General features: G+C 42.4%; 1 protein-coding gene and 3 long non-coding RNA genes across 4 annotated transcripts; 2 read left to right on the top strand and 2 right to left on the bottom strand.

The window, feature by feature from the left end:
• The first annotated feature begins 9,838 nt into the window (after nucleotides 1-9,838).
• On the top strand, nucleotides 9,839-33,250 carry LOC309530179 (uncharacterized protein). Its single transcript, XM_082218896.1, has 13 exons — nucleotides 9,839-10,761; nucleotides 12,335-12,567; nucleotides 12,980-13,044; nucleotides 14,099-14,242; nucleotides 21,773-21,833; nucleotides 23,121-23,204; nucleotides 23,812-23,992; nucleotides 26,181-26,363; nucleotides 28,096-28,197; nucleotides 28,497-28,600; nucleotides 29,956-30,023; nucleotides 30,517-30,609; nucleotides 31,306-33,250. The coding sequence occupies exons 8-13, from the start codon at nucleotides 26,256-26,258 to the stop codon at nucleotides 31,395-31,397; spliced, it is 567 nt and encodes a 188-aa protein (XP_082075022.1). The 5' UTR covers nucleotides 9,839-10,761; nucleotides 12,335-12,567; nucleotides 12,980-13,044; nucleotides 14,099-14,242; nucleotides 21,773-21,833; nucleotides 23,121-23,204; nucleotides 23,812-23,992; nucleotides 26,181-26,255; the 3' UTR covers nucleotides 31,398-33,250.
• On the bottom strand, nucleotides 26,832-31,297 carry LOC309530245. Its single transcript, XR_014218722.1, has 3 exons — nucleotides 31,173-31,297; nucleotides 28,062-28,265; nucleotides 26,832-27,125 (listed from the first exon to the last, which is right to left on the bottom strand). It is a non-coding gene; the product is annotated as an uncharacterized lncRNA (long non-coding RNA).
• A 6,607-nt stretch (nucleotides 33,251-39,857) lies between the features above and the next one.
• On the bottom strand, nucleotides 39,858-43,438 carry LOC309530205. Its single transcript, XR_014218677.1, has 3 exons — nucleotides 43,307-43,438; nucleotides 40,969-43,101; nucleotides 39,858-40,406 (listed from the first exon to the last, which is right to left on the bottom strand). It is a non-coding gene; the product is annotated as an uncharacterized lncRNA (long non-coding RNA).
• A 132-nt stretch (nucleotides 43,439-43,570) lies between these two features.
• LOC309530207 lies at nucleotides 43,571-50,473 on the top strand. The gene is made up of 3 exons (XR_014218678.1): nucleotides 43,571-43,715; nucleotides 43,941-46,737; nucleotides 49,110-50,473. It is a non-coding gene; the product is annotated as an uncharacterized lncRNA (long non-coding RNA).
• The last annotated feature ends 21,280 nt before the right edge of the window (nucleotides 50,474-71,753 follow it).

The following is a 71,753-nucleotide window of genomic DNA, read 5'->3' on the forward strand; positions in this document are numbered from 1 at the left end:
CCTTATATTTGGGAGCATTGCTCTTTAAAATGTGCATATTGAGCAAAATTGCAATCCCCGATCCCCCTCATGAATGGGGTTCAATAAACACACACTGAGGCAGTCAGTGTAACATGCATGCAGCCCCAGACATCTAAGGGCATCACAGACCTGTTATTGCTAAAACTTGTGTGGCTGAATGTCACTTGCTCCTCTAAAAACCTGGTTGTGTTGCGTGATTTCAGCCTTTTTCTTATCCACTGCTATGGATTGTAAAGGCCTTTGGCTATATACAATAAACTGATTGATTGATTGATTGATTGAGCAAAATTGTCTACAGAACTGTGTACATTAGCATAGTAAAATGTTGAAGAATTTTCATGCAGACTTTTTTTTCATTTCTTGTTCTTTAATGTAATGTCCAATAAATAGAAACATAATTTAGATAAGAGATATACATATATATTCATACATTAAAAAAAAGTTCTTAGACTATAGTTGGGCATTCAATATATTCTTTCAATTTCACTGAGAGTTTTTTTTAAAAACTGACAGTAGTTTAAAGTCATAAGTATATTCTGGAATTTCTTTTGGAGTTTTCTTTAACTGAAAAAGGCATTTTTTCCAGTTATAATAGAGAAGCAGCAAAAGTTTTTTTAGAAAACCAGCAGAGGAAAAGATAAACACTGCTGCTCACATCACCTTCTTGTCTCTCTCATCACAATACTTAAGCATAAAGGTGTAATGAAGCTTAACCCAACATGGAAGCTTAACTTTTTAAATTTGTCCTAGTCCCACACCAAATTCAGAACAAATCCATAACAACTTCAGAGTGCATTTTACCAAGTCCTTCTTGGGAGTCTTTCAATCTGTAGTGATGTACATAAACACAAAAACAGGATGGCTTATTTCTGAATGAATAAATCAACCAAGGTAGCTTTAAAATAACTCCATTTGCATTACTGATTTTACTATAGATAATGGATGGGAGCAAAGGAGTATCAGTGATCAACGTCTGCTTTGTTCCTTCAGTATGCAAAAAGTTAATCAGCCCAATCCATTAAATGCAGTCCATGCAGACTTTTAAAAATAAACACAGTGGAACCTCGGTTTTCGAACATAATCCTTTCCAGAAGACAGTTTTACTTTTGAATCGTTCGAAAACTGAAAGCGGAAACCTCAATGCAATAAGGAAACTCAGTACGGAAGCCGCATGGCACGTTCGGCTTCTGAAAATCATTCGGAAACTGAAGCAGTTACTTCTGGGTTTTCAACGTTCAAAGGCCAAAATGTGTGTCAATGGACATATCCAACAACCGAGGGTCCGCTGTAACTGATGTGGAAAAGTGGAGAACCAAACGGAAGACTAGAAAAATGAGAAACTGAGAGAAACCAACATTCACAGAGCTGAATCCCTAGCCCATGACTGCTTTCCGTGGGATTTAAGTGCGTAATTCAACACTTGAAAGGAATTTACTAGGATTTGGGTGTGTGGGTGTTTTTTTAAGTACAGATCGCTTTCCTTGTGAATGCTGTGAATGGGGGATAGAAAGGAGAAGAAGCTGTTTGTTTGTTAGTTTGTTTGCTTGTTTGTAAATTGAGCACCACTGATTTATAAGCAATGCAGATAGATTTCATTCAAACTGCAGATGCGGGAAATGCAAAAACAGCGGCGTTCAAAATTGCTTTGCATTAGACAGTTTTAGTTTCCTTAGTTGCACCGTTACATGTAGATCCTATGAGCTGCTAGGCTAGCAAAAATAGCTACACTGGCTCCCATTGACTAGCAGCCAGTAGCATGACTGTACCATTGCTTTATCCATGCACGGAATATATTCTACTAAGGATAAAATGCAGCTCATGGCTGTTGGGATATAGGATTTTCTGGGGATATAGGATTTTGTAGCCCAGCTACAGCAGCTACACCCAGCTACCAGATGCAGTTTAATAAGGCAGTGTGGTGTAATGGTTAGAGTGTCAGACTAGGATCCCCACTCAGCCATGAATCTTGCTGGGTGACCTTGGGCTAGTCACTGCCTCTCAGCCTAACCAACCTCACAGGGTCGTTGTGAGGATGAAATGGGGGGGGGGGGAGAAAACTTGTTATGCCACCTTGAGTGCGTCGGAGAAAAAGGTGGGAGATGAATGCGATAAAAAAATCAAAATAGATGTGCCTCCACACACGGCAGAAGTCTAGCAGAGCATTCAGTACGAATGGGGGAGAAGGATGCTTGCACCAAATACTGTATCATTCCATCTGTGGCCTTGCCCACTTCAATAACACAACTTCATTCAGCGCTAACGGAATGAATCTCCCACATGGCAAATGTGGCAGAGGAGAGATTCAGTGCAAAAAAGTAAAATAATGACAAAAGTTACATCCTTCACTCTGAAATAGTAGAATATATCAGCATAAGAACTACATCCATACACACACACACACACACACACACACACACACAGTCTGTATCCATGGGGCCTATTTTAAAGGACTCACCCTGTATACAGTGGTGCCTCGCAAGACGAATGCCTCGCAAGATGAAAGAGTTTTTGTTTTTTGAGTTGCTTCGCAAGAGGAATTTCCCTATGGGCTTGCTTCGCAAGACGAAAATGTCTTGCAAGTTTGTTTCCTTTTTTCTTAAAACCGTTAATACCCAGGGTTCCTATGGGAAACCGTGCTTCGCAAGATGAAAAATTCACAAGATGAAAAAACTCGCAGAACGAATTAATTTCGTCTTGCGAGGCACCACTGTATATTTATACTATTCAGGTTTATAGGTTACATTAATTTTATAATCATTTTAACGTTTCAAAACTTGACTTCCTTCCACCTCTTTCTGCAGTTCCTTAAAGTTATTTTTTAATATCTTCTGCATATCCAAATTCACTTAATTTACTCATTTATTCATCTTCTTTAAATCTACACTCTTATGAAACTGCAGGTCGCTACAATAATCCTGCCAATGTTTTTATCTGTTTGAAATTTATCTGTAAATATTCAATAAACCATTTTCATTCTTTTTTTAAAAAAATTGTTATCTTGGTTTCTAATTCTTCCAGTAAGTTTTGCCATTTCTGCATATTCCATACGTTTTTGTATCCATTCTTCCTTTGCTGGGACTTCTGCTTCTTTCCATTTTGGGGCGAGTAGCCTTCTTGCTGCTGTAGTAGCATACATAAATCAATTTTTACACAATTTAGGCAGTTCTGTCCCTATAATTCCCAAACTAAAAGCTTCTAGATGTTTGGGGTTTTTTACAAAGTTTATTTTAAACATCCTTTTCAATTCATTCTATATCATTTCCCAGTAAACTTTAACCTTACTACAAGTCCACCACATATGACCACATGCTTTACTGCTAACCAATTCACCAATTTACACCAATGTAGTTCTGACTACATTGCCCACTTAAAGAACAAACTTTTTGAATGCTTTGATCAGTAGTTTGGCTATGAGCTTTTTCTCTCCAGTGAATATATGCTTAGGATGCTTAGGATACAGTACAGTTTTTTCTCACCGTGATATTACATTGGTGTTTCCTGTATGACTTCACCAAGAGACACTCTGCTGCAGGTAATTTTAGATCTGATTGCAGCAATGGAGTTAAAAAAGTAGTATTTATAAGTGCAAACTATGACTTGATTTCCAATGTGAAAGAATAGTGTTAAACTAATCATTTTAGATATTTAAAATCTATACTGCCAACCTTTAATCATACAGAAGAAAATTGCTGTCAGGTCTCGTAATTTCTTGCCGTGATATCTTCCCGCAGGCTAGTTGCAAAAGGGGCAATTTAATTAAACTTACCTTTTCATTGAGTTCAAGTACTATTGTACTCAATGAAGTTAACTTCCGAGAAGACACGAATAGGATTTCACTATCAATATTCTCTTTACACAAATAAAAACCCTGGCATTCTTGAGAATTGTGCTACCGAAGTATTTGTATGAAAACTGATATTTAAATTAAGTATTCTGCCCAATTAGCAGCATCTTTTTTGTCAATAAAAAATGTTTTTGCTCAAGAAATCCAATTGAGCAAAGGTAGAATCCTCTTCATATCTACTCAGCAATAGTTCAATGGGTCTTATTCCCAGACAAGTGTGTTGAGGATTGCGGACTGTTTACATCATTTCAATGGGATTACTCCTGGATACATGTAGAATTCGCAGCATTGAGGCTATAAATTTATACATGGATTTCGAGCCCTTCTAAAAGGGGCAGGTTGTTTTGCAGAAACACAATACGCAGTGTGATTTTATCATCCCGCTCTAAAAACGAAAGTGCTATTCCTGACCTTTTCTGCAATACAGTATTTAGTCATTACAACTATGTCACTAGATACCCGGGATTAAAATGTGGCCACAGTAAGCCCCTTGATGTTTTATGCATTTTGCTGAATTGATGCAGCAAATGGCAAAACAATCTACAAGGTTAAATGTGTTAATTACATTCAAAAATATTGACACTTGACTGTGGCAACAAGACTGTGAACTCATTTACCTCTTGCATTTCTGGACAAGACTCCCTGAAGAACTGCAGTGGTCTTCAAGGTATTACTCTGTTCTGCAGGGACAATTCTTCTTTTTAAAGATTCTTCAGTCTTTTTATTATTATTATTATTATTATTATTATTGTTATTATTATTATTATTATTATTATTATTATTATTATTATTATTATTATTTCTGGTCATCTTAAACAAGCAAAATAAATAAAACAAAAAAAGAATCTGGCTGCATCCCTTCATTTCTCCTTTATTCCTAACATGTGAGAAGAGGCAAGGAAAAAGGTGGTTAGATTGCCAGAAGCTGTTGACTTCATTTGCCCATATTTGTCCGCCCTGTCAAAAGGCGGTGAAGATAAGAGAAGCAGGATTTTCTTCTGCAGCTGAAAGATAAAGAATGCTGTGTCATGCAACTAGCTGAAGAAGACGGTGATTTCTAAACTGCATCATGCCCTCGTTTGAAGGTAGAGTTGGAACAAGAAAATGGAGGGGAACTAGCAGAGGGTCAAAGGGGCAAGTGTGAGGAAGGAAGGCAGGAAGGAACTCCCTTCAATGACCGGATGAAGATGAGATGGAAAGAGGGTTTCTACAGCTTACAACTTTCCTCCTATTGCCCAAGTCATTCTTCAAGTTGCTTTATAGAAGCTCATGAGATTGTATTGGAGCAGAGAGACTATTTCCATCATGGTGGTGGTGGTCTCTGGCTTTGCAGCCTTCACTTAGCTTCCCTTTTCAGGCTGCCTCAGCCCTCCTGCGTTGTGGGTAGAAATTTCCCCTCCAAGAACTCTTGGAACTGATTGTTTTTCCAAGGAAATGGAGAATATCACATCTTTGTAAAATATGGGATAACCTCAGACCCTCTTGGTGTCCCAATTTTTCAGGGACAGCCCCAGATTTGCAGAAGCTTGTCCTGGTTTCTAATTTGAACCTTTTCCTTAGGACGTCCTTATTTTCATCGGAGAAATGTTGAGGGGTATGGAGTTATGTGACCCCTGATCCAAGGAGAGACAACGTTTAGAAGACACGTGAAGGCAGAGTAGGGTTTTTTTAAAAAAAAATGTTTAATGTTTTATTATGTTTTTATATATGCTGAAAGCCACCCTGAGTGACTGGGGCAACCCAGTCAGACGGTTGCGGTATAAATAATAAAATTATTACTATTATTATGGAATAGGACATCCCTATTTTCATTGGTGAAATGTATCCTGTGTACCACTGTTGGCCATGGCCGTTAATTTTTGAAATTGTATTAATTTTGTTTACTAATAAGAAGCACTGTGGTAAGTTTGACTAATTGTGAGTTTTCTTGCAGCAGGAGGCAACGTGTGTCCCTCCAGTGATCTTGGACTTCCATTGTCCTAGCCAACATGGCTTTGTGGTGAGGGATGTTGGGCGTTGTATTTAAACAGCTTCTAGAATAACATCTGGAGGGACACAGATTACCAAGCCCAGCTCAAGAGGTACACAAGAGTATGTTTATAGCTGAAAGAATTGTTGACATGCCCCCCAAATATATATATATATATATATATATATATATATGCAGGTTTTGGTGTCTTCGGGTGTCTTCCCGTGCATTACCTGCATTCCTGTACCCGTGAAAATCTACGAAAGCATATATATATATATATATATATATATATATATATATATATATATATCCAAAGTATACTTTTCAGTGGATACTTGAAAAAGAAATAAGCTTTCAACGTCCACACAACTCTTTGCAATGGTTCTTCTCTTTGCCTGCATGTGCTGCATAGTGGGCTTGTGTTCGATTTAAAATGAGAAATGTTTGGATCAAACACTCACTCAGCGGCAAAGGTGCATGGATGTACTAGGCAAATCGATCCCATACACCTCACTCCGACTTCCTTGGAGGTAAGCAAAATATACATATACAAAATAACTGTCACCCATATAGTCTTTATTGTATTCTAACATTCTTTTGGAAGGCATTGCCCATGGAAAATAGAAATAAGAATTTAAGGAGCATTTAAATATATTGATGACACATCATAATGGTTCCAGCAGAAGAACCTTACCATCATGTGTGCTTGGATTCACAAACTTAAATGTATTTAATTACAGTGTTTCTGGTACTTTGGGTAGCTTTCTTCCGGAATAAACAAGTAAATATAATTACTCTAGAGTTAGAACACCCCTCAGATTTCTACAAAAGCCCATGTAAAGAACACATTTTTGTACAAACAACAGCTGAGGTGGCAAAAATGGATTTACTGAACTACTTCAGACTGGTTCCGATCTCGATTCACATGGATTCTCCATATCATTTTTATTTATTTTTTTAATCCACTTGAAGAGAGTTGGGCTGTCTAGGCTAGGCTAGCTGCATGTACCAGGACTTGTATTTTTTAAAATGGAAAAGAATTCATGCAGTCAGATATGTACTGTTCAGACACTGGTTTGGGCCAGGAAATGGGGAAATAATACTGAACAGCAAGTGAAGAGAGAGGTTTGCCAAAGTCTTTTTAAAGGAAGGTATTAAAGAGCCCTTTGACTACGACCAAACACGTGTGGAAGAGCCAATTTTACTGATCTTATGTCACTTGTTGCTCCACTGAAAAGAGGTCCTCTCTTAAAATTCAGTTGCCAACCACAGGTCTACCTGTGTGTTTGCAATCACTACTTACTCAACTCTGCATCCACAAGTTTTACAATCCAATTATTCCTGTTTACTCTGAGGTGAGCCCCACTGAGTTCAGTGGCACTTATAGGAGAGTATCCTGAGATAACTCTCAGATAAATGTGTATTGAATTGTAGCCTTACTTGAGAGTAGGACCTGTTGAAATCAGTTGGATTTACTTATGAGTAAATATGGCTAGCTTCGGTCCATATATATCCTTAGGAGCAAAAACTAACAGTTGCATCATTTCAGGTTTCAATGGGACTTACTGCCTGGAAGATCTCAGCCTTCATGTGTTTTTGGACCAATGATTATTTTGAAAGTGAGCAAATATTCTGGTGGTCAACCTAATTTTTTTACTTTCATTTTAAAGTTAGAGTGACATGAGTTGTGGACACTTGGATTGGTTTCATCATCAGTTAAATATATGTGGGTGTTTTTTTTTTTTTTGTGTGTGTGTGTGTGTGTGTGTGTGTGTTTGTATAAACTTGATTTTCCCTTGCTAATGGATGCTATTTATTAAATTCTAAAGTTGCACACCATCCTGCCCTCTTCTAAAATCTGGTTCAAAGCTCACATGTAAAAAAAAATGTTATACTGGGACACCATGGAAAGCAGTTTAAAAGTATTCCTCAACTTTCTTTTCCAATTAGTTAGAAGAAAAAATTCCAGGCTAGTAATATTATGGTGCAGTGTAATTTGATGCATGATGACTTGGAAGTAAGTTTGTGTCTTCCCAGGAAAGTTTATCATGGTTGCATCTTAAACACACACTGCTTTACATATCTTTCCTACCAGACAAATTAAAAGTACCATTTAAAGTTATGGAAACTATTTTTAGAAACAATATTCCTCAGGAATTTCTTTGAACTGCATGAAGTCATGTTAAGATATTTAGGATATAGAAAGCAGAAATGCTCATCAAGATACAAGGCAACATTTACACTTCCTTTGCACATAAGCTTTTTGTTATGTATAAAATGGCACAAAATAAATTAAGTCATCTTATTTATTTATCAGGTTTAAGTGACTGAGATGACATCAGCACAAAAAAGAATGTTAAGCAAAAATACCTTAGCAATGTTTGGAATGCTAACATTTTCTCCATTTTTCTCAACAAAAATGGTCAGCTTTTGCTAGCTACCATTATTTCCTTTTGGTATTTTTTTAAAAGACGTTTTCTATACAGACTCAAAGGTAATCCTGGCACTTGAGCCCAGATCAACAGTTTGCTTTAGTGTGTATAATGTTGGTGGCCATCTTCCTCCCTGCTTTGGAGTCAGTGCTAAAAGTACAATGAAAAATGCGTGGCTAGTGATTATTTTGGTAACCATACAAAAGTCAAAAGCAACTACAACATCGTGTTAACTTTTAAGAATCCGCTTTAGTTTGGACACACGTTTCTAGCAGTTTATAGTATTAAAAGAGATGTAAATGCTCGGTTAAAAAAAACAAGCCATCAGATTTGTTGTTAAATGGTAAAACTTCGGTGGGCTTTGAAAGTTGTACACGAACAATCAAAACGGACCGTTTCGAGCCAGCGGGATGTTTTAAAACTCTTTTAATGGTACAAAACACGAGACTGGCGTAATTCTTTCCAGCTCTCCGGCATGACATTGGAAGTTGGAAATGCGCGTCCACAGAAGGAGGATTTCCCTGGATTAAGTGTTAATGTAAGGTTAACAGTTGACTCGAGTTTCCTGCAAGCTGCAAACTATGAAACCTTTCGTGTGTGTGTGCTTTAAAGTGAGAATGGGAAGCTGATGCGATAGGGAAAACAATCACTTTGTTTTGGAGAGGGGTGGGGGATGGGGGAGAGCGAGCGAGCCCCCCGCGCTCGCATCTGTTTGTGCGCTCCGGCTCCTCTTTGTAACGCTCGCGCAGAGTCACTTTCTGCGTGATCTAATGAAGGCACCGAATTGCTGCAGTCAGGGGAGGTAAGCAATGCCTTACAATGAAACGCTAACCGTGCGTGTAAGCAGCCGAGGAGAGAGAGAGAGAGGGTGTGAGTTCGTAGCGAGGTGGGGGGAGGGCCGAGCTCCCCCCCCCAAACCAGGCTCCTCCTCGCCCTGGCCAATCTAACAAAAACAACCGTGAAAGAGTGAATGGGCCACTAACGGGAGTGAGCAAACACAACAGGAAGGGGGTGGGAGCTCGATGCTAAAGAGCCAGCACCGCTCAGCATCCCCTCCCCCCGCTTCCCTGCCTTCCTCTTGCAGGAGCTTAGCAAGCCTCCCCTCCATTCACCAAATAAAGAACCACCACCCGCCTCTTCTCCCCCCCCACCCCAGAAGGGAGCTTACTCCGGAGTAACCTCGTTTCTCCTCCTGGCGCTGCGTTGTTACGCGCTGTAGCCACCCACGCTTTTGCAAAATGGGCCTTTGGTGACTTCGATGGGTGTGTGTTTTAAAAGAAACTTCTGACACAAAGCGTACTCTAAAAAGGAAGCCAGGCCGTCCAGGCCGATTCCCCAGCGCCATTGGGATAAATGGGCTTAGCCACCTCTACCCCTCTCTCTAACCTCATGCACTTTCCGGGGAGTTAAGGTAAGCGTTATAGTTAGGACCGTGCTTGCAAGGCCGTTGTGCGCCGAAGGACCTTTTTACTCAAGCAACAGCACAGCAGCTTCGCAAGTTTTGCGGGCCTTTCTGAAGCCTTCGAGAGGGCCTGATTCGGGGCAAGAGATGCAGCAGCTCAACCCGAGGCACTTAGTTCTTGCAAAAGATGCTGCAGCCAAGCCCGGAGTTCGCCCTTCCCCTCGCAAGCGTTTCCCACGCTTCCAAGCTCGAGCATCGCTGGCAGTTGGGAGCACGAGCATCTCTATTATTAAATAAAACCCACGAAATCTAAGGCGGAAACAAAACTGGAGGGGTTTGCGATTTCCAGATGCCAACTCTTGATCGGAATGTGCCTAGGCTTTATTTTATTTTTCGCATCTGCGTTCATTCATGGAACCGGCACGTTCCTTGGGGAATGTTGCACTGGAGCAAAAAGAAAATAAGAAAAAAAAGATGCTGCTGCTATTTGAGCGCAGTCAATAGCCTTCTTCTGCCACTGAATCGCCTCTCCCGCCTTAGCGTGGGAAGGGCGGGCGCAGCGGCGATAATAGTAGCAAGTAGTAACAGGAGGGAGGGGAGGGGCGTGGCCTCGCCGGGCGTGGGCGGGGCGGCCTCTCCCGATTGGCCGCCGCGGCGCTCGGAAGCACTTTGTTTTCTATGCTAATGAGGGCGGAGCGGAGGCTTGTGGATATTTACGTTGAGGCGGGAGCCGCCGCCCTTCATTTCTCCACCCCCCCCTCCGCTTTTATCCACATGGTTCTCTCCTCTCTCTCTCTCTTCCCCCCCCCTTCCCCAGCTCGCCTGATGCCGCCGCCCTCCTCCTCCTTCCCGCCACTTCTGTGAGGGGAGAGGGGGGTGGGGCGGGGAAAACGGGAGCGGCGGTTGGTTGGTCGGTTGGCCGTGAGGTGTTCCTCCCCCTCCCCACTCCACCCACCACCACCTTTTACGCGAGAGCCCCCTCACGCGCCACAGCCCGCGCGGCGGCTACTGCAGCGGCCGCTTCTTCGGCTTCGTGAGGGAAAGAGAGAAAGCGCGCTCTCTCGGCCTCCTTGGCCGTGACTGGAAAGAGGTGGGTTCGGCCCGGAGAAGCAGCCGTGAGGGAACGAACGAGCGCGAAAGGGGGGGGGCGGGGGCGGCGACGGAGATGGGAGAAGCAGCAGCGCATGGCGAGGCGGCGCGCGCGCGCCCCGCTCTCTCTCTCTCTGCGTGCGTAACGGCGGCGCCTCCCGCGCGACGGCTCCTCGCTCGCGCGCACGGGGGCGGGCGGGGCCGGAATGAGGGAGATTTGAAAAGGCCGCGCGGCGGCCGCTCGCAACTGCCGCCGCCGCCTCTCTTCCTCGCCGCTCGCTTAGGGCGTCCGGCGGTGGAGGAAGGTCCTCGAGCGGGGAAGGTGCGTATTGAGGTAGTGGCTGGGGGAGAAGGAGGAGGCGGCCCGGCCGGCTCGGGCCGAGCAACTCCTCGGAACAAAAGCGGGCACATGGGGGAGAGAGGAGGGGGAGCGGCCGAGCTCACCACGCGGCCGTTAGCCGCCTCAAGCGCGGTTCAAAAGTTTGGGGGTGGGGTGGGGGGCGCTTCCCCGCGTGGGCTTTTGTTCTGTGGGAGGGGCGGGGGCGGCGCCGTTGCCTCCGCGGGGCCCTGGCCGGGGCTGCGTGCGAGGCGGCTTAATCCCCCTCCTCGCCCGCTTTCCCTCTCGCGCTCTTTCTTTTTTCCCTTCGGTTCCCGCCGAAAAGGGGGGGGGCGGAGAAGGAGCGCGTGTTTGAGGTGAGGGTCGCTGCGGGGGATGTAGGGAGCGGACGGCTTCCCTCCCCCGCTGCGAAGTCGCCCTGCGGTGGTGGCGGTTGTTGCGGGGCCGCGGCGGCGGCGCCATGTTGCCGAGGGGGGCGGGGCCGGGACATGGCGGCGGCTGCGCGTGCTGAGGCCGATTGTTCCCAGTTAGGCCGCGGCCATGTGGGAGCCGCCGTTGCCGCCGCCGCCGCCACCCGCGAGGGGAAAGAGGGAGAGACCAAGAGGCGGGGAGGGGGGGAGAGAGAAGCGCGGTAAGGGGGGCCGTGCTGGTTTCCCCTTCGGGATCAGGGGGCGGGGGAGAGCAGCGCGAGGGCGGCCCAGGCCTGGGGCATAAAGGAAGTTAAAGGACGGCGGGCCTGGCCGGCTCGCGGGGGGGGGGAGGAGGAGGGGGCGCGCGAGAAAAGGGAAAATACGCCGCTCCAGTAGCCGAGCCCTGACCCGCCGCCACAGCGCCCCCTGGCGCCCCTGCTGGGCCCAGGCACCTCGCGGGCTCAGCACGTGCAAGCTCCGGAGAAGCCGCGGGCCCGGCTCGGGGGCGCCATTGTGCTCCCCATCTGCTTCCCGCCACCTTTACCCTCGCGGACCCCGCGCCGCTGCTGCCTCCGCCGCGCTCCTTCAGCGGCTCCCGCGCCCTTTTACCAACAGGTAGTTCTCCGAGAAAGGACCCGGGCTCTCTCGTGTGCGCATTGTGGCTCGGTGGCGCGGGGGAGGGGAAACACGCGACGGGGAAAGTGAGCCTTGGTTTTGTTTTCTTTGGGTGCTCAAGGCTGCTTTGTTTGCGCTCTCTTCGCGGTAGCGGGCCCGTGGAGGAGTTTGGGGCGTAGATTTTCCTTTTATTTTATTTCCCACCCCCCAAGAGGAAAGTTTCCCTTTGTCTAAGGGGGTAACTTTCGACTCACTGCATCTTTCTTGGTTACTTGGAGAAATGGAACATGCACATGTCCAAGAAAGAGGGAATTGGTTTCATTGTGCTATCGAAAGACAGAGATGTGCTGATCCTCAGAGATACACTTTATAAAAAGGCCAGAGTAGAAAACTATAGCTTACAGACTTCCAGCTGCTTTAAGAAAGCTTCAGCTTAATTCAAATGGTAAGGTGTAAATAATTTCATATCAATTGGAGCAGGAAGTCGATAGTGACTTTTGTAGCTATGAGATTTTGAAGTCTTTAAGCACTATGTTTCACAACAATTGCTATTTAATAATGCCTCGATACACATTGGTAAGAACATGCTTATGCATGGTTATTTAATCTCCTGTTTTCCAAAACTAATCAACAGCATCCCACTATAATAGAATTGCCTTTCACTTTACTTACGTATAATGCTGGCCATAGTTCTAATCTTGGCAACTGAGTTACTGTTCTTCATGATAATTTAGTAGTTTAGAGAGTGATAGATGAAAAACCAACAGAAGTAGGCCTCATCTGGTGCAGATTTGTTACCATTGAAAAACCTGCTAATACTGGATATTAATAGAACTTTTTTTTTCTTTTTTTGCCAGGTGAAGCTTTGGAAATGAGAACATCCTCTTCATGCCAGAGTAATGTCAAAGTGCTTACAGTGCAGGTAGTGATATATAGAACCTACTGCAGTGAAGGCACTTGTAGCATTATGGTGGCAACTGCAGCAAAGGTTTTTGAAAGTTACTCTGTAATGGCCGCCACATGGTGACTGCTTTTTGTTCTAAGGTGCATCTAGTGCAGATAGTGAAGTAGATTAGCATCTACTGCCCTAAGTGCTCCTTCTGGCATAAGAAGTTGTATTTTCACCTAGTCATTCACACTGAATAAAAAATCTAGTAATGTTTTGCAGTCCTCTGTTAGTTTTGCATAGTTGCACTACAAGAAGAATGTAGTTGTGCAAATCTATGCAAAACTGATTGTGGCCTGTTATTGTCTACATATCAACATTTTAATGATTTCACTTTTAAGTTAACATAGGTCTCCAGAAGAGCAGTCAAAACAGCTTATGTAGCGCTAAAGTGCTTATAGTGCAGGTAGTGATTCATAATCTACTGCATTAGGAGCACTTGAAGTTCTACTAGCTGTAGAACATCAGTTTCACCCAGATTTTTCCTGTGTTCTGCTTTTCTGTGTGTCTGTTGAACACTGTACTCTGGTTAGTTTTGCAGGTTTGCATCCAGCTGTATGATACTCTGCTGTGCAAATCCATGCAAAACTGACTGTGGCAGTGAAAAATCAATGAATAAGCGATAGGTTGTACCCCTTTCTACACAGGTTGGGATAAGTTGCAATGCTGTGTGTGTCAGTGGTATTGCACTTGTCCCGGCCTGTTGAGGTTGGTGGGGCTAGAGCCTGGAACAACTTTCCTTCTCAGCTGATGGTCCTGGAGCAACACAGAACAGTTAGCAATGGAATAGTTTCCCATTGCTTGCTGTGTTTGAGTGGGGTAACATGGTTGTACTGTTCCGTGTTTGTGGTATACCAATTACTGTTTTCAAAATTCTCCTTGTAAAATCATTAAAGTTTTGTCACACAAAGCAACTTGCATAACCTGTAAATGATAGTGTTAAATAAATCACCAACTTTGTACTTGAAAATCAAAACAGGTGTTTTTTTTATTTGTTACTGAAATTTAATTGATGTATTATCTACCATAGATATTGTGCCACAGCAGCTGAAACAATCGGACGTTTTCCAGTCCAGTTTTTCAAAGCACCTACCAAAACACATTACATGGGAGCAGTGGCACATGCTTGGCAGCCTTCCTATGTCAAGAGTGAGGAGAGAATGTCAGGATGGGGGTATGAAATATCCTCTCGTTCTTTGATATGGCTGTTAGAAGCCACTGCCTCAGCACATGGGTTCATAAGATTTAGTCAATAATTATATGCTGTGTGATATTTGCATGGATATAATTAAATTCCATAATATATGCAGAAAAAGTGCTGTTACAAGCTTGATGAAAAAATAGTAACTTGCAAATACTGGTCATCCTTTATATCTTTTGTTGTATCTGATACTGTATTGTCCTAAACTGTCAGAGGCGTTTACAGTGGTACCTCGGGTTAAGAAGTTTGCTTCAGGATGAGAACAGAAATTGTGCTCTCACGTCAGCGGGAGGCCCCATTAACTAAAGTGGTGCTTCAGGTTGAGAATGGACCTCCAGAACAAATTACGTACTTAACCCGAGGTACCACTGTACTTTTGTGGAACTTTGTAAATTTAACTCAAAACCATAGTTACCATCAGCCAAAATTTAAATTGTTGCAGTCACAATTTAGACTATGGAGAGTACCTCAAATAATAAAATTTACCATGTATGTAAGCTTGATTTTATAACTACACTAAAAGGTGGAGCCATGTCGAAAGTAGTTTTAAATGCTACAATGAATTTTTTAATTACTCTTAATTAAGACTTTCCTTAATTACTAAAAGTATATTTTCCTTTGCGATAAAAAACACTGAAATAAAGTATGCTTAGATACGTATTAGGCTACTGTGAGTGCAAACTAACACACAAGAAACTGGCATAAAGCGAGCTTGTGTAAAGCTACTTAAACTTGCACCAGATCAAAACCCTGCTTGGCAGTGGGGTTGCTTGCTGCAGCTCCACCTAAACCCTTACAGAAGGAAAACTAGATTTTAGCATAGTGTTTAATGCTGAGTTGCAGTGTCACGTTAACAGAGTTGAACAGACCTAGGATCCAGCCTGTCTCCCCTGGAATGTCCCCTTTTAGGGGCTTAAACTAGCCTCTGCTGTGCCAGATCAAGCAAGTTACACCCATGTATCTTCCACTAATCCAGGGTTGGAGACTTGATGCTAGTTGAGTGAGAAGCATTCCAGCTCTTGAAATCCACTTCATCCTAAAATCATCCCACCAAATCTTGAATCACGATTGCCCCCCTGATCTTGTAATACAACACAAGATTCTAACGTAATTATTTAGGATTGGATTGTTGCTCACAATTTTCTAGCCATGCGGAATGTGTGTATGTATTGACTGCAAGTTCTTTGATACGTTTGGGAGCATTACTAAAACAGTCCAACTATAATTTGACCTTGCTGCTAATACTCAAATTTATATTACACACCCTTAATTGCAACTTGACTTAAGGTCATTCGTGGTTCGGAGCTTTGCTTTTTCAAGAAAAAAATGCAGGGTGTGTGGCAAAGCTCAAAAGTGTTAAATGGGATGTTGGATAAGTAGTGATGTGAATAAATCGCTCTGTATGAAATCATAAATCATTTGAGTATACTAGGTTTAGGATTATTAAATGGCAGCATACTTTGAAAGTGTAGCTCACTAATTATTTAAGGTAGTTGGTAAAATTAAGGACGAAAAATTTATAGTACAGTGGTGCCTCGCAAGACGAAATTAATCCGTTCCGCGAGTCTCTTCGACTAGCGTTTTTCGTCTTGCGAAGCAACCCTATTAGCGGTTTAGCGGCTATTAAAGGCTTAGCTGCTAAAAGGCTATTAAAGGCTTAGCGGCTTAGAAAAAAGGGGGGGAAGCGAAAAAAAATCTCAAGACTCGCAAGACATTTTCGTCTTGCGAAGCAAGCCCATAGGGAAATTCGTCCTGCGAAGCGCATTGAAAAACAGAAAACCCTTTCGTCTAGCGGGTTTTCCGTCTTGCGAGGCATTCATCTTGCGGGGCACCACTGTACTTGGATAGGTGCTTTTCTTTGCTGTTCAATCTGGGAGCAAGTGACGCAGATGCAATGTATTACTAGCTTGGTGGTAGTTAACCTGACACTGGATTAAGGGTATTCTCTAATACAGAATACATAAAGTAATTCCTTCTCGGTATGAAAATATGAAATACTATCACTTGCTGTATGTAACATACTTCAGCAAAGTATCTTTGTTGAATTTAATTGAAACAACTGCATTTGTTAGCGTTACAACATTCTAATAGTCATTATATGGTATTTAAATTGAGGGGAAATAAACTTTAATAGAAAATCTGTTGTGATTGCATGCTTAAGTTATAGAAGATTCAAAACATTTTATGTTTTTACCTAATGGGTTTATGTATGAGCAATCCTAGATTTCTAGTTTAAGGCAGCACTGTATTCTGGTAACTCTGGTATTTACTTAAGGTTCTGGCAAAAACAGGAGTTGAAAGTGGCATTGCAACAGTATGACACTGTCCCTTATTGTCCGCATGTCTGTTAGGTTATCTTGGCAATGCTATGACAAGTGAAACAGTATACAGTGATACCTTGGTTTATGAACTTAATCCATTTCAGAATTCCATTCTTAAACCAGAACGTTCTTAAACCGAGGCATGCATCCCATAGCGGGCTACTCAGTTTACAAATGGAACACACTCAACAGGAAGCAGAACATGTTCTGCTTCCAAGGCAAAGTTTGCAAACCATAATACCTACTTCTGGGTTTGCAGTGTTCTTAATCCAAGTTCATAAAATAAGCTGTTCTTAAACCTAGGTACCACTGTACTTTTAACTGCTAGCATATCCCCCTCAAAAAAATCAAAGGGAAGTTGTTAATTAATAAGATGTTGATTCTAAATCATAAGGAAAAAAACTTGAACAAGTGGGCATTCTAACTGGTTGCTACAAGTAACCAACCAAGCACTCTAGTTGCAGATAAATAGCCTTCATGCTACTTTCAGTCAGGCAAAGGAACTTTGCAAGTTCAATTTATTGAACGTTAAATGTCCAAATAAAAATTCAGAGTTGAGGGCTATATTTGCTAACAAAATAATGCTTATTCAATAGAAACTTAAAATATATATGTCTTCGAGTTGCATTTCCTCCATCCCTATTTGTGTTGTGTAAAAAAAAAAAAAGCATAATGTCATGTATGATAGTAATGGGTACAGTTTAAGGGATTTGTAGGTAGGTATTTTTAAACTACAGTGGTACGTCGGGTTACAGACGCTTCAGGTTACAGACTCTGCTAACCCAGAAATAGTACTTCTGATTAAGAACTTTGCTTCAGATGAAAACAGAAATTGCGGCGGCAGCAGCTGGAGGCCCCATTAGCTAAAGTGGTACCTCAGGTTAAGAAGAGTTTCAGGTTAAGAACAGACCTCCAGAACGAATTAAGTTCTTAACCCAAAGTACCACTGTAAACAGTTGTGTTACATTAAGACAATTTGTTCACCTAACCGTACTTTTTACTCCACTGTAGCAGCGCTCTAGTCTCAAGCAGAGAAGTGTTCTCCAGCTCTAAGATGCTTCTTAAAAGGGAGATAACGGGAATTAAATCTGGAACCTCATGCACATAAAGCTTTTTCTCAGGCTATGCTCAGATTCAGCATCTGCTATGCCACTTGTATTTTGACAATCTCACTTCCATGCCATTTTGCTGCTGGAAAACGTGCTACTAAAGAAAAGACAAATTTGCAAATCGTTCTGTTGCCATCAAATTATTGCTACAATTTATGCAGTACACTGAAGTCAAAGGTTTTTACTGAAGAAAAAACATTTACTAAAATAGTTAAATTTATACCCAGCTATAAGTATTTTGACACCACATCAGTGTCCAGCATCCTAAGAAGATGTGTGCTGTGCTTTAGACCAAACACTATTATATTATAGTACACCAGTTAAGAGAGATACAGGTACAGTGGTGCCTCGCAAGACGTAAAGAATCCGTTCTGTGATTCTCTTTGTCTAGCGGTTTTTTCGTCTTGCGAAGCAAGCCCATTGATGGATTAGCACTATTTTAGCGGCTTATCTGCTGATTGGATCAGCTGATAAGCGGCTTAGAAAAAGGGGGGAAGGAAAAAAAAAACGCAGGAACTCTCAAGACATTGTCGTCTTGCGAAGCAAGCCCATAGGAGATTCGTTTTGCGAAGCACCTCCAAAACGGAAAACCCTTTCGTCTAGCGGGTTTTCCGTCTTGCAAGGCATTCGTCTTGCGTGGCACCACTGTATAGGGTTGGGGAAAAGCCATTTTCTGATCGTCAGTGGGAACCTGCTGAATGGGGAAAGCAGGAATGCTCTGCACAATTTTGGGGAATTCTGCAGCAGCCACCCCATTCAGCAAACCCTTAGGAGAGGCTATTTGTGATGGGATGTGAGCTTTACTTGGGGCTCCAACCATTGGCTTGAAATCACGGCAATTGCTTTGGTTCCTTCTGTTCAACCTACAGCATCGCTTCTGTTGTGGCAATTTGGGTTGAATGCTTGCAAATCTTATGTTAAATATGAAAGACGTATTTAAGAAAGACGTGCCAATGTAGCTGAATATTGTTCAGGCTTAATGTACATTGAATAGCTCAGGCTCATTACGATCTTAGATTGTAGCAAGACTCCGAAAGCACACATCTCTTAGTAAGGAAGCTATAGGTTAAAAGTAAATCAACTAATAAAACATGTTAGAAATAAACTTCTTGCATAATTCATCAAAACAATGGTAGGTAATATTTAATTGGTTGTACCCACACTTTGCGATGCAAAAATGCTAGCGGCATACAGTGGAGAAAACAAGGCAATTGCTGCTGATTTGGCTCTCCAACCTTATTCCTGCATTGTTCTGGAGGGTGCTGGATCCTGCCCAGAGCAGATTTTGATACACTGAGGAAGTGGCAAAAAATGATCCCTCTTAGAGAAATTTTGAGTTAACCGACTTCGCCTTCTAGCAGGTTATAATCCAGCCAATTATGCCATGGCCTAACAGGAGGCAGGTGCCTTCTGCTGACCAGTCAAGTGTGGTAAATGTTTGCTGCTACTACTAATCAATTAAGTGAATAGAAAAAAAGCCTTAAAAAATAAAAATATATTTTAAAATTACATAATAAAATGCATGCCCACTTTGTATACTGAGTAGGGCTTGCTTAAGATTTTTTTTTTAAAGTAGGTAGCAAAAACTTTCATGTTAATAGGCAAGGAATTCCAGACTAGGTGCTGTCAAGCTCAGTTCCTTCCAAAAGCAATGCAGAAATGTGGCACTTGAAAAACACTTAGTTCTGCAGATTCAAGTGTTTGAGTGGATCATTTGGGTAAGGAAAGGCCCTATTAGTACCACCTACTGAAACATTGGAATCACATTTCAGTTGCAGTCTTTAATCATGTATCTTCCACACTGAACCCCAGAGAGTCTTGCTAGGTAAATGGTCTCAAGCTGTTGAATTTGGCCCAGTGACAAACTGGCAGCCAGTGCACACCTCTGAGCAGGGGTGTTAAGATGGTGACGGTCTTACTCTGTCTGCAATCACGCTGCAGCATTCTACACTAACTAGTAGAGTGCATCTCAGTAATCCACTCTTGCAACTATTGCCTGGGCTACTATGATCCAAGTTATCCCAGTCCAGGAATGGCTACAACTGGTGAAAGGCACTCGTAACCAGCAAGGCGACCTAGTCTTCCAGTCCCAAAACGAAACAGGAGTGTCCTACCACAGTCTATAAGCCTGCTCCTTTAGGGGAATTTTAATATCCGTGGCCGGCAATTTGCCAGAATACCAGACATGGAAACCTACAACACTTGTCTTCCAAGCACTTTAGTTCAGCTTGTTTTCCCTCATCCATCTCGCCGTTACTTTCAAGGGTTTCTCCAGATTCAGATGTTGTGGGGGAAAAGAGCAGAGAATGCTGTTGACACCCTGCCCTAAATCTAATGAATGCTAGCAGCAGCATGTAAAAAAAACCAATGGAGATAAAATTGTGCCTTGCAACACTCCGTAGTATAACTGCCTGGAGCTGAAGGCCATTCTGCAAATACTATTCTCTGAAATGGGGCACATAGATTTTGCAGACCAGTCTGTTAACACTCAGAGGGAATCTGCACTCCTAAGACTTGCTATACTGTACAAGCATACAAGAAGTTTACAACAAAGCATTCCAAATTCAATTCTTCCTCTTAAGTAAGAATTCTGTGCCAATATCCCATTGAATATGTGGAGCTAGTGACTTTTTTGGATAGTGCCACATTTCTAAATTGTCTAATTACATAAAGCCTACTTGTGAGAATACACATAAAAACAAGGAAGATCGCTTTTAGTTTAGATTCCAACCTGTAGTTCTTAACCACAAAATCAAACTTGCCTTGTTGGGGTGTGGAGAGAATTGAAAGTGCAGCTGAAAAATCATCTCGTGCAAGACGTGTAACAAAAAAAGACATGTTATCTTCCTTGCAAGGGAAGCTGATTGGGAAATGTACCCTTCTCAAAGGAATTAACCAGATATGGCTGTTGCCCCCCCCCCCCCAGGTTTTGCTAAATTGCTCCAAAGCCAGAAGGTCTTTAAGAGCTTCAGATATTTATTTGAGAATAGGGAAGTACCATTAGCAAGCGTTCTAGTCCGGCCCTTCAAGCCAAATCAGTACGTTCTACCTCAGTTCAGTGACTAAACAGAATAATCGTCAACCTTAGGCTTCTGATTTAAAGCAATTTTATTAAAGGCTTTAACTGTAAATAGTAGACTGCATTTAAAAAAGACATGCAATATTGTCTTGATAAAGATGCTGAAACTGATTACATTAACATACATAAGCAAACAACGGAGGTGGTCCCTGAGGGCAAATAGGGTGCTGCCCCACTATCACCAGTTTTCCCTTAGCCAGCTCCCACCTGACTGCCTCCTTATTTAAGTTTGGGCATGGCATTGTCATTCAGTTTCCTACTCCACAGTGTCAGTTTTGTCTTCTTAGAACTCGGGAGGAAGGAGGAGGGGGCAAAAACTACCATCACCTACTGTTGGGGTCCTTGCCTTTTGCCCTACCAGTCCCAGTGCGCACCAACTTCCATGGAAAGCAAAGCCTCCTTCATGCTAATGGTGTGTTGTGTCCTGGCATAGAATAAACTGAGTTTAAAGCACTTGTATAATAAGCAGAACAACTTGGAATACGCTAGTCATTAGCGCCTAGATTTTTTTTTAGGGCCCTTTAATCTCTACCTGTAGTCACACATGCACAGAAAGCAGCAAAGGCAAACTGATCTTAGAGAATTGGGTTGTGGCAGTAACATCACAAACTGAACACAGCCACAGATTGTAATACCATTATGTACAGTGGTACCTCAGGTTACAGACGCTCCAGGTTACAGACTCCACTAATCCAAAAATAGTACCTTGGGTTAAGAACTTTGCTTCAGGATGAGAACAGAAATTGCGCGGCGGAAGCAGCCAGAGGCCCCATTAGCTAAAGTGGTACCTCAGGTTAAGAACGGACCTCCAGAACGAATTAAGTTCTTAATCCAAGGTACCACTGTAATTGCAAGCTGAGTACAAGACATGCTATTGGATTACCTCTATTTCTGGACTCAGTCAGTGTGATTCAGAAAGCTGGTATATGCATGAAGTACAAAATTTAAAATGCACCTTTTCATATATTTTTTTCTTTTTTGCCAATAAATGCAGTAAACCGGAGAGGACAAAACCTGAAGAAAGTGGTGAAATCTGAATCCTCCCTAGCCATTGGGTGAGTGGCCTTGATGTCACAGAGTGTTTATAAATTGCTGCTCTAGTAAATGATGCACAGGAAGGCTGACGTTTTGCTGTACCCCCTCCTTTCCTGTGTGTGTCACATAGCAATTGGTACCATAGAAGAATACTTCGTTTGGGATTCAATGTGTGCATGAACTGTTGGCATCAAGGCATGTCTAAATCTCAAGCTAACTACATTTTCACTGTAGAAATGCAACATACAGACAGTAATGAGAATAATTTGTGTCTTCCTAGTATTCTCTTACAATCCATTTCAACTGTTACAGATAATTTAGTCTTACAGGGGAGTGGGGGACTGTTAGAGCTGTGAATATACTTAGGGCCTTACTTGATAAATATTCCCCTACCTCTGCTCCTGCAGCAGGAGAAGGTGTCAGGATCCAAAGGGAAGAGTGGCTGAGCTGCAATTCTACAGTTCTATCTCTAAAAATGAGAATATACTGTGATCTCTTGTTTGTGCTGGTCCAGAAGTCACCTGCAATTGTTATGTTGGAAGCCTCAGCCAAATAAATTGCAATCTGAAAAATCACATGCCTCTAACAAGACAATTGTGCCTCACTGAGTGAATACACAGGCCTTCGTGACACATGTGACTGGGTCCTTTTGAATCCCCATTGATAATACATTTCCATTTCCTTGGCCATCTGGTGGTGGCTCTTAAAGGGTTAAAGGTAAAGGTACCCCTGCCCGTACGGGCCAGTCGTGTCCGACTCTAGGGTTGTGTGCCCATCTCACTTAAGAGGCCGGGGGCCAGCGCTGTCCGGAGACACTTCCGGGTCACGTGGCCAGTGTGACGAAGCTGCTCTGGCGAGCCAGCACCAGCGCAGCACACGGAAATGCCGTTTACCTTCCCGCTAGAAAGCAGTACCTATTTATCTACTTGCACTTTAGGGGTGCTTTCAAACTGCTAGGTGGGCAGGAGCTGGGACCGAAAGACGGGAGCTCACCCCGTCGCAGGGATTCGAACTGCCGACCATGTGATCGGCAAGCCCTAGGCGCTGAGGTTTTACCCACAGCGCCACCCGCCTCCCCTTAAAGGGTTAGGGCTGTCTTAATGTAAACTCCAGGACTGGATAATATAGTATAATGCCTATCAACTTGAAGTCTTCCTCCAGACCACCAAACGAATGAAAAAGCAGGTGACAGTGGGCATATTCGCTCATGTCACCTGACTCTACAAAACAACCCTAGATGTTTTGTAGATGCCGATCAGTGGAAAATTCAACATGGTAGTGAACAATTATTTTTCTCTTGTTTTCAGGTAGCAGTTCTAAGTCTAGAATAAGACATTTGAACTCTAGCCACAAAAGCAGAGGCTGCTAAAGAAGTCAGAGACCATTTGGCTGTGAGTTCTGGAATACCTGTTCCCTGCTTTGCTGACTTTCTCCCACCCATCCTGAAAGGGTGGGTCCCTGAGTGACTCCGGCTGCAAAAGCTGACACTGCTGAAAAACATGTTGGCTGGGGTTTTTACGGGGGTTTGCTGGGAATTTTTTTTGTTGCTGTTATTGATATTTGTATCTTTATTTTTGTATCTTATAATGATTTATGTGCAACTAGATCAATTATAGCTGTGTACTTTTTGATGTGTTTTATCGCTTATGATCTCTTCAGTGTTGTAAGCCACCTTGACCATGATTTGAACTATGGAAAGGCGGCTTTACAGATGAAGTGATGATGTGATTCAGTCTTACTATAGTGCTCACACAGAAGCCACCTCTGTGGTGAACTGGCATAAGGCTTTATTTTACCCGCATCAAAGACCCATTTTGCTCCCCCCCCCTTCACATTTGCAGACACACACAGGCTGGGAGCCTTAATGGCACCCCTCTAGATGCTTCACCTGGGGCAAAAAGCTTGGCTACGCCCCCGCCCCCCGTTAGCTTTGGTTCTGCATAAGGATAGCGAGTAATAGAAAAGGGCTCTCTTCCACTCCTTGATCTATTCTTCCAGCTACCGATGTAAGCAACAAACAAGCATGGGTCAAGAGGATTTCTTTGGAAAGGCCCAGATGTGTCAGAGGCAACAGAGAACCAGGGCAATATAGGACATCCTCTCTGGTCACAGACCAATCCTCTCCATCTACATTTGGGCCTGACCTGAAAGATCAAGGAAAAGTGTGGGCATATAGTGGGTAAGTTCTAAGAAAGCAGTTTGTGACATGGTTGCTGATCGCAAGGCACCTCTGTTAAGGCCTCAGCCTTAACGTCTAAATGTTTGCTGTATCTACTACTATTGAGTGGGAAAGCAGACTAGCTGTTGCAGAATATGAACAGTTGGTGGCTCCAGAGTTTCACAGATGTTGCTTTTCTCTGCTAAACATGATTATTATTCAGTCAGCGATACAGATTTAATATAACACTTCCACTTTGGCATTATATCTGAATTTGTCAGTCTAAGTAGTGCGGAAATGAAACTTGCACAGGATTGAAAATTAATGAATTTGCTGCAAGTACAGATTTACTTAAATTGATTTGAAGGCTGCAAAAGCTGAAGGTCTAAAGATTAATTATGATGTGAAATATGACTTGGTGAAAACTACTTATTTTCATGGCAATTTTGCAAAATCTATATTTAAATCCGAATGTTAAATTGAAATATATTCCCAACATTTGTTTTAAGACACGAGAACTGCTGCATATTTTGGCATAAGTCTTGTGCATAGGTCATGTGTATTCATAATAATCCAGTGGAAGACATACTTGGATGTAAGACTCGTGGGATAAAAAAAAAGATTGGGATGAAAGGTAGGTATAGGCTTTTTCAGATTAGGAGTTTAAAAGCAAGTGACTGTTCTAGAAAAGCCGCCTCATTGAACAGTTACTTACTATCCTATTTCAGAGAGTGCCACTCTAGAAACACTGTGACTTACCTCCATTGCTCCCTGAGTAAGGTCATTCCAAAACACCCATACAAAACAGTGCCTATCCACACTATGTATTTTGGTTCATATACAGTACTAGAAAGTCAAGACTTCACCATAGTGATACCAGGACCAGGCTGTCCTCTGGTGGTTTAGGGTCAGGGTTGCAGTTTTCTCCTATCATCCCATTTGTGTTAAATTTCCCCAAACGTGTTATAGAATGGCTTAGTTCTTGAACACAGAGAAATTGTTTCTAGGCATATTTAGAGGAACATATATTGAGAAAGCAGGGTAACATATTGATACTGTAATTGTTAGAATAGTCAACCTTTTTAAAGGGATTTCACCTTCCTAAAAGGCTGGCCTCATGATCTGGGCATATGTAGAGAGACACTGATAACATAAATAACCAGTATGGGTGATATTCATTGTTAGTCATATTAGGTGTAGACCCACTGAAATAAATGGACTTCACTATGACAAATTGGCAACATTTGTTTTTATTATTTATTAAAAATAAATACATGCTCAATGGCAAGAAACCTCTTTTGCCAGTTTTGACATTGTAGTGCTATCAGTGGGGCGCAAAAAGTTGTTTTAGGGGAGATTGCCGCAAAAAGTTGTTGAGCTTAACTAACTGACCAATTATATTGCAGATAACTCAGTTCTGCCCTCCCTAACCTAAAGCCTGCCCCCTAAAATAAATCTTAGCTATGCCCATGATTCAGCCTTAGTTGAAAACCAAAGTATATTTCTACAATCCAATTATAGTTAATGATGCATATCCAAGGACAAGCCAACAGCTATTTCTCCAGAATTATATCTTAAGGTGTGTTTTTTTTAAGTGTGGGATTGAAGCTAGTTAATATTTTGTGCAGAACATCACTTTTTACCATGAAAAGATAATCAGTTCTTTTCAAGCTCCTGTGAAAACCTTTCACTAAATTATGTATATAATATATATAATTCATTTTATGCCATCTGTCTCAAGAGGACTCTCTTGTCTTGAAAGGCTGCTTAAAACTTTCAGATAAATAAATGAAAGAAAGGCAGAGGCTATGTAGATATTCAAAAGGTGTGAGGCTACTTTTATTTGGAAATGGGTGTAAAACTTCCACTTAAAAGCATGGGGTTTGAGTCACTCTAAAGTTACTTTTCAGTCTGTTTGGAGGGAGGAGTTTTGCAGAGGGGGGGTTAGAAAGTGAAGTGTTCAGACGCTACGGAGGCAGGTCTGGATGTGGTGTTCAGGTAAGAATATTTCTCCCGGTTCTTGCAGCTGATGATCCCTTTGGAAAGGGTGCTGGAGGTAATAAGGAGCATTAAGCATAGCTTGCAGAAAACAAAACTCCCAGAGCAGCCACAGCTAACCTGCTTGTCTTGTTAGAATCAGCTCTGCCTTGGCAGCAACGAAAATAGAGGTGTGGAGATTCAAATGGTGAGCTAATCTTTCTCCTTGCAGACAGAAGAAGAGAGAGAGAAATCTGGAACAAGCAGTCAAGGCAGTTTGAAAAACGGGCGCCTGTTGGGAATAGCAATGAAAACACCGAAAGACAGGAAACGCCCTGCAAAGCTGAGGAAAAGTTCAGAAAGTTTTTCAACAGCAATACACCGGCCATGCAGAGAGACTGCAATGGATACTTTGGTGAGCAGACAGGAGAAAGCTTTTTTATGGAACTCCCCTGCAGAGTCACTGCTTTCAGCCCAAGAAAGCAAAGTCATTTCTGAGTCCTTTCAGAGAAGCCTTCCTTGAGGCACTGAAAAATGCAGTGCCAGCCTTCCTTTGATCTAGCTTCCTTAAGGACAAAAAGCAAAAGCATCCCTCTGCTCCATCTGCATCTCACTATCTGTCTTTGCCCTGCCTGGGTGGAGAAAGCAAAAGAAACTCTTAAGAAAAGCAAACTTCACTTTGCATTGGAGCTGCAAGGTACCTACAGCGGTGCGTGCACTTTTTTTGTTGGTATTTGCAGTGCAATCCTCCACAAGTCTGCTTAGCAGTAAAGCCTGACTGGTTCAGCAGGATTCACTCTCAGAGAAAAGTGTTTATGAGGGTTGCAGCGTAAAGGGCCAGGAATTCTGCCGGCTGTCGTTGGAGAGATGGAGAAGGGTAGCTCACCACGTCCTGTCCATTGTTCGTTTCCTTTAAGCTTTGCGCGCACTTGGTTTCCTTTCCTCCTGCACGAGCAGAGGCGCAGCTGTTTCCCCGGCAGCGCTCGCTGTGGCTTCCTTCTGCTGCCCTGTTTCATTGTTTCCTCTCCACCCTCTGTGTTGCTCAGTTCCAGCAAGGAGATGGAAGTATCCTCGGAGGCAACTGCAGCTCTCTCCCCAACTGCAGCTGCTGCCGGGTGATCTCCGGTTTACAGGGAGGAGGAGTTGGTGGGGAAAACGCTGCCATCTGGTGGAGATGCTGCAAAGGAAAGGGGCGTTGCGAAGCTGCCATTAAAACGTGAGATGCAGAGCCCTTCCCGAACCACCTTCTTTCCGCAGCTCCTATGCCTTGAAAGCCTCACAAGGGGCCAGGGTCACCTTCAATGCAGGAATCTTTGGCCCAACCTGTGGCTCGAACCCACTACCTGAGATTAAGAGTCTCATGTTCTTAATCTGTGAACTGCCCTGTGATTTTTTCATGTAGGACAGTATATAAATTTAGTAAACAAGAACAACAATACCAACTGAACTCCACCACAGAGGTGGTGCCGTCCAGGTTTTGTGTACTACAACTCCCATCAGCCTTAAGTAGCATGATAAATAATCAGGGAAGATGAGCATTTTAGTCCAAAGCATGGGGGGTGAGCACTTCTTTGGCTACCCCTGATCTACTGAGTTTCTGCTTGTCACACACTTCTTAATGGCACAGAACAGAGGCCTGGGATAAAGAAGGGGGACTTCCCCCCCCCCATCGTAAATGAAGTGATTTATTTTAATATACACAGATCCATGCATGTTCAGCTAGTCAACAAGAGGTTTAGAGCAGAGCCATAGCTACAAAGTGGCGTGGGGGCTAGCCACTATTTTTGCTCTGGGTGAAGTCTTCAGATGGGTGCCAGCCTGTGTGTGTGCACATGTAAATGCACATGGTGTGTATGTGCCAAACAAGTATTATGTAGCACTTATAACAGTGCCAGTTCCATCGATCAAAGCAGTGGAGTGGGCAGATATGGGGTAAGATGATTTTGTAGGTAAACTGGTCTCAAATTATCATCTAGCCCTGTTCATTGGCCAGTGGATAAGCTCCCCAGCAGCTTCAGATGCTGCTTTAGCATTAGCTGTCCAGAGTTGCTAGCTGACAATTCTTAGAAAAATGAGGAACCGAGAGAAACCAACACTTCAGAGATTCACCTACCCCTAAATGCCATATGTCCACGATGCCTTGCTAGATAATGTATTCTGGAGAAGCTCTGGAAATGGCTCCATCTCCACCAGCTGATCAGAGATATCAAGAAACATGCCCCAACTGCAGCCTGGAGATCTTCCAGAAGGTATGCCCTCCTAAGGCTGTGTTTTGTTCTGACCAAGCTATGCCAAGCTCCCTTCTGCAGGGTTCAGTCTGGAGAGCAAAACTCTTGATGTTGCTTCAGCCTTTTTTAATTATTATTTTTCAGTCAGCCTTATTTAATGCTTATTTAATGGAAAATGAACAAGTAGTCTATTTCAAAAGTGCACGGAAGTTCTAGGATCCAATCCTCCTTTGTACAGTTGGACCAGGATACTATTTCCCCCCTCCCCCCTTTTTTGGGAGGGATGACCTGTTCTGAACTCTTCTCCTCCAACATTGCAGGTCATGCAGTCCATTGAGAAAAATACCCATGCCAGATGCCCTCCATGGACTGAACCATCCTGGCCAAGAATCTGCTCTGTCTTTTCCCAGGTCACTAAAACCGAGTAAGTTTTTCTGCTTGCCCTTTTCCTAACTGGATGTGGGGTGAGGGCATGGAGTTTTAGTAGCCAGTGTGGTGTAGCGGTTAGAGCGTTGGCCTTGGGCCTGAGAGACCAGGATTAAAATCTCCACCAAGATGGTCACTGGGTGACCTTGGGCCAGTTACTGTCTCTTACTTAGCCTAACCAACCTCACAGGGTTGTTGTGGGAGACGTATGCCTTGGAGGAACATTGCTGTAGTGCAGTGAAGAGGTAAAAGCAGCAATCCTGACCCATTTATCTAGGAGCAAGCCTCACTGAATTCAAAAGGATTAACTTCTGAAAAATTATTTCACCCATATTTTCAATCCAATCTTCTTGCAAAGGGTGCACGAGTTGGACAGATGGCTTTACATAGCAGTCATACCTGAACTGATAGAAAGGGCACTATAGACTGCTGTGTTTTTTGCAGGTCTATTTTGCAATATGCTCTGGACACAATAATCATTTGTGAATGGTGAATTGCTTTAGTTTGTTCTGCAAAGCTTCCCCAATGCTATGACACTATATTGCTCTCTGGAGGGATTATAGCAGAACAGAAGTGGGTCAAACATAAACCAGAACATTTGTGGTGTAAAAAGTTGTGGGATTCCAGCAGAAGTTTGTGGGTTATCTACTGATTGGGAACAAAGCAGTTGGAAGTTGCTTAAAGGGTTTATTCTTAAAGCATAAAAAGGGTCACAGGTTCTCTGTCCCTGTGAAAGAGATTTATTTCCTCCTTTACTATAGCTCCACCAACACAGTCCACTGTTGCTCTCCTAGACTATGATAGTCCACAGGAATAGGTTTTTGGGAGGGGGCAAGGTCTATGACTTGCAACTACAGGTCACTGACTTACTACCACTACATGGCGCTGAAGAGAAACAATAGTGATTTACTGTATTCTATGGGATTGCCCAATTAACAATAATGGAGTAAGGCACTAGAAAGACATACAACTTAAATTTGCCCACTCAGCAACAGTACCATAAAGTAAGAAACTATATTTTAAACCCTGAAGGCTGAATTTCACACCTTTTACACAGAATCTGTCTTGGCTGTGGTGAATGACAGACACAAGATCTGAAACCAGCCAGACACTTTTTTGCTAATGCTTGTCCATTCATAACATAAAGGGAAATACAATATCTTACAGTCTGGGGCCCAAGTTGGCGCCCCTGCTAGTCTGCCTTTCCAGAACAGCACCCACAATCCCACTTTCTGGGAGAATAGTCTCCCCTCTGCGAGTTCCCGCCCCCAAGCCCTCGTGGCCAAGTGTGCGCTCACAGATTCTCTCTCTCTCCCCCCTCCCTCCCTCCCTCCCTCCCTCCTTACTCCCTAGGTGCACATCCACTGCACCGGCCCACTGTTTTGCCTCTGAAATGGGGCGGAAAGAGGAAGCTGTAGAGGGTGGGGATGGGATCTCCTTTCCTGTGGTGATGTTCAGGGCTCTCCCGTTTCTTTTGAATGCAATGGGTGCTTATTGCTCACTTCCAAATCTGCTGTGGAGGTGATGCCACACACAAAAAAGTGCCACCTGAAATGGCCCACTCCCTCCACCTCTTCCTAGCTATGCTACTGGCCAGTCACCATCTCTTCACCTAACCTCCCTCACAGTGCTGTTGCAATGATGAAATGGGGAGGAGGAGAACTATGTCAATCACCTCGAGATCCTTGAAAGATAAAGGTGATATATACATGTAATAAAAATAAATCAATAAATAAAATGAATTGAGAGCTTCCATATTTGGTGTTTGGGGGGGGTACCTCTGAATACCCCTTGCTGTGTGTGTGTGACAACAGGATAGGGGCAACAGAGGCTTGTGTAGAAACTCGGAATAAGGTGCAGCTGCATTCAGATGCTCAAATTTCCCCCTTTGTAATTTTGGAGCATCTGTTGCAGTTGACATCATAGAACTGTACCGTTGGAAGGGACCTCAAGTGTCATCTAGTCCATCAGGACAGGTCACTTTGCCTATATGGCTTTATTACAGAGGTAGGAATTTTGCCGCCGCCTCCTATTCAGGATTTTTGTACTTGCCTTGTTGTATATAGAACAGAAACTTTTTCATATTGTCTCTTAAAAAAAGGAACTGTCAGTCTTGTGGTTAACTTCCTCGTCTTCAGCTAAATTACTTAAGGGGAATATTCATAGGAAGCTGCCTTGGACAGAGTCAGACCAGTGACCCATCTATCTCAGCACCATCTAAAATGACCGGCAGTAGCTCTTTTCCTTTTTTAAAAAAAAATACTCATAAATTTTCACAAATAAAATACAATTGATCCAACATTTCCCAGTACATATTCATTTAAAAAGTTGACTTCCCTGCCACCCTTCCATGGTTTTCTCATGATTATCTTTTACTGCTGCATATTATAACTAATCTATGCCTTCTTATCTCAATTTTATTCTCACAATAACTTTTACTTATGAACTTAGTCCAAACCTCTGAGTGTGCTTACATATTTACAATCATTTTTTAAATAGTCCAGAAACATTTTCCATTCCTCCTTGAAAACTATTTCATTTTGTTCTCCAATTTTACTAGTTAAACTTACTAATTCTGCATTTTCCATCAATTTCAACTGCCACTCCTCCTTCGTGGGTACTGCCTCCTCACACCATATTGGGGTGTATAATACTCTCATTAAAGAAGTCACATACATAAACAGTTTTCCTTTGCATTTTCAGATGGGGGAGTGGACATCACCAGTGCTACCTGGAGTTGCTGCCCAAGGTTGAGCGCCTGCATGCATAGCAGATTGTCGAATCCTGTGCTATGAACACCCCTAGACCTGGGAGTCTTCTACTATATTTCAAAGGACATGAGAATGGCTTCCCTTTAGAAAAGTGGCTGAATGAAGAATGAGCTGAAATGAAGACGGGAACCTCAAGAGAGAAGATTCAGCAAACCTGAAGATGGAACAGCAAGGTGCCTCCAAGTTCTGAAGAAACATCACAACTCAGGAGGGGCAAGGTTGGCCCAGGGTCAAAGTGGGTGGGTTGCCACGGTAGCAAAGATTTGGCCTCCTTTGTGACATCTCTCGCTTCTCTCTTAAAAGCCACCAAGTGCAGGGGCCCACTGTGGGTTAGGGAGGAGAGGTCAGAGATGAGAGGAGTGGTTAGAGTTGGTGAAAGGAGGTTTGAGAAGATTCAGCAAACCTGCAGATGGAACAGCAGGTGCCCCCAAGTTCTGAAGAAACATTGCAGCTCTGGAGGGGCAAGGTAGGCCTAAGATCAAAGTGGGTGGGTTACTATGGTAGCAGAGACTTGCCCTCCTTTGTGACATCTCTTGCTTCCCCCTTAAAAGCCACCAACTGCAGGAGACCACTGTGGGTTAGTCAGGAGAGGTCAGAGGAGGAATTGTGGTTAGAGTTGGGGAATGGAGGTAAGAGAAGATTCAGCAAATCTGCAGATAGAACGGAAAGTGCCTCAAAGTTATGAAGAAGCATCACAGCTCAGGAGGAGCAAGGTAGGCCCAGGGTCAAGGTGGGTGGGTTACTATGGTAGCAAATACTTGCCCTCCTTTGTGACATCTCTTGCTTCTCTCTTAAAAGCTGCCAAGTGCAGGGGTCCATTGTGGGTTAGTGAGCAGAGGGATGGTTGGAGTTCATGAAAGGAGGTTCAGGAGATACTTTTGATTATTATTTGCTTTTTTACTTTTTGATTACTTTGACTTTTATTTGATTTTTTATTTTAATTTTAAAATATGCTTTATTTTGTTTTAATATCTGTTGCCCTTTACTTTAATATTGTAATTTTTTATTCTTTAATATTTTTATTTTTACGTTTTTATTTTTGTGCATAATTGTGCATATTTTATATACTTTGTATATATTCATTTTGTATATATTTTACATATAGAGGGATAGTTAGGGTTAGGTGTAGGCTTAGGGCTGTGATTGAAGTTAGGCTTGGGTGGGCATTTTAGCTAGGTAGTATAGATAGGAGGGGGGACTTCTCTGGACAGCATGTTCAGACTGTCAGTAGGATTTCTTCCCCTTCTCTTTGTCTCCTGGGGTGAGGGTCTCCTTCACAGCCTTGGCTCCCTTGAAATCATCTTGGCAAGTCATTTCACTCCTGAAGAGCTCAGTTTCTCCACACTCCCTGCAGTCCCATTTTCTGTCCTAGAGAACATTTCTCCTCTGTTCTCCTGGGGAAACTGGGCCAATTTGATCCTTGTCTTGGCCCTGGAAGCCCTTCTGCAGTTGAGGTGAATTGGGTCTTTTTAACGAATGGGGTTGTGGTGTTAGAGGAAGAACTCCGGGATAAGCTCAGTGTGGGGAATTGCAGACAGGAGGGATAATCGGACAAGGAAGACTCAGAGGAGGCAGAGTCTAACACTGTCCTCTCCAGCTTCGTTAAGCCAGAATTTGGCTCAGACTTCTGCAGCATGATCGTTCATACAACTTTTCAGGCAGCCCTGGAAGAAAATGAGGATAAGGACTTGTATTGTTAGCCTTCACTTCTCTTTACATGGCTCTTTTTTTATTCTTCTATTGTTTAGGTAAGCTTTTAATGTTTGATGCATTACTTCATTTTAATATTGTGTTGGAAGCCGCCCAGAGTGGCTGGGGAAACCCAGCCAGATGGGCGGGGTATATATAATAAATTATTATTATTATTATTATTATTATTATTATTATTATTATTATTCACACACTTCCAAGAATTTTACCTATGACTTAAAATCTCTTCCTTCGTTGCACTCTGTGGATCTGCTGGTTTTAAAATGGATGTCACTAACATGAACTGAAGAGACATTTCCAATTCTGCTCGGGGGCCTTCTGAATGAGGCCCCCAATGCTGCAAACCTCCTTCTGCTGAGCGTAAGTGTCCTGATGGCATCAGGGATTGTTAAAGACTTCAAGAAACCCCATGGTGGGGGGGGCACATTGGTGACCATCTTAAATGGTGGATGAGATCAGATTATTATTTTCTCTGATGCTGTATTGTTTGCTTGGATGGAAAAAAAAGGGGTGGTGGTGGTGGTAAGGGAAAATTGTGAAAAGTGTAATATAGTAATGGTGCCAAAGAAAGTGGTGTGTGCATGCGTGTGTGTGTGTAAAATAGAGGTATGAGATCTTGATTTTTTAACCGATTCAGAGAGAGAGAATGGATTATATTGGGGGCAATATTTCCCTTGTCAATTATTGGTCCTAGCTCCTAGGTTTTGGAGGTGGCTCCCAGATCTTGACCAAAGCATGGGATTTAAAGTCTCTCCCTCTCTCTCTTTACTGCCAGCAATGAGATGCCACTATGGCTAATAGTTTAATATGAACATTATTATTAGGCTTCAGGCCAAACTTCAAGTTCATGCTGTCATTTTAAGATCAAAGTTGAGGCTGTTTCATGTTGGCTCCACAATTCCAGGAAAGTGGAATCAGAAGGATGATGTTTTAACAGATGTGCTCTGTGAAGTTGTGGTGATTGTTACAAATTGTGCTTGATTAAAAGAAACCTTCCAGGCACCTGCACTTTTCCTTGAACATTCAGGCCCAAATCCCAATGAAGAATTTAATCAGTGTTGATGACTTGAGGATGAACATATAAGCAAACTGTTTCGGCTACCTTGAGACAACCCAAGTTAAGGACTTTTGGGTTCCATTGATTTTAGTGGGTGTGTCAAGCATGCACTCAAGTCCCTTTCATTGAGATTAATGGGACTTAAAAAAATTCCTATGTTTGGGTGTGCTTGGGTTGAAGAATTTACACAGAATAAAGTTGGATAGAATGACTAAATGACATAAGGGACAAAATGAATATTGTGCATATCTATATAGCTATGATACTGTATATATGAAAATAAGTATTACTGGAAAATTACTGTAGTCACTTTAGCAGAGATAAAACATGTATGCATTGTTTTGCTGCCATTTTTCAGCCAGCTGGCTTCTTTTGATATATTTTTCTCCTATCATAAGTCTTGATTTAAACGTATTCTCTCTGGTAGAATTGGCAGCTTTCCGACATGCACTCAACTTTTAACATTGTGTAGCAGTGAGAATTTTGGTATGTGCAGTTTCTCAAACCACTGAACCTCGGCATGACAATCTGCACTTGGTGAGTTTCCATCTCCTACACAGATACTAAAAGCAACAGGACTGCTAAGGTGGAAATGCTAGCTATTCCTGTCCTGTTGGTTTTTGTGAGATCTTCAGAACTCCATACACACTGCCCAGGTTTGTGTCTCAGGGAGGTCACTACGCAGTTTGACTTCTCCCCTGGAGGCACACTCCATCGACTCTCCAGATGGACCGATGCCAACAACCAGAGCATAAACAACAGAAGCTAGGCTATCCCTGTCAAGTGGTAGTGCAGCATGACAAGTGAAGGATACCCACCAGATTCAGCTCTTGGGGGACCAAGAATTTGGGGGCGGGGGTGTCATCCATACCAGTCTGGAGCTGGCACAACTAATTTCCATTGGAACAAATTTAGGGTTTTTGGTCTTTTTGCAAAAAATAACCAAAATGGGGTGCATAGGAGCCAGCTCCTTAGGTCCCTTTGCTCCCCCAATAAAATATTTGACCCCCCCAAATTCCTTATCATTGCCATTGAAATGGTGTGTGTGCAACACATTGTATGATTGATTATGTAGGGTGGGGTTTACTTGGGCCCGCCAATATTTTATTGAAGTTGGCACCCCGTTGGGTATGTGTGTGTGTGTGAGAGAGAGAGAGGCAATGTGACCTTTTGCTCTGGTAGGGGTTTGGAAGTAACAGATCCTTCCTTTCTAGAATTGCACACTTAATTCACAAAGTGTTATAGAAGTGTTAAAACCTTGACGATAAAACATTGTATATTGATTATGCACAATCGAATGCAGGATCTTTGATTCAAATTGTTCACTAGACACGGTTAGGAACAGAAGTATAATTTCATAGCCCTACTTAAAATGCTTACTTTCACATATCTGATGATAACAATTATAGCTAGACTTGAGGTAAGCTACACTTTCAAATGCAGTCAATTCAGAAATTGTAACCAGCCCATCTCATGTGAGTTGTTACTAACATTTCTCCTTACCTGGGCATATTAGAATCACGGCAACACTCTTACCTCCAAGTTTCTTTTTTCTCTTTCCAAACTTGGCTTGGGGTTTGCAAATTCCACCTTCTTAGAGTCATAAAATGTGACACAGAGCCAATTAGAAAAACCTGCATACAAAAAACCTCATTATGACAATGATTAGAGGCTCATCTGGACAAAGTAATCAGATGATTACACAACTAATAGTTTTCTAGTTCTAGCCATGCTCTAACAAGGTAATTCTGCTTAACACAGCTTTGTTCCAGCACAAGCCGTAGTTGCAATTAGTAGTTAGGGCTGTGCCAAAATTTTGCATCCAATATATCAAAAGTCTCCCCTTTCCCCTATGAAAAAGGCTTCTATTTAGGGTATCGAAAGGTGTTATAAAGAGAGATACCCAGTCCCCTTCTTTTCTTATGTAAGGGAAGTAGCAAATTTCTCCCACCAATTTCACAAACTATGGAGACTGTATTAGATTAAATTTGATATAATAATAATAATAATAATAATAATAATAATAATAATACCCCACCTGTTTGACTGTGTTACACCAGCAACTCTGGGCGGCTTCCAGCATACATAAAAACATAATAAAACACTAAACATTAAAAACTTCACTATACAGAACTGCCTTCAGTTGTCTTCTGTAGGTTTTAAAAAAAATGTAGATATTTAATATTATAGTATAATAAAGACAATTTTGAGTGATAGTGCTGGGCTTAAACTGGAGTCCACAGTAGCCACATGTTCCCATTTTGGTATCTTTGTCCAAGTTCATGTACAGTTATACCTCGGGTTGAATATGCTTCTGGATGAGCGTGTTCGAGTTGCACTCTGTGGCAGCCCGGAAGTAATAGAGTGTGTTACTTCCGGGTTTTGCCGCTTACGCATGTGCAGATGCGCAAAATGACGTCATGCGCAGAAGCGCCAAAATGTGACCCACGCACGTGCAGACTCGCGGACACGGGTTACGTTTGCTTCTAGATGCAAACGGGGCTCCGGAACGGATCCCGCTCGCATCTAGAGGTACCACTGTACACTTTTGGATGTCCCAGAGCTCTGCGGCCACTGTCCCAGGATGGTGTTGAAAATCTGGTTTGCTGAATGATCAACCAATTGCAAAGCTTTCATTCACTTCTGATGACCAGCAAATTGAGCCTGCCTGTAGTTAGCTTTCTCATACATCACCTTGAGATTGTGGCTTGTAAGGTGATTAATGCCTCAAGAATAATAAGAATAGAACAAATGATTATTATTTTGAAACTTCATTGGTAGTGACCACCATTATGTAGCCATGAAATTGCAGCAGCATTTTGGCTACGCAGGCTGAAGTCCCCTCTTTTTACACAACTGTTAAATGTCCAGGAGCCCTGTATGGTGCTTTGTTTTATTTTATTTTGTTTTGTTATGCTTTGCTTTGTTTTTTACTTTGTATCTGGCCACCCATTGATAGAGCAAAGTGTTACTCCCTTGTGTAACAAAGCAGCTGAAAACATGCAGTTCCCCTGAAACAGTTCATTCTTTGAAGCACCACTTGAAGGCCGGAGGCTCATGCAATGTTTTTTACTGGACTGAGCGGTCGTCATCGGCTGAGTATTTGCCAAGGAACAGGTGCTATAAAAGCAGATCGGAACAAACCTAAAACTGTACCCGGCTGATTTAGAGGTGCCTGAAAATGGAATTAGGCTGCCACCTAATGGACAAAATTGGCATTTTTTTTATTCAGATCCTTTCATATGATTAAGTGGAATTTAAAAGTTTATCCATTCTACAGTCCAGTTTGTCTACTTTGCCAAGCCAAGCTCATGACTTACTTCTCCTCCTCCTCCTCCTCCTTAACTTGCCCATCTGGCAGAGTTTCCCCAGGCACTCTGGGCAGCTTACAGCATACTGTATATAAAAACATAAAACCTTAAAAACTTCCTGAAACGGCTGCCTTCAGATGTCTTCTAAAAGTTGTATAGTTTTTTATATCATTGACATCTGAAAGGAGGGTGTTCCATAGGGAGTGGGCCACTACCGAGAAGGCTCTCTGTCTGGTGCCCTGTAACTTAGCTTCTCACAGTGAGGGAATCAGCAGAAGACCCTCTGAGGAGGACCTCAGTGTCTGGGCTGAACAATGGAGGGTGAAGAAAACTCCTTCAGGTATACTGGGCCAAGGCTGTTTAGGGCTTTAAAGGTCAGCACCAACACTTTGAAACTAGTTTCGAATTAGTTTGTCTTGTTTCACACACTGAGTTAATGTCATGTCTCATAGCCAGGTGTGCATGTATTGGGTTTGGCTAGATAGCGGAGCATGTTGTGCATTGGTAATGTCTACCCTGAGTTGATTGTTGGAAGCTGCCCTGGGTTTAGCCCCATAAAATGTGGATATATAATATATATTTATAATGACTAAATTAGCATGGTCTGTTAAGTGTTAGGATCTGGAAGCATATCTTGCAACCTTCACCACTCCTAGTAGGCATTTTCTTGTCATTGCTGTGATTCACTGAACACTGCCACCACTTCTCCATCCTCTAGTCCTTCTTGTCCTATCTGTCCCGATCCCCTCTATAGATTCAACCAAATTGTTGTCAGCCCAATCAGAGCATACTCTGTGCAATCAATTGATTTTTCTATTTCTGTCACAAACAAGTTATTTGATTACTCCTCATCTTGCTGCTAATTCCCCATGCTAGCAAGGCCTGGCTGTTTATGCAGAGACTCTTGGCTCAAGACCCAAAGATGCATTTCTCCTTCAGAGGTTTAGTTCCTGAAACATGGGGAATGTGTGAACCCAGCCCACACAAATGACTCCCCGATGTGCTTTTGACTTGTGCGTTGAAAACAAAGCTGTTTTTTTTTGCTAGTGATAGTGGGGAAACCAGATAGGTTTGTTGGTTTGTTTGTTTAAAGGGGATCACTGCTAACTGTAATTCTTTGGCTTTGCAATGCTGCCCCTTGAAAATGAAAAGCGCAGTCATCTTGTGAAATGCAATATATTTTGAGTGGAAAGAATTGGTTTAGATTTAAGTTGGAGCACGTACATTGCATATCTGTGTGCAGGGGATTAGCATGGCAATGCAGGGAGGGCCTGGGGTCAATTGCACTCACTGGCCACTCATCTGCATACCTTACTGCAGAACTCCCCAGAGTGCACACTGCATAGGTCCCACCACAGTTCTCACACTTCATCCTCTCAGCCCTCCTTGGTTTAAAATGGGTGGGGGTCCCTCCTCAGAGCAAGGCATTCTGGGAAAGTTTCCACTAGTTCCGCCCTGATTAGAGGTTTAGGCCAGGGGCGGGGAAAAGTTTTCAGTCCAGTGGTCACAGTCCTTTATGGACAACCTTTTGAGGGCCATGGGTCAGTGGGGCCGAGGCCAGAGGCAAAGTGAGAAGAGCAATAGTCTAGTTTCTTTGCACTTTGGTACCTGTTCTACCTCCACTGAGGGAAAGAGTTCAAGGGCAATAATTCCCCCCTTCCCACAGATACATTTAAAAGGCTGTAGAATATTAATCAGCCCAAGGCCTGGTTGAAGAGGAACATTTTTGCCTGGCGACTAAAAATACATAATTATAATTAGTTGGCTCTCCCTGTCATTGCCCCTGATTCCACCTACTGTTTGGACTCCCTGCCCCCACCCTACCTGTCAGAATGGGGACCAGCAGCCACTGTTGCTAATAATAATAATAATAATAATTTATTTATGCCCCACCCATCTGGCTGGGCTTCCCCAGCCACTCTGGGCAGCTTCCAACAAAACATTAAAATACACTAATTCATGAAATATTAAAAGCTGCCTTCAGATGTCTTCTAAAAGTCTGGTAGTTGTTGTTCTCTTTGACATCTGATGGGAGAGCATTCCACAGGGTGGGTGCCACTACCGAGAAGGCCCTGTGCCTGGTTCCCTGTAACTTGGGTTCTCGCAGTGAGGGAACCACCAGAAGGCCCTTGGCACTGGACCTCAGTGTCTGGGTACAGTGATGGGGGTGGAGATGCTCCTTCAGGTATACTGGGCCTACACATGATTTTGGTGAACTGTGTGGAGTAATGGATGCTATTGCTGAAATCACAAAGCCTTCGCCTTATTGCTCTGATTTCTGGACTGGCACTCAAGTTGATTGCATAGTAAAAAGAGATCCTCTTTTGCAGGATACTAACAAAGGAATTTTAAGTGATTTGTCTCTTAACAGAACAGGATGTTTGTGGTTTGGATTTTTTTTCTATAAAGAAAATCAGCTTTAATTGGCTTTTCAATTGTGCAGTTAATTGCACAGATTTAATTGCACTGTCAATTGTAATATAGATGTGAAGTGGCTCCAGATTATTTGTTGTTTCAACCCTTGGTTGAGTTCTGCTTCTTGAGAGAGGAGAGAAGGAAAAACAAGCTCTCTTGTTGATATGCTTGCTCCTGTCTAGATTCCCGACACTGCTGTTTTTCACACGGGAACATTGCAACTTATTTTTGTGACCTGCTATAGTTGAAGAGGGGACATTTCTGTATTTAAACTTGGCACGCCACTCCCCCCCCCCAATTGCTAGTGTTATGTTTTGTTGTTACTTTTAGCAAACAGCATCAAAGGCTCCTTGGTGAGAATCTAAAACACAAAGTATTAATATTGACCTTCTAGGTCCAATTTTGTCATGCTAGCAGGTGAATTATATTTGCACATATTCAAGGGTTATGTGCCCTGGGCACCTTTTTTTCCTGTCCTGGATTTAAACTATCGCTTCATATGTTCATTGCATTCTCAACTCTACAGGTTGCTAGAGGTCACTTGTGCTACACCAGTGTTTCCCAACCGATGTTCCGCGGCACACTACTGTGCCGTGAGACATTGGCTGGTGTGCCGTGGGAGGGAGGTGGGCGAGGCGGGCGGTGAGAGGTGGCGGCGGCGGCGAGGATCCGCGTCGAGCCGGGGGCGGCTCCGCGGTGGTGGTGCCGAGCGGCGGGGCAGCGCGTGCAAAAGGGAGGAGCGCGAGACAGCGGAGGAGGAGAAGGCCGGCATGTCCGGGCAGCAGCAGCAACAACAGCAGCAGCAACTCCCGGCGACGGCTCCTCAAGCCCCGCCGCCGCCCCCTCCTCCACCCGCCACCACCACAACAGCCGCCGCCGCCTCAGTTGCCGCCGTCCCTCAGTCCCTCGCTCTGCTGCCTCCTCCCACCCCCAAAGCTTGGAGGTTCCCCGGCAAGGGGGAGGGAAAAAACTTTCACTTTCGTGCGTCCCTCCTGGCGTGACGCTGCGCGCTGACGTCACGGGGCGGGGCTTTAATGGTGGTGTGCCGCGAGATTTTTTTTCAGTAAACAGGTGTGCCGTTGCCCAAAAAAGTTTGGGAAACACTGTGCTACACATTACATATGTAATGAGAGCTCATTTAATGTCCCCATCAGTTCACTAGGTGGCCACATGCAGACTACAGTATTTTCTCTTACCCTCAGCTAGGGATGAGCACATAATAATCCGTTCTGTCCCTGTTTTGGATGGGACTGAAGTGAAGCTTACTCTCTTCCATTTTCTGTGTGGATTTTTGTCGTCGTTGAAAAATCCACACAGGAACAAATGGGGTGGAATGGATTATTATTAATTAACTATTTACGAGGTGGTGCTAAGGCTGCCCCCCCCCCCAGTAATTACAGCCACCATAGGTGAGTGGCTGGCTAGTGGTGCATGTTGAAAAACAACACAGCAATGTTCACTGAGAGCAAATGGACGTGATGTACTGCTGCTTTCAGAGAGACGTGCAAATAAAAACATGTCTGCCTCCATGTTAGTGAATAAACTAATGCTAATAACACTACTGCTTCCCTTGAAGCAACAGGCTTATAAATAGGTTTGCAGATGTGTGAAAAGAACAGGAACTCAGTGTAAAATACATGGTGTAAGACGTGAAGATGGGTGACTGTCAATTTCAGCTTCCCAGTTTTCCAATCTTAAATTCTGTTCTCCACATTTCCGAGCCATCATGAAAATTCATAGTCATTTTAGTGTGAATTTCTCCTGAGACATGTATCTGTGGATGAAATTTTGCCTTACGCATTTTTAAAGGCATATTTTCCTCAGTATTTATATTTTCCTTAATGTAATACAATTCTGTATCTTGTTTTCTCAAAAATATGCATTTTAATGCACACTCTACCTTGCACATATATTTTAGTACACATAGATATGCTGGAGAACTGCCCCTGCCAAAAGATACTTTTTAGAAAGAGAGAGACAAATAGAAATGGTAAATAGATGCAAATGATATACAGAGTTCTGTTACTTTCAGTAGACAAAGTTCTGTTACTTTCAATAGAAATTTCAGGTATAAGGACCTGCCAAAATCCCTTTTTTCACTCAACTGCTAAAGATACAGGAGGAGGCCTATTTGTCTTTGCATCTGATCATTCTAGACAGCGATGGAGAAAGTGAAATAGTGAAAATGAAATAGTGAAAATTTTACAGAGTAAAATAGTGAAAATGGGCCTTAGATTGGGGTTGAGATTAAAAGCTGGGTCTGAAAACATTACAGGCTGTTGTATCATACCTTATTTATTATATTTTCTGAAGCAGTTCCTCACATAGGCCACACAGTGGGGCTGTTGCTAAATGAGACACACATTCTCAGCAATCTTTCAGCTGGTTTTTGAGCGTTATTTCTGCAAAGTGGACTATCCATAGCCATAGTTGGACTATCTATCTATTCTGCAAAGTGGACTATCTATATCTGCATTACGTTTAAACTATCTTGTGTTTACCCTTTTAAATTTTCAAGTTAAGAGTCTTCTCAGGACATGGCAAGATTAAAATACCAAAGCGAGTACACACATAAGTCCTGAATGATCTTTAGCCTGGTTAGGTTAATATCCATACACACTTAGGAAGATGATTTGACCACCATCATCTGTCAACCCAACTTACCTCACAGGGTTCATTGTAAGATAAAACGATATGTGGAGGGAATCCGTATGGTGTATCGAGCTCTTTGGAAGGGCTGTACATATTAAGAATCCAATAAAAGAGAATTAGGAATGATTACCAGGTCATGAAGACTGATACAAAAATGTATATTAGAACATTCTGGTTACAAGGGATCTGATTTATTTAACCAGGTAGAGGGCCTTCTCGGTAGTGGCACCGGCCCTGTGAAATGCCCTCCCATCAAATGTCAAGGAAATAAACAACTATCTGACTTTTAGAAGACACCTGAAGGCAACCCTGTTTAGGGAAGTTTCTAATGTTTGATGTTTTATTATGTTTTTAATATTCTGTTGGGAGCCGCCCAGAGCGACTGGGGAAACCCAGCCAGATAGGCGGGGTATAAATAATAAATTGTTGTTGTTGATGATGATGAAGGCTGTGCAGAATAGAGAAAAGATTAGCATCCCTTTCCACTATAGAACCAATGATTGCCACTGATGAGCAAACAACAAAGAAGGTTGGAAGGGGAAAAATCTTGTTCTTAAACTATCAATTTAAACTATTAAATTGCCTGTTGCAGATAGGTAGCCGTGTTGGTCTGCCATAGTCAAAATAAAAAAATTCCTTCCAGTAGCACCTTAAAGACCAACTAAGTTAGTTCTTGGTATGAGCTTTCGTGTATCTGAAGAAGTGTGCATGCACACAAAAGCTCATACCAAGAACTAACTTAGTTGGTCTTTAAGGTGCTACTGGAAGGAATTTTTTAATTAAATTGCCTGTATTTTCATGGGCCAGTGACTCTGAAGTTAATCATCTTTGATGAATGACCAAAGGGCAACGTTTACTTAAAATCACATTCAAAGACAAGAGTGTTTCTAGTTTCACCTAATCCCAGATTTCTGTCGTTTAGCCTCTCTCCTTAATTTGGCATGGCTATGCTAATCCATATTTTGTGACACACGGCTCTTATTTATGGAAAGCGCCAGCATTTAAGTGATGAAGCACTTGAATTGCATATGTTCACAAACAGTCAATAATCAATTACAATCAAGGCTAGTTGGGGATGGCATACTCACCTGCCTGGATGGATGGAAGGAAAGAAGCCGAAAGAGCTTTGGACTTGATCCGAATGAAGGGTGGAGGTGACTGTTCTGCACAACAACATAAACCATTTTACAGTGTTAAGTACTTAATTCGTTCCGGAGGTCCGTACTTAACCTGAAACTGTTTTTAACCTGAAGCACCACTTTAGCTAATGGGGCCTCCTCCTGCTGCTGCTGCTGCACCGCCAGAGCACAATTTCTGTTCTCATCCTGAAGCAAAGTTTATTAACCTGAAGCACTATTTCTGGGTTAGCGGAGTCTGTAACCTGAAGCGTATGTAACCCGATGTACCACTGTATTTTTGCAGCTGGCTAGCAAGAAATTTGGCTTTAGGAGGAACTGGGGTGTGTTGTTTCTTTTGGTGCAAAAGCATACATTCTTCATGTGTCTGTTTGCTCTCCAAATTTCTTGTATATTCGTAAAGATGCTCGAATTTGAAGATGTTGGGAGCTGATTCATATTGCAAATGGTATATCAAACCCATAGATACATATTTTTCAAGTTTATTATTCCTTTGTTTCAGTGAGAAGTAATTTGAAGTATGATACTGAGTGGACATTCTAGATATATTTTGGAAGACCCTTTTAAATTGTGTAATTTTTTTCTTCTTCAATGAACATTTCCAATTTTAAATAAACATTTATAAATAAATGTTGCTTTCCTATTGCATATGCTGTCACATGAGGTTTGGAAACAACTTATCCTCTGTTTTAATCTCTTAAGGAGACAAGAGAAGCAAACACCTTCGCTTCCTTTGGCTGGCATTATCACTACTGTTATATCTTCATTGTACATCCAGAGTATGCAGAGTAATGTTTTGTAGTGCAATAATCCATGATTTAATTTGTGCAGTGATAAACCTTCCTTGCTCTGGGCATGACTCGTTGCTCCCTCTCTGATAGACACATAAGTAACAGTTCTACAAATATGAGGATGTATAACTTCTGTGAGCTATTCCCTGCTGAAAACTGCAACTGTCCTGTACTATATAACACAGTGATTGTTTTTCTTTTTCTCAAGCAAAACCAAGACTAGGCCTTTGAGTGTGATATATTAAAGACATGAGCCCCAATAGTCGAAATCAATTACTGGAGCTACCGGACTCCCTGACATTTTGTGTGTGTGATAGTATTTCAAAGCACTGCCTTAGGAATTCAAATTCCTAACTCTTCTTGTTAATGTGGATTTCAGATTTAAACCCTTTCATATCAGCAGAATGAAAATTAAACCCTTCTCCTTCCTTATACCTCTGGTTTCTTTTCCCCTTTCTTTTTGAGTCCAATTGGTATAACTAAATGTCTCCGGTTTGGAGGCATTTATGCTGCATGACACAGAATGCCATCTATATTTGTATGTTTTCTCTTCAAGCCTGACAGACTTTTAAATGTTTAATGTGAAAGGCTTTCCATCCGACCTTCAGAAAGTTTTTCACTTTGCTGCCGTTCGCCGTTTCTTTCACAGGGAAGACACATTCTGAGTGCGGGAGAAGATGGCTTCATTTTAAATAAACAGAGGTTTTATTTTCTAAAGCTTGGCTTTTAAGCTAGTTTATTTCAGCTGCGGAGGGAGCATCTTTCATTTCCCCTCTCTGGGTTTACTTAGCTACACCTGTTTATGATCCTGTTTCTGACAGGCCCATCACTTTCCACAAGGCCTAAAGAAGAGCTTTGTAGCTTGAAATTTTCATTAGCTTTCGTCAGGGCGCCAGGGACTTTGCCGCTGTAGCCATACAGAAGTGACAGCGCTGCACATTGCCCTATGGTTGAAGACTGAAAGCAGAATATCTCCTGGTGCTAATAATAAAACATGTTATCTGTGCATTTTTGGTCTCGCCTGTACTATACATTTAAAGCTGAATCATAGTACTTTAAACAGTCTTGGCTTCCTCTGAAGAATCCAGGGAACTGGGAAGAGGAGATTGACTGTTTAAACACTCTGAGAACTGAAGCTCTGTGAGGGGAATACAGTAGGGTCTCCCATACCCGCCAACATTTCTCCGATGAAAATAGGGACTAAGAAAACATGGGACATTCCGGGATCAAATCAGAAACTGGGATGGCTTCTGTAAATCCAGGACTGTCCCTGGAAAATAGGGGTACTTGGAGGGTCTAGTTTTCCAATAACTCTCAGGACCCTTAACAAACTACAGTTACCTTGCACTCTCCTCAGTTCTGTTCTGTATGGTTGAGGGGAACCCCCAGAACTGATTTAAGGGGTGCACACGGGGAGGAGAGGGGAAAATTCCATGGTACAAACAGAAATCATGCCGATGAGTAAGTTGAATACCACCTGGAATTTATACATTTTTTTCCTACCCAATTTTTCCTCCACAATTCCTAGCTTTTTGATGGTATACTATGAAGTACTTTTTAAAAGCTTCTCATTAATCCTTGCAGGGAGCCACTCAGCTGGAATCTGTATAACTTGTATCCCATTTACTTGAATCATTTCTTTATCTACTCTGACTTCAATGGGATCACAAGATCCATCTCAAGTGCAGGACCAATGGAAGACTGAAGCTGCGATTTCATGTATACTTGCCTGCATGCAAGTTCTATTGAATTCAGTGTTATTTACAGCTGAACAAACATCCTCAAGATTTCTCTCTTGGAACTTATTTTTTTTGGGGGGTGATTGCCAAATTTAAATAGTTATAAGAGGATAAAAAGGCTACAAGTCATCTAGATAGATAGATAATTTATTACGGTTGGAGACCAGATTATAAAACACACTTGGGGGTACAATCCCAGAAGGAAAACAAACATTTAAAATAATGTACAACAGTAAATTTAAAATTTATAAATGTGGTAAGTGTATAGACACTTAAAACTTTAAGATACAAGTCATCTGTTATGTCCTAGAAGCTTCCATTATCTTCACTGAACACCTGAAAAGGGCTAGTACTTAAAATGGGGACCAATATCTCATATTTTCACAGAGAAGAATCCTGCCTTTCCCAACAACCCGACATGCAGAAATTAAAAAATTAAAATCTGAAGCTTTTCCTACAAATGAGAAAGTGATGAGAAAAGCTCAATGTGCTCAATTTCTGTGTTTGAACCTCTTGTTAGGGACACAATGGCAGAAGCTGAAAAGGACTATAGGTCTTGGAAGTTTATGAAGAAAAATCTTGAAGGGATGGGAGTGGGACGGGGGTTTGAAAATGGCATAGAAGCAATCTATTCAGAACAAAAAGCTAAATTAATAGTTAACAATGTGGTGACAGAAGAGTTCAAGATTGAGAAAGGAACACGACAAGGTTGTCCTATTTCCCCTTTGTTATTTATTTCGGTCCTGGAGGTGCTCCTAAATATGATTAGAGGGGACCGGTTGGTTGAAGGGATTCAGGTCGGAGCCAAACAGTACAAACTTAAAGCTTTCGCAGATGATTTGGTTTTGACATTGCAGGAGCCAGAATCTAGTACGAAAAGAGCTTTAGAATTGATTCATGAGTTTGGTCGGGTGGCGGGTTTTAAATTAAACAAGCAAAAGACAAAGGTTTTGGAAAAAAATTTGACAACTGAGGAATCAGAAAGGTTTCAGAAAGAGACAGACCTAACAGTTGTTAAGAAGGTGAAATACCTAGGGGTTAACATGACTGCCAAAAATTTGAATTTATTTAAGGACAATTATGAAAAGTGTTGGACAGAAATTAAAAAGGACTTAGAAAGTTGGTCAAGATTAAAACTTTCCTTGTTGGGCCGAATTGCTGCGATAAAGATGAATGTATTGCCAAGAATGTTGTTTCTGTTTCAGACCCTACAGATTGTGGACAGAGTGGAATGTTTTACAAAGTGGCAGAGAGATATTTCTAAATTTGTCTGGCAGGGCAAAAAAGCCCCGAATAAAATTTAAAATACTAACCGATGCTAAGGAGAGAAGGGGGTTTGCCCTGCCAGATTTGAGGTTGTATTATGAATCTGCAGCTTTCTGCTGGCTGAAAGATTGGTTTCTTCTTGAGAACACTGATGTCCTAGATCTGGAAGGGTTTAACAATGCTTTTGGATGGCATGCATACTTGTGGTACGACAAGGTAAAAATCCATAAGGCTTTCGAGAACCATATTGTCAGGAAGGCGGTGTTTAATGTCTGGACAAAATACAAAGACCTACTAGAAAACAAGACCCCAAGGTGGCTGTCACCAATGGAAGCTAAGGCTCAGAAAAGACTCAATATGGAGGCCAATTGGCCAAAATATTGGGAATTATTAGAGAAAGAAGGAGATACTTGGAGATTGCAGAGTCTTGGGAAATTAAAGGATAAAGTGCGAGATTGGTTACATTATGCTCAGATTAAGGAGGTTTTTAAGGCAGATAAAAAAGTAGGTTTCCAGGTGGAAAAATCGAAACTAGAAACAGAACTGTTAGAACCTAAGGCCAAGGTACTTTCAAAAATGTCTAACTTGCTGTTGAAATGGAATACACAGGATGAAACGGTTAAATCAGCTATGATAAAATGGGCACAGGATATTGGGCATAACATTATGTTTGCTGACTGGGAAAAGTTATGGACCACCGGAGTGAGGTTCACGGCATGTAATGCCTTGAAAGAAAATATTATGAAAATGATATATAGGTGGTACATGACCCCAGTCAAGCTGGCAAAAATATATCACTTGCCTGACAATAAATGTTGGAAATGTAAGGAAACTGAAGGAACATTCTTTCACCTCTGGTGGACGTGCCCAAGGGTTAAGGCTTTCTGGGAAATGATCTACAATGAGTTTAAAAAGGTATTTAAGTATACCTTCCTTAAGAAACCAGAGGCCTTCCTTCTGGGCATTGTCGGCCAAGGGGTGCTAAAGAAAGATAAAACTTTTTTTATGTATGCGACAACAGCAGCAAGAATACTTATTGCAAAGTACTGGAAGACCCAAGATCTACCCACACTGGAAGAATGGCAGACGCAACTGATAGACTACATGGAGTTGGCTGAAATGACTGGCAGAATTCGGGACCTGGGAGAAGAGACAGTGGAAGAGGACTGGAAAAAATTTAAGGACTATTTACAAAAACACTATAAATTGTATGAATGCTAGGAGAATGCACGATTGAAAGAAACATGGCAGCAGTAATCTTATTGTAAGACATGAGAATAAGTGATGTTTAAGGAAATGATGAAATTCGAAGCAGTATTATGTTCAAGCCAAGCAGTTTAATTTATGATAAAATCAACTTAAAGTTGGAACATAATATTTGAGATTTATAAGACAAGAATGGAAGTAAGGTAACAAATTGCTGTATATAACTATATGATTGAGAACGCAGGGAAGGGCGATGTGAGGAAGTCTAAAGATTATGAAAGTATGATCTGTGAATAACTTTTACCTTATCTGTATTTTCTTTTTTTATTCTTTCTTTATTCTATAATTCTACTTTATTTCTTTGTTTGTTATATGGTGATGGTATTTTGCATGTTTGGTGTTTCAAAAATTGTAATAAATATCTTAAAAAAAATAAAATGAAAAGGACTATAGGTCTAGCCCAAAGCCGTGCTCATATTAGGAAAGTTAGTATCTTAAGGGGAATAAGATGGTTTTCAAAGAGTCTCAAGACTCTCCCTCCCTCTTTTCCAAACTTAAATATCATTTACTAAGAAGAAGGAAACCGGAGCTTGCCTAATCTTGTTACTCAGCTTCTGGAAGGCCTTAAACCTGCACCATCCTGATTGTAAACCTTCATATCACTTGTAGTGTGGGCAACACAGATGCATGCTAAGTTCCCACAGGTAAGATGATGCTCATGTGCCACCTGGAAAGAACCATAAGGCTGCAGAGAAATTGTGTGTCTGTTTCAGTGCATGCTTCTTCTGTCAAATGTTCATTAATCAGGTTTGCAAGATTTTCTTTGCAGCCGTGAAAGCTGCAGATGGTACCTGCAGCCTGTATGTTGTCACCCATGCTAAATAGATTTAACAAATGTCCTTGGAGCGAAGTGTGTCGTTAAGTACAAAGCTGATTAAAAATGAGTGTACTTCCCTGTATGAATATATGTATAAAATCTCAAATCAACTGCTAAATTATTATCATTTGCAGCATCTCGGTGGAGGAAAGAATGTAAATTACAGATGAGTTTTGAAAATAATAATGCATAGTAAATGGTTGAAATTTTTAAAATATAAAACTACATCCCACATTTATGCACACCTTAAATGCAAGGTCTCATTTGTTGGGAAATGTTTTTTATATTAGAGTACCAGAAGCATGCATGATGACATAAAAGCATAACTCCACATTGGCCAGCATGTCAAGTTGTGAAGCTTTAGACCAGGGTAGAGAACCTGTTGTCCTACAGATGTAGCTGGAGTACAACTCCCATCATTCCTGACCATTGGCTATGCTGGCCTTGTTAGGTATAGTCATTTAATTCACTGAAATTGTAATTGATTGTATGTATGCATTGCTACATGTTTAAATATGATCTGTTGGGATCTGAATTCTAAAAAGCTTTCTAGTTGTTGTAATCGGCTACCACTGGTCACATGGGAGGTGTCTAGTGAAGGAGAGATTCCATTTTATGTGAAGCAAGATGGCTGTGTTTTAGAATCCACTGTGAACACAGTGAATAGAGTGTTGGAGGTGGTCTTCTCTGCTTGAAAGAGAGCAAGAATGCATGAGAAGGTAAAAGTGGAAATCTCCCATAGGAGTTGCAGGGCATAGCCTAACTGAAATACAGAAGGCTGAGTGCCGAGCTCTGGAAGGAAAGGAAAATACAGTTGTTTGGAAGTTAGAAGCAGAGACTGCAAACCCATGCTTGGAGAAGAAAGTAACTGTAAATATTATGTTTTAATTCATCTATAAGTTTCTGCAAGTAAATGTCTGAACATGGGTTTAATTTCCAAAGAAGGTTGCGTGTCGAGGTCCCCAAGACACCCCAAATAAGAACACAATGACACTTGATTTTTGTTTAAGGTTTTTGGCATAATTTTGGCCACAAATTTATTAAAAATACAGCAATGTGAGTGATTGCTTAGGCATTGGTAGCGACTAACTGACCCCGCACGGGGACAGCTCTGACATTCGCACCCCCGCGAAGTCAGCAAGGGTAAGTCACCTGGGGAGAGAGACAGGACTGGGAACCATGCCTCACCTCTCCCCAGAATGCTCCCAGGGGCTTGCGTGGCCCTAGCCCCTTGACAGGGGGTTTCGGACAAAAGCATGGTGAGCCCCTGGGTTCCTTTAACGGAAAACCCTTGAAGCAGCAGCAGCATTTTGGAGGGGCAGGCACGGCCAAATCCATACCCCTCCACCAACCAATTCCCAAACCAATGCCTAACCACAACCTTACAAGTTGTGATGATTTGCTACGCAGTAGGCAAAAACCAAATGGAACCAGCCAATCAGCCTAATGGACAAAATTCCTACTGGGCCCCTGCCCCAAAGCAGACGACCCCATGACAGGCATAGCAAGGTCAAGCAAACAGCCTAACATTAGGGAGGGAGGGCGGGCGATCCGAAGCATGCAGTGAAAGAGGAAGCTCGTCACTGCGTGCAGTGTATTTAACAAACAGGGCTGTCAATCAATAAATGGCAACATATAAATCTCCCCAGTAATAGCCCACCCCTGCTTAAAGATGGCCAAACTCTTTTGCCCAGCAACAGTGAGGTGTCTTATCAGCCCCCATGCAACACGTGCTCTCCATGAGGGAGAACACGCTTTGTCAGTCATATATAGGATTTGAGCTTCTTAGAGGGGCTCTGCAATTATGACATGGAATCGAAGGTGAGAGAAATCAACATTTTCTGGACCCAGAAATTTAGGGGAGTCTGGTACCCACAAGCTCATAACAATATGTTAGGCAGAGTTCAAAATGTATCTCTGCAGTGTGCCTTGGGGCTAAAAAAGGCATAATAACAAGAAATCTTTGATCAAATACCCCACATTTTTTTGTAATAAACATGGGCTAGAACAGTGGAAACTTAGGCTTCTTTCTCAGTAAATACGTTGTCAAGCTACTGAAAGCTAAACAAAAACTTATTCTGCAAGGACCTCAGACTTCTTTTTGTCCAAGGATAGCTGAAAATCTAGGCCAGCTAATGTCTCAAACCAGGGCTGAGTGGCATGGCTGAAATTTGGGCACAGTCTTGAAAAAATGGGGTGTGGAAACCTTGCTATTATGTTCAGTTCAGTTTATTGATTATCCAAAAGATTTTAACCACTAGTATGATACATATTACTTTGGTTACAAAAGCATTTCTCATAAGTTGCATGCATTTATTCCTTGTTTGTTGAAATCTCATGGGAAGATGAAGCTTTTTGCAGTATTGGATGTGACTGTTTGTATTGCAAATGTTTAATATGTATTTTAGTCATCCACTAATCTATTAGTAAAGCTTAATCCAAAAGCACACAATCAACTAAGTGGACTACAAGATTTGCATAAATACACCCAACATTAATCCCTGTCTACTAATTTCACTAAGGGTTGGATCAGCTCCTCAGTATACATACAAAAATGGCCATTTGCAAGTACTGTAAAATGTTATTTGCATCTAATTCTTTCCTTTTAAAGCACAAACACAGTTGGTGGGACCACACGGTAAGAATACATAACATTTAATCTATGCTTTAAAAATGCTTTTATGCTATCTGTAGATGGCATCAGTGTTCCGTACATGAGGAGAGGGCGATTGGTTATGCTGGTAAGATTTACTTCCTTTAATAATCAGTCCTGTGTATTAAGAATCTGCTTCCCCATCTTTGGTATCAGTTTTCTGAAACAGGACAGCAGGTCATCATGAGAAAGGAAATACTGCTTGTATATCTTTTTTCTCTCTTTTGAAATAAACTGCAACCTATTCCTTATCAGTCATATCAGCAGTTTTCATCCAGCACTATGCAAAGAGAGGGGAGTTTTAACAACCTATTGATTATGTATATTTGTTTACTATGGTATATTCTCTATGCACTTTGATTTCCTAAATGCTGGATAAAAATTTGCAGCTACAGCTATGGAAACTGCCTATGCTGAGCAGAAAGAGGTTTGAGAACGTGTGTGTGTGCATGCTTTTTTGTCTGGGGTCATGAGTGTGTATCTGAAGATAGGGGTTTAATAACCCTTAGCTCCACTTACCAAATTGGGGTGAACTACCCCTGAATCGGTACTGTGCAGAACCTATACCTTCCAACATCTTGACTCCAAAAACTGGGGTGTGTGTCTTCCCAGTCATGCTCCTGTGTGAATCATGTGACCAGTGTGATATCACGGAGCCCAATAGATGTGGGGTTTTTTGGGGGGTGCTCTTGCACAAGAAAGGTGCATTTGGGGTTCTGTAAAAGTGCTTTGGGGGGGTAAAATCTTGGCGCAAAATTGTGGCACCCAAAATGGCCACCCTGCTCTTGAGTGAAAAAAACAGGATGTCTTTTTCCCCCTGCACACTTGTGGGATTTGAGATCCAGGGTCCACAAATCAGGTCCATGGAGGGTGGGCTTGTGTACAGCCCTAATTTCTATACGCACTTTACATAGTTTGGAGACTCCAAATTGGCTAGTTTCATTTTTAAATGCAAACTGGTTCCCAAGGATCCCCCATCCCCCAAAAGCAGATTTTCAGTGGGGGTTGGGGATTGTACAGTTGTACCTCAGGTTACATACGCTTCAGGTTACATACGCTTCAGGTTACAGACTCTGCTAACCCAGAAATAGTGCTTCAGGTTAAGAACTTTGCTTCAAGATAAGAACAGAAATAATGCTCCGGCGGTGTGGCAGCAGCAGGAGACCCCATTAGCTAAAGTGGTGCTTCAGGTTAAGAACAGTTTCGGGTTAAGAACGGACCTCTGGAATGAATTAAGTACTTAACCTGAGATACCACTGTACAGGGAAGCAAGGAGATAGCAGAAGCTCCATTATGTTTTAACTTGTTTGCAACTTTCACAAAAGAAAAGCTAGGACGCGAGCCTCAGTCTATCTGCATGCGATGTGTTTCTGTGAAACTGTTGCAAAGCAGAAAGAAAGAACCAAAATATTTGTGTGTCTGTCTGTGTGTGGCAGTACAGTCCTAAACCAGGTTTGCATAGGAGTCTCAATGAGTTCAGAGGGGCTTACTTGCAAGAAACTGTGCCTTGGAGGATTGCAGCCTAACTGGGGGGAGAAAGCACACTCAACAACTGTCAGACAGACGAACAAACAAACAAACAGATTTCCAGCTAACCTGAGAAAACAATGGGACAGCTCAAAGGCCGAGAAATATCTTTAATAATAGCATTTAAGGGAATAGTTCAGTTGCTCAGTTTCGTATTTCAGCAAAACCTTTCCACCTTGCAAGCTTCTATTTACAAACCTTGGTTTCTCAGCACATTAATTATTCACAAGCAACCTTTAGGTTGGCAAACAAGAGCCTTATTTACTTGAAGCAAACTGCTGTTCAAAGAGCCCTCCTTTCCGCTGCTAGGCTCTGGCTTGCTTCAGGTTAAACATTCCCAGCATTTAACGCCGCTTATTGCACTTTGCAAATCAGGAATGGCCAGTGGATAGGATGTGGCTACAAAAGTGTCAGCAAGTAAAGCAAGCAGCCGCTGAGACGCAAATCACACATCTTGAATTGCACCATTGCAATTATTATTATTATTATTATTATTATTATTATTATTATTATTATTACTCTTATTATACCGCACCCATCTGACTGGGTTGCACCAGTCGCTCTGGGCGGCTTCCAACATACACAAGAACATAATAGAGCATTAAGCATTAAAAACTTCTCTACACAGGGCTGCCTTCAGATGTCTTCTAAAGGTTGCATAGTTACTTATTTCCTTGACATCTGATGGGAGGGCGTTCCACAGAGCGGATGACACTACTGAAAAGGCCCCCTGCCTGGTTCCCTGTAACCTCACTTCTTGCAGTGAGGGAACCACCAGAAAGTCCTCGGAGCTGGACCTCAGTGTCCAGGCTGAATGATGGGGTGGAGACATTCCTTCAGGTATACTGGGCCGAAGCCACTTAGGGCTTTAAAGGTCAGCACCAGCACTTTGAACTGTGCTTGGAAATGTACTGGGAGCCAATGTAGATCTTTCAGGACCAGTGTTACATGGTTTCACGGCCACTACCAGTCACCAGTTTAGCTGCCACTTGTAGTTTCCAAGTTGCCTTCAAAGGTAGCCCCACATAGAATGTATTGCAGTAGTCCAAGAGGGAGATAACCCCAGCTTATAGCCTAGCAGGAGCCCAAATTACCTTGGAGGAAAGACAGGCAGGGAGAGCCTGGCAGCTTCGCCAGTGTTGTGAAGTAATAATAAATTAGCAGTGCTTGAAGTGTCACCACAGAGCAACCAATGAAGTTCTCCCAGCCTTCCCTGCTCTCAAGCAAAAAGGATGCTCAGGGACTATTCTAGATTTGCCATGTGACTGCCAATCCACAGCTCCCCTCCTCTCAAACCTGGAACTGGGGAGGAATTGGGGATTGCTGCATAACACCCGGGCTATCCCCACCATCACTTCAGCTTCAATGTTGAGAGAAGCATTGGTCGCTATGATAACTGTGGCGAATAGAGGACTTCCGGTCGGCGCCAGCGCTAATGGCGGTCCTCTTTCCGAGCTCCGGAGGAGGACTGCTCTGCGAGTTCGGATCTGACCCGCTACGGCAAGCGGGGGGCCCCTAAAATCACAGGCGCGGAAGCCTGTGAACAAGGAGATTCGGTGGGCACCAGAAGCGCCCCTCTTTACCGCAGAAAGAGCCTTTTTAAAGGCTCCGGAACGACATCGGGGGAGTGCGGTGCTGAGAATCGCTACCCAGCCCGCAGGGTGAAGCCGCGTCGCCATTAGCGGAGAGCGCAGATTCCTTCCTGTAAATTCTGGACCGAAAAAACCCATGAGTAAGATTGAACGTCTATTTGAAACTAAATCCTATATTGGAAATTTGGCTGAAAACGGGGAAGGTTTTCAGATATGATCAGTATTCGCTGTTGTTGTTTTCCGCCTGCAAATGACATAATTGATGACTCCACCGCTTCATTTGCATTGCATTCCCCTTGCATTGAAATGAATGGTTTGGAATAATGTAATGATCACATAATTAATTGTGAAATTATTTATGTAAAATTCACCCAAGTGGACAGCGAGATGAATAATGTAATTTTTGTCTGAAGCCGAACTGCAGCAGAATGGAAACAGCCCTGTATGTGACAAATATGGGGATGGATGGAAATTTATACCTTCTTACATTCTTAGTGGCAAAAGCAAACGTGGAAGTTTGCCATTGGAACAGGACCTGTAATATTAAATTCTCCCATTTTTAAGTAGATAGTATAGACTGTGATTTTAATAGTGGCCATTTATGGTAAATGATATGGCTATAAAAGCTTTTAACTGCATGCATGCACCAATGTTTTGAGCATTCCTACATTCATACTAATTATTACAAAGTAAATTGCTGCATTATGTAATCCTTATCCTGCAGGCTTTTAGCAATCAAATATAAAGGTACTAATGATGATCTGTGAAATCTTTTCCTTTGAAAGAAACCTGTTTGTTGGAATCCATGCCTATGTAAGTACAGTCATCCTACAGCTTTGAACCATCCAATCTGATTCTAAGAATTGCTTTCCTCTCAGTTTATGGAAATTCCCACTTCTCTCATTTTGCCCAACCACCACTTTGATGTATCAAATCATTAAACAGCTGCCTCTGCAAAAATGGAATGGAGTACATTTTTCCAATATTAAATGTGAACTGATATGTGCTCATATTAGCGGCTCGATAGAGATAAAATTTAATTAGTTGCTATTCCGGGCAGCTATTGTCAGCTCTCTCACATTGGTCCTGTGACTTTTTACACATCATGATTTTAAAGACCAGGACTGTGTCTTTGCCATAAACCCACATTAATTCCGTTGCTTCCCAAATAAATACTAGCTGTGCTGCAATTTTATAATTTGCTTCATGCCATTATCCATTTCATGTTGACTTAGACTTCCAGTTCCTTGCACTCCCAAATGCAACTCTACTTAATTCCCCCCAAGTTCAGTTCATATGAAACAAGAAGAAGTACTTTTCCAGATCTATGCAGTATAGTGGTTAAGGTTAGTCCACCAATGACTGCTAGCTTGAACAGTGAAAACCCAGGTAGGATAATACAGTTCTTTGCAAGCCTGCTCAGCTACACAAAAGTCAGAGGTGTGTGCAGTGCAAGAGAGCTGTGGGGCCAAAGCAGTGCTCTTCACTCTGCACCATGCAAAGGCCACCCATGAACACACATTATCTTCTCTGTTCTACATCCAGTTTTGTGCTTTTCAATTTTTTCTACACAGTTTTTGAAAATTGAAGTTGGCAATTTATTTAATTTTTTGTGGGCGTGTGTGCAAGTCATTAGACCTGCCTAGGGCACACAAAAATCTGACACTGTCACTGGTTGCAGTTAACAGCAGACACCAGGAAAGCCTATAAAACATAGCTTTTGTGTTAAATAATTCTGAGTTAAATACATTTTTGTTTAAGCAAACCATTGTGGTGACACAGAAATTCTCCCGGCCATTTTTTCACCCTTTCTCAGTGATCAGGTGGTGGTGGAGAGGCTGTCAGCACTTCTTATAAAAGAGAGAGAGCGGGGGGGGGATTGGGGGGAAGAGGGGGATGAGGGGGTAGTGGCATCCGGTGACATCAGTGGTAGGGCGGGCTCTTGGTTGGATAGCATTGAGCACCTCCTAAAATCGGCTGCTGGCCCTCATTCTGGCTATGTTAAGCTGCTGAGATAGACCATCTGCATGTCTTAAGACAAACTGCAGAGAAGTGTTTTATTCGCATCTCCTACTATGACCCATGACTTCACTGCAGTAACCTTGACTTAGCTCTTTTGGACATAAGATTTAATATTACGTATTACGGAATGCACTTAAATTTTTACTTCAGAAAAACTTTTTGGGAAGAAAATCTTCCATCTCCTCCGAAAAGAATCTTGGCACCAAGGCTGTTTGAAGGCAATTGAAGTTTAGCTACTGGCTCTGAAGACAACATATCTGCACAATTCTCATCTTTTCACGTATTAAACTGTCAGTTATTTGGTCTTACCTGGGATGAATTATTTTGCTTTCTACCTCTTGCTGTTGATCGGTATAGCCTGGTGGAAGAATTTCCAATTTGTGCTGTTAGGTAGCTTTTAAAAACTAGAAATATTTTATACTCTTAAGACATCTGAATTATTAGGTCAGCTTTAATCTAATCTGGTTGTTCCCTTACCTGCCAGTTAAGAAAAATGACTATATTCTGGCAAGGACACACAAGAAAGAAAATTAATTCTTAATAGTGGTCATTTACTGATTGAATAGATGTGTCTTACACTCTCCCCCCCCCCGTTATTTTTTTTTAAAAGTAAGTGCAATGCTACTCACTCCTGAGAACTGCGGACTCAGTGCAGTGAACTTAAATCCCCAGTGAATGATACCAAACACCAGCTGTGCCATATAAATTTGTAGCAGGCAATTTTGACACCAAGGTTGCAGCAGTCTTTGTAGAAACAAACAAGCAACTCCCTACTGACCTATCTGCAAAAGGTAAATGACTTTATTCTGCGCTCCAATGTGAATACATAAGCTATTAGACAATAGGATGAGAACATCGTTGTGTTCTAAATTTGGGATTTGTTTCAGCCGCTTGCTAGTGATGGTGCTTTGTGTTTGTTAAAGTGGTTTGTGAAAGTAGGTGCATTCAGTCATTTTAATCAATATACAACATGATGTGTGTCTGTGTACATTTAGACACACATTCCCTATCCGCTATAAATTTATGTTGACCCTTATGAACTTTTGAAGTTGTCTTACGCTAGTCTTTTCAGGAATTCACCCTGAATGTGCATGGTCACAATGTTCTCTCTCATGAGTGCTATTGTGTCAGACTGTGGATCCACAAAGTGTTGGCTCAAGAGTTTGAGGAGTGTAGATGGTGCTCCCAAACTCTTGTAATGGTACAGAGCACCAAAGGCGAGCCATGTTTTTCTGGCACATCTCCCCCATCTCAGGCAGTAAAATTTCAATAGCAAATTTAATAATGTTCTGAGTTTGTAGGGCCTAGACACTTCTAAATTCCTGGAACCAGTAAGTGTTAGAATTTAATCAAGGCTCTGGGTTCTAAAAGTGGGCAAGACCCCTGTGTATCAGAACTTCTAATCCCCTGGAATTAGCAAGTGTCAAAAGCTAATCAAGCCAATCTAATAATAATAATTTTATTATTTATACCCCGCCCATCTGGCTGGGTTTCCCAAGCTACTCTGGGCGGCTTACAGCATATCCAAAAACATGAGTGATAGCCCAGTTGATGGGCCATTAAGATAACAGAGGATCAAAAGAGACTCAATGTGAGATGGCAGATGATTAGGGCCTTTCCATCAACAGATAAAACCAGTGTGACTGAGGTGCAAAGTAGCAGGCAGAGCGTGATGTTGGATCTCTGCGTGGGACCTAGGCTGCACCTATAGAGGAAGCAAGATCCTCTTGGGGTGTTAATGCTGTGAACTCCTCTGTTGTAGGCTCAGGTTGTATATACATGTAAATAAGTCCATATATCATAAAAACACTAGAGTCTCCTCTGTGCTTCAGTCCCAAAAGGGGATTCGAACCGCCAACCTTCTGATTGGCAAGCACAAGAGGCTCAGTGGTTTAGACCACAGTGCCACCCACGTCCCTTTACCTGAGCTGAGCAACTTCCTAACTGGGACCACACAGCTGTTTACTCTTCAGAATAAATGTGACCCGTTCAAGTTTTTAAAAAGTTTGAATAATTTTTAAAACAATAATAGTAGTAATAGAATGTTAGAAAAATCTGCTACAAAATTTACATCCTAAGCAACCCATTCATTCTTTACTTCTTCTTTACTTTTAAAAAGTCTTACTCATTCCCCTTACTGCTTCCCATTAATGAAAGAGGCTAATGAATGCTACTGTGTTTCATTACATTTGAAAATGATCATCCAGAGATATTTCTGTCAGGGAGATATGCTTCCTCCGTACATCAGGCTGACATCAAGAAGCTTCTTAATTTAATTGAACATATTCAAACTACAGATTCAGTGATGACAAAGGTTATAGTACATCAGGAAATCAAAGGCTAACTATCAACGTGGGAAAAAAAATGAATCTATACCAAGAGTTTAGATAGGAGTTTGAAAAAGAAATTTCATCTGACATTAATGTCTCAGCTGTGTATAAATCATTCATTACAATATAAATTGAATAAGAGACATGGAAAGCTCTTCAATTTAGCTCCATGTAAATGACATTAATGCTAATTTAAATCCACCTTTGCTCTTCCAAAAGTTCTTCAAAGAAGCCTTAACAGAAAGTATAAGCATCTGAATTCAGGGACGTGGTGTGGGGAGGGCCAGGGCCCCCCATGGCCCTCCGGGTACATAATAATAATAATAAATAATAAATTTTATTTATATCCCGCCCTCCCCAGCCGAAGCCGGGCTCAGGGCGGCTAACAACAATAAAACTAGTTCAACATTCTAAAACATTCATTATAACATTAATTAAATCAAATTAAAATCAAATTAATGGCAACCATCAAGCAAATTTTTGTGCAGATTGCCAGAGGAGGGGGTCAGGCTGCGCCCTGACAAAAGGCCTGGTGGAACAGCTCTGTCTTGCAGGCCCTGCGGAAGGATGCCAGGTCCTGCAGGGCTCTAGTCTCTTGTGACAGAGCGTTCCACCAGATTGGAGCCGCGGGGGCCGTGAGCTAGGCACCCCCATGGAGGGATCCCCACCTTGTCTGCTGCAGAGGGGATGCCAAGGGCCACATAAGCCAGCTGGGGCCTCACCTGCCCAGAGAGGTGGGCAGGTGGTGCAGCACGGCCCCATGAGTCTTCCATTTCCCACACTAGTGAGGGTTAGGCTGGCACAGTGGGTGGCACTGTGGTCTAAACCACTGAGCCTCTTGGGCTTGCTGATCAGATGGTCGGTGGTTCAAATCCCCACAATGAGGTGAGCTCCCATTGCTCTGTCCCAGCTCCTGCCAACCTAGCTGTTTGAAAGCACACCAGTGCAAGTAGATATATAGGTACCACTGTGGCGGGATGGTAAACAGCATTTCAGTGCAGTCTGGTTTCCGTCATGGTGTCCAGAAGCAGTTTAGTCATGCTGGCCACATGACCCAGAAAGCTGTCTGTGGACAAATGTCGGCTCTCTTGGCCTGAGAGCGAGATGAGCACTGCAACCTTTTTTTGTTTGTTTACCCTCTGCACTCAAAGATCTCAAAGTAGCTGTTTTACTACAAAGGAATTTCAGAAATAGACTGGAAAGAGAAGCTGCTGAATTGCAACTCATTACCAAACTCAAAACCATGGAGAGACCTGGTTTGAACAAAGACATTGGATTCTTATCTCATTATACATGACTAAGCCATTTTTCACCTTCTCACCCCTTGCCTTTTCCTGGAAGACCTATTGCAGTCGTTAAGAGTCGTCAACAGGCTCATCTCAGCTATCTGCCAATCTCCCATTCCCACCACCCTTCTGAGTAATACCCCTCCCCACCTTCTCACTATATAGAAGGATCTGGCAACTTCTGTTTCAGTGTATCTGAAGAAGTGTGTATGCACACGAAAGCTCATACCAAGAACTAACTTAGTTGGTCTTTAAGGTGCTACTGGAAGGAATTTTTTTATTCCCACATGGGGGTAAAGGTAAAGGGACGTGGGCGGCACTGTGGTCTAAACCACTGAGCCTCTTGTGCTTGCCAATCAGAAGGTTGGCGATTCCCATTGCTCTGTCCCAGCTCCTGCCAACCTAGCAGTTTGAAAGCACACTAGTGCAAGTAGATATATAGGTACCACTGTGGTGGGATGGTAAACAGCGTTTCAGTGCGCTCTGGTTTCCATCATGGTGTCCTGTTGCGCCAGAAGCAGTTTAGTCCTGCTGGCCACATGACCCAGAAAGCTGTCTGTGGACAAATGTCGGCTCTCTTGGCCTGAGAACGAGATGAGCACTGCAACCTTTTTTTGTTTGTTTACCCTCTGCACTCAGCCCTTGGTCCCACCTGGTGCATACCTGAGTGCACATGCCCTAGGGCCCCCAGGTGCCAACAAAGGATGCAATGCTGCTGACTAAACTGCCCAAACAATTTAGCCAACATGCTCCTAAAGTTGTGCTAATAAACTGGTGATAAAGGCTTAGATTTGGTGGTCACCCCTGAAAGTTGCAACACCACGGCGACCCATTAATCACTTTTAACCCAGCTCACTGGTGGCTCAGTCAGTTTACTATTAGTTTATTCATTAATTCATTGCACATATGCTTTCTTTCCACCCAAGAGAGCCCGCGAACCACAATCTTAAAACATAATAAAACCATCCAGATTAGATTTAGAATAAGTAATTTTGCTTTCCCCCAGTTAACAGTCTCCAGCATATTCCCATTTCCTTAGCTCACCCGTGGCTCATTGTTGTTAGCATATTGTCTAAGCCCACTTGGGACCCGTCAAAATACAGTGGACATTTTCTAAGGAAAGCTGAGCACCTTTAGGTCTTATTGATTCTAATGGGGAGAGATTGAAATGTGTATCTCATGGTTCTGTTGGAATGAATAGGAACATAAAGTGGTTAACTTTAACTGGTCCATGGCTGGCATTTGCAGACATATCTTAATTTACATTATATCAATTGCATTCGTTCAATATTTTTGGTTTCATAATTTTGTTAGTACAGCATCCAGACATTACTGGTTATTGGTATAAAATATTTATAGTAATTCCAGGTTCCTGCTGTAAAATCCCTGCTGCTGTTTGAATTTTCAAACCGATAACCTACTAAACCAATGTAAGTGTATGCTTTGTTGTTTTTTATTTTAAAAAATGATTTTGAGTTCAATACAAACATTGCTAATGATACCTTCTGGTTTATAAATCCACCAGAAATGTTATCTCAGTGGGCCAGGCAGCTGACAAGACATGGGAAATTCATCTTACTAATTGCTGATTGCATGCCATAATAACACAAATGTATTCACTGAGGAAAAGACCAGGCATTTCAAAATTGTTCACTTGGAGTCAGATGTAACACCTTTTAGATGATTTAAAGTGGTTCCTCTAGGAAGGCGTGAGCATGACCATTTCCCTTCCACTCAGATATTTAAGAAGATTTAAGTTATGATCTGAAAAGCTACAAGACATACAACAATATTCTACAAAGCAACACTGTCTCAAACTAATAGGTAGATACAATGTATACTTTATTTGTGGTGTTTTGCCAGCAGCACATAAATTATTTCTTGAGCTAATGCTTGGTAATTTTGCTGGTGGCTAATTAACGCTGAACCAGGCATCATTTCAAGAAACCTATTTAGAGTTCTCTTAAATTCTGGCCATCATACTGTTTATAACTATAAAACTACTAATTTGACTTTGAAGTCAGGAATATTTATTTACCGGTAGTAGTTTTTTTTTAGTATACTATTAGCAGTATAGGTGAGTTCAAGCCCACAGTTTTTATGTGATCTGATTGAGAAAATCACATGACGAATTGCTGCATATTCTGCATATATCTTTAGTATTCCGTGTTGCCACTTTCAAGGATGGTGCTAGCTGAAATTGTCATCTTAATGGGCAACATTCAATGGATTCAGGCTGTTTGTCCACTTGTGGGCTTCCACTCACACAAATGAGACTTCCACTTCTTACATTGCAGCCCCCACACCCCAAATCTGGTCCAAAGCGTTGTGAGGAGGAAGACAGGCAGGCTGTTGAGTTGTGTGCAAATGTCACATGCATATGTTATTTTAATTTGGGGGTCACAATATTTATTTCCCTGCCAACTGCAGAAATGCCAACTCTGAAGTGAAGGTCATGAGGCAGGTAAGCTGCGCACAGGTGAGCTGCAAGCAAGCTGCCGGCCAGCTCTGTGGAGGCTCCTTTTATTGACACAATATGCAAGCCCAGGCAGATACATTTTGGGCTGTGACCTTTACACATCTTCCAGTCCCGAGATAGTGGGATGGTACAAAGTTATTTTGGCACCTGTTTCCACCGCGTCATTTTCCCCTTGCACAATGTATGACGAAAGAGACAAAGGTCTCAGAGACAAAGGTCACAGACAGGACACGGCAGACTACTGAGACTGCAAAAGATTAGACAGAGGGCAAGATGTTCAGACAGCTGTGGCTTTATCTGTGAGGGGGAATGTGCTCCGCACCCCAAGGTCACGCGTGCAGGCAGCTGAGGCTGCCCGCGGGCGGGAGTGTGCTCCGCAACCCAGCGATCATTCCTACAAATTCTAGTGCCGTGATGAGTAGGAACATGCCCCCACTGAGAAGCAAATAAGGGAGATACGTACCTCTTTGAATCTTGATTGTGTTTGTGTGTGTGCATATGCAAGAGTATGAGGATAGCTATTTTGCCCTTTTTTGGCTACATGCGTCTCCCCTAGTGAGTTTGTAACAGGGCTCTCAGGTTAGCCACCCGTGCCATAGGAAGCCAAAAGGCAGCAGATATGAGGCAGCAAGCAGAGCAAAGTGCAGAGTCAGAAACAGAAACAGATTACAAGACCTTGGACAGCTCCAACATTGGGCAGAATGCAAGTCAGTCCTTATATGCTTTGTACCCACATTTGGGGAAGTGGGACGAGGTAGACAGAAGGGGCTGCTGGTTATTGCTTGCAGTGAACTGGCTGGAATTTTGGTTTTTGCCAGATTGCTTTATGAGTACACACACACACACACACACACACACACACATATAATAATTTTTATTAACAGGCCAATCACATCACATTATCCGTATCACATTGATTCCAAATTATACAGCCAAATTTTAAATTTTGTTGGGGGTACCCATACATCAAGCTCGGCTCGAGTCCAAAACAGCATCACTTATCTTACTGCATTAATTAGACAGTTCTGTCCAGTTTGATCTGGATAGACCTTTTTTACTTCCTTTCTCTTCTTGTTGTTATCATATATTCCTTTCTTTGCGATCTCTGATGATTTTCACAAGCAGGTTGAAAGCTGGCATTCTATGTGGGTTTTGTACTCTTCCAAAAATCATATCAATCCGGGACAGCCTCCGTACAACGCTTCCATAAACAAAATTAATCTCCTATCTGTCCTTTATTTCTCTCAGGCTTACCGAATAAATCAAATGAGTCTGGGGGTTCTGTCAGGTCAAACTTACATTCCAGCATTCCTTCTCATCAAACAATCCTGATTCTCCTCCCCCAGTCCTTCTTCCTCCGGCAGACCTGTCCTGGCGAGACGCCATTTTTTAACTGTGTCATAAAAAATGTCCTCTTTTCTCACCGTTCTCCAGTCTTCTTTCCTGTTATACTCCGTCCCACATAGTTCTTAAAATCCTGCCTGTGATTCATAGAAATGCGACGATCTTGTTTCTATCTGGGGTGAAGGGTTATTACTTTATGAGTACTTATAAAACATGTACAGGCATTCTGAATGGTGCTCACCCATGCCTTCTCAGGCTAGAATAATTGCACACATTTTCCAACATACCAGCTATTATTCTGAATTTTTGGGATGTGAATGGGTGACATTGGGCTGGAATGTTGTATCATAAGTGCCAACTCCTAGGGGCCAAGGCACTTTGGCCCCCCAATGTTTTATTTGAGGGGCCACCACCCTTTGTTCAGAGGGAAGAGGAAGGTGAATGTGGAGCTGGAAGCAGCGCAGCTCAGTGGTCGGCAGCTCCCCCTCCCCACCTTTTCCTTGCATGGCAGGGGGAGGTGGAAGACAGGCACCACCAGCTGCTATGTTCAGCTCTTCCCCTTGGCTCCTGGCGACGTTGCTCATGTGACGTCAGGATGCCATGTTGGGCCCCCGCAATCTTTTAGAGGAGTTGGCACCTTTGCATTGTCTAGCTCTCTATTCCTGCTGTTGCTTATAAACACCTGAGACAGCAATATGGAAACCTCTGTCACTTGGATGGACTTGTACGTTCAAGATCAACAGAAGCAGAAGCTAGCCCAACTCTATCTGATCTTTTATTTCTGTGTCGAGAAAAGAAAAATGAACTCCATCTCCCCCATTAGCAATTTGTTCCCTCAGACAGCATATAGCAAAGATTTGTGTGCTTTTATTTTGTGCTTGCCTGGGTAGAAAAAGGATTTAGAAAGATAAGTCTGTCAAAAAGAAGAGTGCATCACAATTTCTTTCATATTGCACAATGTAAACACAATTATAATAAAAATCTTAATACGGTCTTTTGAACTTAGCACCCACACCAGTAGAACTGCAAAAAAATATTGTTTATTTTTAGCACATTGCCAAAGCTACATTCTTGATAATATATGCAAAACAAGCACTCCTGATTTGATAAAGGACCTATAGGTAGGATTCTTCAAACAGAAAAACAAATTAGGATGTTTAGCTGTCATCACTACATGCTTTTGTGAAACCAGAAACAAAACTAATTTCTGTTGCACAGCTGGATTTTTTTTAAAGTCTCAATGAAGTTCCTGGTCTCTGATAAATCATCAGAATGAGAATAGGAAGCAAAACTAAAATACCCAGCTGAATATGAAGTAGAAACAAATTCCTTTGTGCATTATATATTTGAAGCACTATCATGCCACTTTAAATAGTCTACCTCTAAAGCAGTGGTTTTAAACCAGTGTGCCATGGCACCCTGGGGTGCCTTGAATGATGTTCAGGGGAGCCATGGGCAACACTGGCCTCTGCCCCTCTTTCCTTCCCTCCTTCCTGATGCCCTCTTGCATCCCTGCCCCCCAAAAGCTTGCACTGCTGTTTGTTGCAGCAGCCCTGGCTACAAGCTCCGTAGGCAAATGGTACCTCTGGGGTTGGTCAGGGGGTGCTGGTTGCCAGGAGCTGAGATGGCCTCAGAGTAAGCAAGCAAGGGGGTGAGGGAGACCAGCCAGCTAGTCCACCAGTTCTTGCTGTTGGGAATGGACAGATAAGTCCCAGGCACCTCTCTTTGGGGAGGGGGACATCTCAGAGATGAGGGGTGGCAGCAGCGGCTGCCCAGAGGACTCCCAGAGGAGAGGAGAAAAGGTTGAGGGAACACTCCAGAAGGGGATGGTGTTCAAGAAAAGGTGAGAGGCTGCCAGCTCTGCAGGCAAGCGGTGATATAACTGGGCTCCTGAGCCCCACGGGGGGGGGGGGACAGAAAGAGTGTAGTTGATTAAGAGCAGGGGTCAGCAAACTTTTTCAGCAGGGGGCCAGTCCACTGTCCCTCAGACCTTGTGGGGGGCTGGACTATATTTTTTGTTGGGGAGGGGGAAATGAACGAATTCCTATGCCCCACAAATAACCCAGAGATGCATTTTAAATAAAAGGACACATTCTACTCATGTAAAAACATGCTGATTCCCAGACCGTCTGTGGGCCAGATTAAGAAGGCGATTGGGCCGGATCTGGCCCCCAGGCCTTAGTTTGCCTACCCATGGTTAAGAGAGCTGTTGACTAAAAAAAGGTTGAAAAACCTCTGCTCTAAAGAATCCCTGAAACTGGCTTTTGTTTAGGGTCCTGAGAGTTGTTAGGAAGCCCTTATTCCTGTTACAGAGTTACAATTCCCAGAGTTCCCCCAAAAGAGGGTTCGATTGTTACACCACTCTGGGAATTGTAGCTCTCTAAAGGTAATAGGCAGTTCCTAAGAATGTTCAGCACCCTTGACAAACTACAGTTCCTAGGATTTTCTGGGGAAATTCATGGCTATTTAAAGTGGTATATATGTGACCACAGATACTATGCTTTTTAGATCAAGAAAACCAAAAAAAGTCCAAGAGTAGTAGAATAAAAAATATTCTAGGAGCAAAGAGAGCTTATGACAAATTTCCCTTTTATTTCTCAGATACAAACCAGAAGTGTAAGCAAGGCAATACTTGGAAAGCAGCAATGTGCTTTATATTATGATGCATATGCAGTTAAAAGTACAAACAAATTAACAAGTTTGGCAAGAGGAGATGTGGTGCAGTTGGGAACATCATGACAGTGAAGTGCACATCTGCTGATGCTAAAATGCCTTAATGCCTGATAATTGTGGGAGAAGGTCCAAACCCTGTCGAAATCAGCAGAGAGGTGTCAAAACAGTCATGTTACAATCCTTCAGTTGAAAGTAATGTAGACTATTTTTTTAAAGCGAAAGGGCAATCATATATGAATGCAGGAATTTTAAACTCAATGTTCTGGGGAGGAGGGAAAGAACTTACTTTTCTTTACCTCTGGATGTTTTCCTTTTGTAATTTTTCTTTTACTCACATTACACGCAAACACTTGGAAACAGCCAAGGGCTTTGCAAATATGGTCTAAAGTGGAGGAGCGGCAGAAACAGAATGGTTTTCCCTTTCCGCACCTGCCATTTCACCATTTCAAATCATGCACACTCAGCTACTTTCCCCTCATTGGCATTTCCAGGCAGAGGCGAACAAAGGCGTTGTGACACCTGGGGCGGGTCGTCGCTACGTAGGGCGCATGTGCAGCGTCACTATGTATGACGCATGGGCCGTATGTAGCAACGCCACACATGTGATGTACATAGCAGTTTGCCGCTGCCAGCGCTCCCTCCATCGCCACTACAGCTGCATGTAGCAGATCCTCCGTTCGCGGCTGTAGCGGCGACAGAGGGATCCCAGCACCGTCCGTACGGCGCTGGAGCAGTGCTGGCGGCAAACCGTTATGTACAGGGCATATGCAACGCCACACATGCGATGTACATAGCGGTTTGCTGCTGGTGCCAGGATCCTTTGCTCGCGGCTATAGCCACAAACAAAGGATCCTCCGCATGTGGCTACGGCTGCGTGATGGCTGCTTGAGCTGCTGCAAGCCCCCACAGGGTGCCTTCTTGTCACCCCCCAGACATGGCACCCGGGGCGAACCACCCCCCCATTCCCTGTTGCGACGCCACTGTTTCCAGGAAGTGTCTGCCGCAAGCACATGGTTTAGATAGTGAAGCAGGCATGAGAATGGATAGCTGCCTGGGTGAGTATTGATATAGCGCAAACATGTGGTGGCTGGAAAGGTCATACTCTTCCTTCTTTCCCTGCTGTTTTCCAGCTGTTTAAAGACATTTTGTGTAACTTTGTATGATGAATAGCTCAGCTGGTTAGAGCGTGGTGCTGATAACACCAGGGTTGCAGGTTCAATCCCCGTACGGGACAGCTGCACATTCCTGCGTTGAGGGGAGTTTGACTAGATGATCCTTAGGGTCTCTTCCAACTTTACAATTCTAGGATGCTGTGAATAAGTCAAGTTAGGATAAATGGCACCTAGGTGCCAAAATCCCAAGAAAGCTGATAAGACTATGTAAGTGACCACAGCTGCACGGATGTTATTGGCCCAGAGATGGAAAGAAGATAAAGTCCCTACCAGAGAAGAACTGCGGATCAAGTTGATGGATTATGCCAAAATGGCTAAAATGATGGGAAAAATCAGAAATCAGGAAGACCAAAATTTTAATAAGGAATGGTGGAAATTTATAACTTATCCTAAAGATAATTGAAAACAGTTAAAATCGTTAGTAGGACTGGAATATCACTTGTAGTTTAATGGTGAATTTTGGACACAATGGAGAGGTAAAAGATTTGGATTATTATAAAAGATGCAAGTGGAAATGATTAACAATAGGACCCACAAGGGGGAGGAGGGAAGTCCTTGGAATCTCATTTTGATGTTGTATATTGGACATGTGACTGTAAAATTTTAATCTGAAAAACTAAATAAATAAATTTATTTTGTTTAAATGATAGATGGCACCTATATAATGCTATACAGTGGTACCTTGGGTTACATACACTTCAGGTTACAGACTCCGCTAACCCAGAAATAGTGCTTCAGGTTAAGAACTTTACCTCAGGGTGAGAACAGAAATTGTACTCCGGTGGCGCGGCAGCAGCAGGAGGCCCCATTAGCTAAAGTGGTGCTTCAGGTTAGGAACAGTTTCAGGTTAAGTACAGACCTCTGGAACAAATTAAGTACTTAACCCGAGGTACCACTGTACTTCTTTAACCAACTATTTTAGTAAATATTTCAGAAATGTAAGCAAATATTGCCACGCCCAATTTGGAACTAGGGATGGGATAATCCACCCATTTCAGTTTTTCTTACTTTCTCAATTTCCTAGTCTTTAGTTATATACATCTCCACATCAGTCTGTCATTTTTACTTATCCCGGCCCAAATGGGTCTTCATGAATATTTCACCATCATTTTCATGTGTATTTTTCCTATAATACCCAATTTTGCAATCAGTTTTCTTCAAAATAACAAATGTTATTTTCACTAATATATGCAATTTTATGCTCACTTCGCCCTGCTACATGCATTTTTGTACACGTGACTGATTAACTGCATTGCAAAATTCAGAGAAGTGTGAATTTCAAAAGCTGGTTGTGTTTTGCTTTGTGTATTGTTCTGCAAAGTGAAAATTAGGTAGGTTCATGAACTGAACCAAATTTCAGTTCCCTGGCTGAAATGTTCTCTGATGCCTTAGGGAATGCTGTGCACAAGCTAAATGAAGCGGGGGAAATAGACATGGGATAGGACGCCATTTCCCCATTTATAAATATTTTCCTCTCAATTTGGTTTTACCTACATTAACTTCAAACATTGTAGGGTCGATGGAACATATTGTGAGGTTTGGAAAGTTATCAAAGAAGCAAAAAATGCAAATGAAAACTCACCAGTGAGATACCATTATTATCTAAACACACATGGTCCAGTGGTTCACTTAACTGAGCACTGTAAAAGTGAAAACTTGAGTAAATAAAGTTGTAGCTATAATGAATGGGGTGAATGGCAAATATCTTTAAAAGTTTGGCAGGTGGGGTGTGGAAGCTTCTGGGACATCTTCATTGCCTCTGTCCAGTCCTGAACATCTTTCCTGATTCCTGAACTCCTGAACTCTGAGTCCAATGCCAAGCCTGTACCATTTGCCTTCTGAATAAAGATCTCTTTTGAGCTTACACCTAACAGTTTCTGCTGGGAATGAGGCCGGACAATATGGAAGGCTGATGGGCAAGGAGGAATTGTGAGGGTTTCTCAGGGACTAACCATATACAGGTGAAGTCTCCCAGTTGAATGATGGCCCAGAGCAGACTGTGAAGGAGCCCAGGCATGTTATGTCAGTTTCTAGTACACTGCAATCTATTCAGAAAGGCTAATCTATATAGACAGATTTAGCCAAGTACAAGCAAGTTATGATATAGCCATGCTGCTCAGCTTTCTCTAGAGATTCTTTGTATATTTAATAATTGAAGGAATCTCTGCTTGTACTCTCCATTGCTATGTATCACCATAGAAAGCCTAGACCAGCTCCGGCCACCGTGATGCTCAATAAGAAGTTGGAGGAAATATTGAGTAGAAGCTTCTAGGAATAGTTTGCCTGTCAGCTCTTGGCAATGGCAGCCAGTCAAATTTGCTGCAGTCCCTGTTTGGAAATCCCAGACAGGGATATTCCCAATCAAATAAAATACACATTTGCCCAAATAAAACACTTCTGTATTGTGCACAGCCCTATCTATAGTGTAAACCACTTAGAAGTTTTTGTTGAGTAAGCCAATGTGGTGTAGTGGTTGGAGTGTCAGACTAGGAGACTAGACTTCTATTCCCCACATCACCACCATCATCATTTTATTATTTGTACCACATCCATCTGACTGGGTTGCCCCAGCCACTCTGAGCAGCTTCCAACAAAATATAAAAACATAGGAAGTCATCAAACATTTAAAACTTCCTTAAGCAGGGCTGCCTTCAGATGTCTTCTAAAAGTCATATAATTGTTTATCTCCTTGGCATCTGGTGGGAGGGCATTCCACAGGGCGGGCTGGACTGCCAAAAAGGCCCTCTGCCTGGTTGCCTGTAACTTCAGTTCTTGCAGTGAGGGAACTGCCAGAAGGCCCTTGGAGGTGGACCTCAGTGTCTAGGCTGAGTGATGGGGGTGGAGATGCTCCTTCAGGTATATGGGGCTGAGGCTATTTAGGGCTTTAAAGGTCAGCACCAACACTTGAAAATATTTTGGAAGCCATATAACCTTTTAGTGTTATATGGTCCTGGTGGCTACTCCCTGTCACCAGTCTAGCAGCCACATTCTGGATTGGTTGCAGTTTCCAAGTCACCTTCAAAAGTGGCCCCATGTAGAGTGCATTGCAGTAGTCCAAGTGGGAGATAACCAGAGCATTTACCATTCTGGTGAAACAGTGTGCAGGCAGGTATATCAGATGGAGCTGGTAGACAGCTCCCCT

The sequence above is a fragment of the Podarcis vaucheri genome, assembly GCF_965113315.1.
Source record: "Podarcis vaucheri genome assembly, chromosome: 4".
NCBI lineage: Eukaryota > Metazoa > Chordata > Lepidosauria > Squamata > Lacertidae > Podarcis > Podarcis vaucheri.

What these genes read in the sequence shown, in the direction of transcription:
- LOC309530179 (XM_082218896.1), top strand. Translation starts at nt 26,256, where the DNA reads ATGAAAACACCGAAAGACAGGAAACGCCCTGCAAAGCTGAGGAAAAGT. An exon ending in TCCCAGGTCACTAAAACCGA is followed by an intron (nt 28,601 to 29,955) that starts GTAAGTTTTTCT and finishes CTTACTCCCTAG; the next exon opens with GTGCACATCCACTGCACCGG. An exon ending in TATATGGCTTTATTACAGAG is followed by an intron (nt 30,610 to 31,305) that starts GTAGGAATTTTG and finishes TTGCATTTTCAG; the next exon opens with ATGGGGGAGTGGACATCACC.